Source organism: Asparagus officinalis, chromosome 7, assembly GCF_001876935.1.
Source record: "Asparagus officinalis chromosome 7, Aspof.V1, whole genome shotgun sequence".
Taxonomy (NCBI): Eukaryota; Viridiplantae; Streptophyta; class Magnoliopsida; order Asparagales; family Asparagaceae; genus Asparagus; species Asparagus officinalis.
This window is the reverse complement of record NC_033800.1, coordinates 149,744,843-149,800,388: the sequence shown is the minus strand read 5'-3', so window position 1 is coordinate 149,800,388 and position 55,546 is coordinate 149,744,843. Positions and strand designations below refer to the sequence as shown.

At 37.8% G+C, this 55,546-nt stretch overlaps 3 protein-coding genes, 1 long non-coding RNA gene and 1 pseudogene across 4 annotated transcripts; 3 read left to right on the top strand and 2 right to left on the bottom strand.

Annotated features, from left to right (window-relative positions):
- LOC109848241 (G-type lectin S-receptor-like serine/threonine-protein kinase SD1-1) lies at positions 16,579-22,036 on the top strand. The gene is made up of 6 exons (XM_020417657.1): positions 16,579-17,589; positions 19,090-19,247; positions 19,725-19,935; positions 21,175-21,412; positions 21,494-21,644; positions 21,715-22,036. Exons 1-6 carry the CDS (start codon positions 16,689-16,691, stop codon positions 22,021-22,023), a joined length of 1,968 nt encoding a protein of 655 aa, XP_020273246.1. The 5' UTR covers positions 16,579-16,688; the 3' UTR covers positions 22,024-22,036.
- On the top strand, positions 27,657-28,643 carry LOC109848245 (annotated as a pseudogene).
- On the top strand, positions 29,203-29,961 carry LOC109847985. The gene has a single exon (XM_020417220.1). It carries the CDS (start codon positions 29,203-29,205, stop codon positions 29,959-29,961), a length of 759 nt encoding a protein of 252 aa, XP_020272809.1.
- LOC109848247 lies at positions 30,063-32,680 on the bottom strand. Its single transcript, XR_002248748.1, has 4 exons — positions 32,516-32,680; positions 32,349-32,385; positions 31,680-31,740; positions 30,063-30,262 (listed from the first exon to the last, which is right to left on the bottom strand). It is a non-coding gene; the product is annotated as an uncharacterized LOC109848247 (long non-coding RNA).
- LOC109847984 (probable disease resistance protein At1g61310) lies at positions 34,281-52,234 on the bottom strand. The gene is made up of 5 exons (XM_020417219.1): positions 52,166-52,234; positions 50,913-51,108; positions 36,173-37,869; positions 34,657-36,140; positions 34,281-34,540 (listed from the first exon to the last, which is right to left on the bottom strand). Exons 1-5 carry the CDS (start codon positions 52,232-52,234, stop codon positions 34,525-34,527), a joined length of 3,462 nt encoding a protein of 1,153 aa, XP_020272808.1. The 3' UTR covers positions 34,281-34,524.

Genomic DNA, 55,546 nt, shown 5'->3' with positions numbered 1-55,546 from the left:
CTTCAATGTCAGCTTTCTTCTAAAATCATGTCTTTTTTTTTATGAAATCACTTTACAAGCCACATCAGCATATGAAATCACTTTACACAATTTTCACAACTACAAACAAACAATTGAAAGTGATGAAAGCTGACATTGGGACCCACTTTTTTACACTTTACATCCTTTTACATGGTAAAAACATACAACCAAACAGCCCCTTAAAGTAGGTTTTCTGATTAATCAAATGTTTGCTTTGTCTCCTTCTGATAGTGGACTTATTAAGTACATCGTTCTTTGCGGAGCGCTTTACACAACCTTTATATATTGCTTTGGACACTAATGGATTTAAGTAGCTTAAACTGGTTCACTTAAAAGTTTCTTATTACATAATGAACTTGAGTCCTTTGGGGCCAACATCTAATGAGTTTTAAAGGCTTGGGTTTGTGTAGTGAAGAATTAGTGATTTGTGGGTTGAGAAAATGATGATGAAATCGCTCATTTTATCTTGATTAGGGGTATTTACCTTAAAAGTATTTTCAAGTGAGTGCTCAAATCAAAATGCTCAAATCACTTTGATGAATTCGTACTAATATATGCAATACAACCCTAAAATGTAAAAGCAACATAAATGATGCGAAAAGGAAAATATTTTTTTTAATTAGGGTCAACAACTAAACAAATAAATGTGAGAGAGAACTCTTATTTGAATTTCTTGTTTAGAGTTGTTTAAGTGAAGGGTGGATTAGTAGGGTCGACAAAAGATTTTCTTAATTTTTTATTAGCACCTAATTGTATCTAATGTAAAAAGCCTAACTAGAGAGTGGAATTAAAAATACTAGAAAGAAAACTTACCTTTTCAAGCAAATATCTCTCTAATCTTCAACCTTCTCTTTTAAAGTTGTTCCTTCACACTAAAACACATAAACTAAAGAACCAAATAGAAAAATTCTAATTACAAGCACCTTCCATGGCAACAACGCCGAAAACTTGATGTTCTATGATAATAGTGTCGAGATTGTAAGTGCATAATCAAGTTATAATATTGATCCCATGAGGAACATGTTTGTTTGCTTCGGGAACAATTTTCTTTGTTGCTTCCATTAAATCGTTTAAAAGAAACACAAGAATAAGTTTTACACGTGTAACTCTCTTCTTTACAAAGAAAACAAAATTGTGCTCCCTAGTAACAAAATTGTGCATAATCAAGTTATAGAAACTCTACGTAGTAGTCTCTGCTTGCGTGGGATTCTTTGCCTGTGTCGGAGATGTGTTATCCATGGACCATCGAGTAATGTTTCCAAGTCGGATACGAAGAAGGCTTGAAGTTAATGTTTCGACGGGAAAACAAGAACAGAAGTAAGTGTCTTAGCAAGGTAAGACAAGTACTCTTCTCAAGATCATATCTAAGTTTGAACTCAAGGAAACACCAAAAGACTCTTGAGAATGCACGAGAGTGGATGAAAAACTCTCTCTTGCTCTCAAAGTTCGCCAAATGTCTGTCTCTCTCCTCCTCTTCCTATGCACAATTGTGCCAAGGGGTATTTATAGCCATTGGGAGCCATAACCATCAAGTAGGAGTCAAAGCACTTGGTGGTCACTGTCTCATGTGAGCGAGATAGTGTCCTTAGTCTTGGCCAAAGGAGACAGCTTTAGGCCCTTTGTAATCGCCTCCCACTACCTTAAAGAGCGTTAAATGCAGTATTTTTCGTGGGTAGTGGGTGTATTTCTAGGATATAACTGTCCGTTAATGTTAATGAGCGTTCCCAAGCAGTTATAGAGCCAATTGGACCCCTCAAAACCTCACAAAACCGTCGGAATCCTTGGGAGGCTGCCTCGTAGTTGGCGAGATAGCCACCACTGTCTCACGTATGCGAGACACTAAACTATCTCACATATGCGAGACAGTGGATACTGTCTCACCAACTGTGAGACAGCTACTCCAAGTATGTTTTGTATTCTCATTTGCTTCCTTTTGCATTGGATAATCTTCTCTGACTTAGATGGTGACGTTCTTCGTCTTCTCTCTATCTTGAGCTGATCGAATTTAGGACCTATAAGCAATTTTTGATGCCTACAGTGTTGTATAAAATAATTTAAATTGGTTCATAGAGTTGTGTGTGGACAAATAAGAGTGAAAGTCAAGAGACATATAAAGGGTGAGTGATTATATATAAATAAAAGAAAACTAGATAGAGAGGGAAGAAAGAGAAATGAAGAAATTAGATAGAAATAAAATTAAGAAAATAAATAAATAAAGAAAGAATAAAATAAAAAATAAAATCAATAAAGAGAAATTTGACCAAAAAGAGAAAAATCTCAACAAATAAAAGATGGAGGAAATCAATTAGAGAAATGAGAAATCTAGAATTGAATCTACTAGTTGGATTCATTTTGAATTTATGAACTACTTTCTTTTTATCATATTTAATTTTGATTTATTTATTAAGCATAGACTATCAAACCACTCAAAAAAACATAACCTACCAAGTTAATTATCATCTAAGTAAAATCAACATTCATGAAAATAACAATAACAAGATATTAATTCTGAAATTTATAAACATCACCTATCAATTTACTTAAGATAAACATAAATTATCAAATTCTTCTTCTACCACTTAGATTTTTAGTTGATTATCCTAAACATAATCATTTTAAGCACAAGAGAACAATCCACATATCATAAAAAAAATAAACTAGTTCATACAATCTTAGAATTCCTATAATATTTTAGTTCCACATTTTAGAAATTAAAAATAAAAAAATAAAATTTAAACTAGAGAGCATGAAAGAAAGAGAATAAAAATACATGGAAAAATCTAACTACAAAAGTAAGAATAATAACAAGAAAATAAAGGTATAAACTATGAGCATAGAAGTAAATCTAGACTTAAAAAAAACATGAAAGTAAACCACTACTTCCAAATGAAAATGTAAGAAAATAGCAAAAATAAAAACATGGAAGTAAAACTACTCTACATGGCATCAAAATAAATCTTATTTACCAAAAAAATAATATCCTAAAATATGAATATCTAAAGCAAAAAAAAAAAAGTTACATTGCAATAGGGTTCTGGCTACTTATATAGTAATTCCCTGTACAAGATATGGGGACAAAGTGAATTAGATGTTGTTAGTCCACAAGCAGTGGCGTAGCCGGGAATTTTTTTTACCCGGGGCGAAAAAATAATCCTGGCTGTCGATGAATCCCAAGGCGCAAACATCGGCAAAGGAGATGCCTCGTCCTCCTGCTCCTCCGTCATCAGAGTTGGTACAAAACCTAGCTTTGAACGGAATGCGTTTTGGTGTAGTGCTCATAGCTTTTTTCCATTGTCCTCGAATAGAATGACCAAAGATAATGCAAGTATAGGTATTGCAAAAAGTAAATCTTAGGTAGCATTATCCATCGGTCCTTGTTTGCATAGAGCATCATGTTGTAAGTGAATGTATCAAGCTCAACATCCCATTGTATTTTCATCTTCTTCTCTCTCTCTCTCTCTCTCTCTATATATATATATATATCCTTATCCTTCTTTCGAAGCTGATAATTCACAAGTGCAGCGGTGACCTCACTATACGAAAGTGATGCCTTCCCATTAATCAGAGTAAGAACGAAGGTCTCATATTCCTCGTCGGGCAAGGAACTCAACAACAGCAACGCCTTGTCCTCATCTTCAATCTTGACATCCACATTCGCCAAATCCGCAAGAAGCTTTGTGTAGTGGTTCATGTGATCTCTAATGGAGGTTCCCTTCTTCAACTGGAAACGATAAAGTCTCCTCTTCAAATGCAAGCGATTTTCCACACTCTTGGTCAAATACTTGCTTTCGAGAATCTCCCAAATCTTCTTCGCAGAAGTCTCATTCATCACATCATATTTTAGATCTTGAGTCAAACAAGACCTAATCACACCACACGCCGTTCGATTCATCTTCTTCCAAACCTTCTCTTCAATCTCATCTGGCTTGCCATCTAACTCCAATGTATCCTCCAAATTCTGCGCGTTCAGCGCATCCAAAACCTCGCATCTCCATAATCCAAAATTGTTTGTGCCATTAAACTTCTCCACATCTATCTTCATAGAGTGTATATTCAAACTCTGAATGGTCTTCGCGCCAGAAGCACCACCCTCGACACTCGAAGCACCTTCTTTCCCCGACATCTTACGCACCAACGAACAAAGAATAGATCCAAAACTAAAAGATAGAGTCTTTACCAAAAGATCCCACCTTTATCACCAACGAAGTCCTAAACGGGCCTCCAAATTGATCTACTCCTCTAACCAAACCCTAGATCTGGAATCTGGGCTCTGATACCACTTGTTGTGCGCAGCGGAAATTTCGGCAGAGTTTCTGGTGCACAATAAGAGAGAAAGATCGATAAGAATTCTTGTTTCTCAAAGGGAACAAGAATCTGAAAGCCTAATATCCCATCAAAGTGGGATATTAGCTCTTCCTCTCGTCAGCTCTAGGACTGCGCGTCGAGGGATCCTAAAACTATTACAATGGCCACACACTCCAACAAACCAATTTTACGTGGTTCGGCAAACTGCCTACGTCCACGGGGCAAGGAGGGGGAGATCTACTATTAAAGAGAAAAAGGGGAGATCTACTAATAGAGGGGGAGAATACAAATAGGGTTTACAATCTCTCAAATCTAAACCCTCACACAATCTCTCAAACCCCTCGCACAAATATCTCTCTCAAAACAGCACAATAGACTGCACAAAACTCTCTTCACGAAGCCCTAAGACCTATTTTTCTTTGCTGCAGCCGCCACACTGTTTTCTTGTACCCTGCCTCTGCTCCTTTGCACAAAGCCGCACAAAAGCCTCCTTGCTACCAAACCCTAGGGAAAAACGTCGGCTTATTTATAAAGCTTAACTTTTCATTTTGGGTGGGCCGTCACGCACGCGAACAACGAAAACGAAACCGTGTTTGGCCACTTTGGTTTCGCACGTGGGTGGTCCCCACTCTTCTCCGCGTGTTCACAATTCTCCACCTCGGTGAAGTTTTCTCAAAACTGAGCCGACACCGACCAAACCAAATATCTCACTTGTTGTGTCCAGTACGAAGTGAAACAATTCACGACAACGGACTCAATCCATAACAAGTCGAGAACCCAAATGAGAATGCAAACACTCTCCAAATGTCGATGTCTACTCACCAAATCAATCTTACCCCCATCAAAATTCAACCCGGCTGCATCATAAAGACTGCCTACGTATCCTCTTGCCCAAGGAATCAAGCCAAACGTAGTTCACCCAAATGGTCGCGAACGACCTCAATCCAATAGAAGAGTTCGCAACCCTTCTCCAATATCATCAACTCTGCGGCTGATAGCATCCCAATGGCCTCAAACACCTCCACCTGAGGCGAACCAATGGCCGTATCTAAACTATGTCTGTCAGCTGCACTCGATTCAAAAACCAACTCATCATCTGCATCCGAATCCAAATAACTTCCGCGCTGTGTCACCTCAGCTGGAATCCCAACAAATGTAGAATAACCTGGAGTATGTGGGAAAATCCCCACCCAATGTGGAGTAGCATCAGTCTCCACCCGCTGCGATACCTCTAAGGTCTGTCCAAAACTCTCCACCTGCTGAGAGTCAATTAGCTTCCACATCGAAGTGTAGGCTGTCTAAAAATCACAATAGATAGCTGATCCCCATCAAAACATCGATGATGGAAGTTACAATCTGACGACTTCCAGATGGCTACAATTTGAAGACTTTCACGTAGATCGCTAAAGGTTACAATCTGACGACCTTCACGACAACTGATGGAAGCTCTAATCAAACAGCCTTCATAATCAACATCGGGAGTTACAATCTGACGACTCTCATATATCAGAGAGCTAAAACAAAGATTACAAAATGACGATCTTTGCAACGCTTCGACAGAAAGAGACTACAAATCGACGGTCTCTTCAAATCAAACTGCGGAAGTCCTCCCCGCACACCAGCATCAAGACGCATCGCGTTCATAGCCACGAATGTAGCTCCAACGCTGCTCAACGCAGCTCCAAGCGCAGCTCAAACGCAACTCTAAAAGCTACAAACGCAGCTCCAAAAGCTGCAAACGCAGCTCAGATTCGGCCGCCAACGCAGCTCATGTTCGGCCGCAAACGCAGCTCCAAAAGCTGCAAACGCAGTTCATGTTCGGCCACAAACGCAGTCTCCGAAAGCTATCAACGCAGCTTTCACCTGCTACCAAACGCAGCTTCCAAGCTGTCAAACGCAGCTTTCAACAAGATGCCAACGCAGTTTCCAGCCGCTGCGTCCGAGCTTTCAGACACTGCGTGAGCTTCCAATCGCTGCGTCCGAGCTTCCAGACACTGCGTTTGAATGCAGAATTCACGCCAGAACGCGGATTTTGCGTTTGACTCGTTCAAACACGAGCTGAACAGTTTCAAAACCGTTTCCCACGATCTGAGGGGATCACAACTCCACTCAGGAGTGATTTAAGGGGTGGTTACATCCCATTAGCCCCACTTAGGAGCGAATTAAGGAGGTGGTTACACCCCTTAATCCCCTATAAATAACAACAAACTCAACAGAGTTAAAGATCGGATTTTTGATAATCAGATCAGGGCTGGATCTTTCGAGGCGGTCGGTTGGAACTTCTTGGCAGCGAAAAGAGGATCCTTCATCCTTCGGTTGGAGCTTTGGAGATCGGCAACAAGATCTTCTTCATCCTTGGCTTATAACCGACTTTCGGTTAAATCAACTCTTTCATAGAGTTTTAAACTCGTTCAGAGTTCTCCACAACGTCAAATCGTGAGGAGAAGACCACATTCCAGTGAAACAAGACATCGGATCGTCAACGAGAAGCAAACTCGACGCGAGCATTCGAGGGAGGCATCTCATCGCCACCGTGAAGAACCCAGAATTAAACAAAGGGGAGAATCCAGATCATTCTCCTCTCTTTTGTAATCAGGAAATCCAATTGTAACTGAGATTAAAGGAATACAAATCAATTTTCCTTCGTTTCTTTTACTACAAATCGCCGCTTAGGCAAGAATCTTCCCGGAGAGGAAAAGCGTCTTCATCCCGACCTCACACAAGCAAAGGGAAGGGAAAAGTGGTTGATGATGCGGCTTCTGACCAAGAAGCCCACAGCCTGGAATCTTCCTCTGATGAAGGAAGAGAGACTGAGAACGAGCAGAATCTTCAGTCTGCCAAAATGGAAGAATTGGAAGCCCGCCTTAAAGCCATTGCTAACAGAAGCGAGCTCCAAGATGAGGGAGTTATCAGACCCTATCCTGCCGAATGGGATGCAGCCCCTTATCCTCCAAAGTTCGAGGTCCCGACGCTACAAACTTTTGACGGCACGGGATCACCGAACCAACATATTTATCATTTCAAGTCACAGACTGGAAATATAATATCGAACGATGCCATACTGGCTCGATTGTTCATTGGCACCCTCAAGGGAATTGCCTTTGAATGGTTCAGGAAACTGCCTGCGGGCTGTATCCAAAAGTGGGCGGATCTAGAGAGACTCTTCCTGTCAAGATTCTTTGAAGAGGATACAGAAGTCTCCATCCATACCCTTCTTGCTACTAAGCAGAAGAAGAGGGAGTCCGTCAAAGCCTATGTCAAAAGGTTCCGATCCATGGCTCTCCGGTGTTCGTCAGGTATGACACAATCTACCTTAGTAGAGACCTGTCGACACAACTTGCAAACCGACCTCCTAGCCCGAATAGGAGTTGCAGAATGCCGTTCTTGGAGACAACTAATCTCTCAAGGCGAGCAGGCTCAAAAAATTATTGCCAGGATCAGAGCTGAAGAACAAAGTAGGCAGGATCAACCTGAGCAATCGGACCAAGCCCAACCTTCTCCAGAGCAATCGGACCAAGTCCAATCTCCTCAGTCAGAAGGGGAAGATACTACGGCCACTGAAGCTAATCCTCTTCAGTAGGATGCCGGGCCTCCAACAACTATCACGTTAACAATTACCTCTGATAGTCAAACTCATCAGATAATGGCCTACCTGGTGATGTGATTCTATTCCGACTTCATGGATAGTGCCCCACTAGGTGATGTGCCTTGTCTACCTCTTTTTTATTCCCCTGCTAAGTCTTCATCAAGACTGGGGGTTGGTTACTTGGAATCCACTGGATTAAGAGTAACGAATCTTTCACATCGTCGAGTTAACATTACACTTCTGACGATCATCATCCCCACAGAGTATGCATTCAGTTTGCATCACTCCAAATTCTTGTCACGTTAACAATACACCTCTGACAAAACCCACTTATCAATCCTCGTCAATAGGATGATAAGTCCCCAAAGTTGCTCCAATCGCAACACAAATTTTTGTCACGTTAACAATACACCTCTGACAAAACCCACTTATCAATCCTCGTCAATAGGATGATAAGTCCCCAAAGTTGCTCCAATCGCAACACAAATTCTTGTCACGTTAACAATACACCTCTGACAAAACCCACTTATCAATCCTCGTCAATAGGATGATAAGTCCCCAAAGTTGCTCCAATTGCAACACAAATCCTGTCACGTTAACACTACACCTCTGACAAAATCCACTTATCGACTCTCTTCAATAGAGCGATAGGTCCACAAACTCGTCAAGTTAACACCACACCTCTGACGACCAAATCAACTTATCGACTCTCTCCAATTGAGCGATAAGTTCTCAAAATTGCTTCCATAGCAATATCTTTCTTGTCACGTTAACACTACACCTCTGACAAAATCCGCTTATCGACTCTCTTCAATGGAGCGATAGGTCCACAAACTCGTCAAGTTAACACCACACCTCTGACGACCAAATCAACTTATCGACTCTCTTCAATAGAGCGATAGGTCCGTAAAATACTGTTATGTTAACATAACACCTCTAACAGTCAACCCCCCCAATGAACTTGTTAATTCTTTCGGTGTTTCAAGCTACACAGGAAGAAATGACACCAAAAATCCATGCCTTCACGCATGGGGGACTTTATCTCGATCCCTAATTAGAGATAAGTCTGCATCTAACACATGCTGCCGGGTAGCCCATTCTCGTAATAATGGCAAAGCCTACGTATTCAATATCGTAGCAGGTCGTTATTAATAACGCCAAAATCCATGCCTTACACGCATGGGGAATTTTATCCTGAATCCTAAATAGAGATAAGTCTACGCCTAACACGCGTTGCCGGTTAGTCTTTTACCGTGAAAAGGACATCAAAATCCATGCCTCACACGCATGGGGGACTTTCTCTCGATCCCTAATAAGAGATAAGTCTACGCCTAACACGCGTTGCCGGTTAGTCTTTTCCCGTCAAAATGACAAAGTCTATGTATTCAAAATCATAGCATCAAGACTAAGAGAGTTCATTCTCTTAGCACAACGTTACATGTGGAACGGACCTAGATAATTCACATGCTAGCCCGACTCAAACGGTAATCGGTAAAGGCTTATCAAATCCGTTGATGGCTGAGGGTTTGCCAAAAATCCTACGCACATTTGCAGGCCCATCAGCTTAATAGATGTGAGTCGAGACTTAAAACAGATGCGCCAAAGACAAGTCTCAAAGACTTAGTCAAAAATGCACGGAAGCCACTTCCATGTCTTAAGTCAAAACGTTGAGATCAGACCCGCGATGCAAAAACCGAACGGCGAGGTCACACCCGTATTCCAAATTCAACATGCAAGGGTGAAACCCGCATCTCAAGTTCAAAATGCAGGGTCCACCCCCACATTCCAGAAGCAGGATTATGGCACATACCTTCACACAGGTCCTGCATGAAAAATCCGTTCAACCAAGCTGCTTTCGAAGCGAGTGCAGAGAACAACTCCTTTGTGACAAGGAATCAACAGCTCCAAGATCAGAGTTGAGATCCAAAGTATTCCGAAAATTCGTCCCAGTCAACCGCGAACTTTCGAAAACTTTGGAGGGGGTTCTGTAGGCTGTCTAAAAATCACAATAGATAGCTAATCCCCATCAAACACCGATGATGGAAGTTACAATCTGACGACTTCCAGAAGGCTACAATTCGAAGATTTTCACATGTCAAAGAGTTAAAGCAAAGATTACAAAACGACAGTCTTTAGCAATACTCTGACAGAAAGGATTACAAATCGACGATCTCTTCAAACCAAGACGTGGAAGTCCTCCCCGCGTACCATCATCAAGACACTACACCGATTCAATCACCTACGCCGCTTCAACAGCTATAAACACGAATGCAGCTTCTTATGTGAGATGATTGATCTTGATGGCTGCGACAACAACATGACTAATATTATATTAGCAACCATTAGAGGTGCTGATGAGCAGTGTAATGATATTCGACACACTCAGTGGAGATCATGACCTGCAGTTGATAGAGCGTTATTGAGATGCCTCAATTGTCACAAATGGCCTGAATAAGACCTTCTTTACTGGTCTTTCCACTTATCAATCCTTTTCAATAGGATGATAAGTCCATAAAGTTGCTCCAATCGCAACACATTCCTGTCACGTTAACAATATACCTCTGACAACAATCCACTTATCAATCCTCGTCAATAGGATGATAAGTCCACAAAGTTGCTCCAATCGCAACACATTCCTGTCACGTTAACAATATACCTCTGACAACAATCCACTTATCAATCCTCGTCAATAGGATGATAAGTCCACAAAGTTGCTCTCATCGCAACAAATTCCTGTCATGTTAACATCATACCTCTGACAAAATCCACTTATCGACTCTCCCCAATAGAGCGATAAGTCCTCAAAGTTGCCCTGATCGCAACATCTTCCTGTCACGTTAATATCACACCTCTGACAAAATTCACTTATCAATCTTCTTCAATAGGATGATAAGTCCTCAAAGTTGCTCCGATCGCAACATTCTCTTGTCACGTTAATATCAAACACCTCTGACAAAATCAACTTATCGACTCTCGTCAATAGAGCGATAGGTCCTCAAAGTTGCTCCGATCGCAACACTTTTCACTTATCGACTCTCTTCAATAGAGCGATAGGTCCATAAAATACTGTTAGGTTAACATCACACCTCTAACAGTCAAACCCCCCAATGAACTTGTTAATCCTTTTTCAACAAGAATAGCAAGTTTTCATTATAAAATCCCCAGTGGATTAAAGATTTTCTGAAGTTATCCCAGTGATAATAAAGAAAATTTCTGAATTTCACTCTAAGTGAAAATTCATGCCAAGTTAATATTACACCTCTGGCGCTTCCAACTTTCTTTCAGTGTTTCAAGTAACACAGGAAGAAATAACGACAAAGTCTACGTATTCAACATCGTAGCACCAAAATCCATGCCTTTTACGCATGGGGGACTTTATCTCGATCCCTAATTAGAGATAAGCCTACGCCTAACACGCGTTGCCGGTTAGTCTTTTTCCGTAAAAATGACAAAGTCTATGTATTCAAAATCATAGCATCAAGTCTAAGAGGGTTCATTCTCTTAGCACAACGTTACATGTGGAACGGACTTAGACAATCCACATGCTAGCCCGACTCAAACGGTAGTCGGTAAAGGCTTATCAAATCCGTTGATGGCTGAGGGTTTGCCAAAAATCCTATGCACGTTTGCAGGTCCATCAGCTTAATGGATGTGAGCCGAGACTTAAAACAGATGAGCCAAAGATAAGTCTCAAAGACTTAGTCAAAAATGCACGGAAGCCACTTCCATGTCTTAAGTCAAAACGTTGAGGTCAGACCCGCGATGCAAAAACCAAACGCCGAGGTCACACCTGTGTTCCAAATTCAACATGCAAGGGTGAGACCCACATCTCAAGTTCAAAATGCAGGGTTCACCCCCACATACATTCCAGAAGCAGGATTATGGCACATACCTTCACACAGGTCCTGCATGGAAAATCCGTTCAACCAAGCTGCTTTCGAAGCGAGTGCAGAGAACAACTCCTTTGTGACAAGGAATCAACAGCTCCAAGATTAGAGTTGAGATCCAAAGTATTGCGAAAATTCGTCCCAGTCAACCGCGAACTTTCGAAAACTTTGGAGGGGGTTCTGTAGGCTGTCTAAAAATCACAATAGATAGCTGATCCCCATCAAAACACCGATGATGGAAGTTACAATCTGACGACTTCCAGAAGGTTACAATTTGAAGACTTTCATGTAGATCGCTAAAGGTTACAATCTGACGACCTTCACGACAACTGATGGAAGCTCTAATCAAACAGCCTTCATAATCAACATCGGGAGTTACAATCTGACGACTCTCACATATCAGAGAGCTAAAGCAAAGATTACAAAATGACGATCTTTGCAACGCTTCAACAGAAAGAGACTACAAATCGACGGTCTCTTCAAATCAAACTGCGGAAGTCCTCCCCGCACACCAGCATCAAGACGCACCGTGTTCATAGCCACGAACGCAGCGCAAACATAGCTCCAAAAGCTGCAGCTCAAACGCAGCTGCCATCTGCTGCCAAACGCAGGTTCCAAGCTGCAAACGCAGCTCAAACGCAGCTGCCATCTGCTGCCAAACGCAGGTTCCAAGCTGCAAACGCAGCTCAAACGCAGCTGCCATCTGCTGCCAAACGCAGCTTCCAAGCTACCAAACGCAGCTCAACGCAGCTCCAAGCGCTGCCAAACGCAGCTGCCATCTGCTGCTCAACGCAGCTGCCATCTGCTGCTCAACACAGCTCCAAGCGCTGCCAAACGCAGCTGCCATCTGCTGCTCAACGCAGCTGCCATCTGCTGCTCAACACAGCTCCAAGCGCTGCCAAACGCAGCTGCCATCTGCTGCCAAACGCAGCTTTCAAGCCGCCAAACGCAGCTTCCAACAAGACGCTGCGTCCGAGCTTCCAATCGCTGCGTCCGAGCTTCCAATCGCTGCGTCCGAGCTTCCAATCGCTGCGTCCGAGCTTCCAATCGCTGCGTCCGAGCTTCCAGACACTGCGTTTGAATGCAGAATTCACGCCAGAACGCGGATTTTGCGTTTGACTCGTTCAAACACGAGCTGAACAGTTTCAAAACCGTTTCCCACGATCTGAGGGGATCACAACTCCACTCAGGAGTGATTTAAGGGGCGGTTACATCCCATTAGCCCCACTTAGGAGCGAATTAAGGAGGTGGTTACACCCCTTAATCCCCTATAAATAACTAAGAAATCAACTTAGTTGAGATCCTTCTTTTTTGGGCAGAAAAGAAGAGATCTCGGGCTGGCTTTTGGATCCTTCTCCTTAACAGAAGAGAAGAGATCTTTGGCTTGTCTAACCAATTACGGTTAAGATCAAACAAACTCATTCAGAGTTCTAAAACTTGCCACGCAAGTTCTCCACAACGTCAAATCGTGAGGAGAAGACCACATTCCAGTGAAACAAGACATCGGATCGTCAACGAGAAGCAAACTCGACGCGAGCATTCGAGGGAGGCATCCCATCGCTACCGTGAAGAACCCAGAATTAAATAAAGAGGAGAATCCAGATCATTCTCTTCTCTTTTGTAACCAGGAATTCAAATTGTAATCGAGAGTTGAGAGAATTGTAATCATTCTTTTTCTAAGCAGTTAGAGAGAATAAAATCAAATACAGTTCTTTCCTTGTTTTCTTATTACAAATTTTCCACAATCACGAAGCCTCAACCAAAGTGACACTACCAGACCTATCTTCTGATGGAGTTTTACCTCCAATCACAGCAGTTGACAACTCTTTAATAGGATGACCCAAATTTGTCGAAGCCTCAGTTGACAACTCTTTAATAGGATGACCCAAATTTGTCGAAGCCTCTGTCCAGAAACTCTTCTGCAAACCATTGCTCGACCACAAACACCGATCCTCCTCCAGAAAGGCACGGTTCTCCAAATTTGTTATCTTATCTAGTTGCCCCAAGATTTCCTTTCCAACGAAGTGTCTCGCAATGCCGTGAGCTCGGTTCCAATGTAGAAATAGGTCCATCTTGTACCTCCCACCAGAATGGAGTACCTTCACCTTTCTGCTAATATCACACTTCTTCAATCTGTTGGATACTACTAGGACTTTCTCTAAAGGGGATTTGGTTGCAACCCAAACACGCCTAGAACAGTCACCAACAAAGGAAACCAAATGCCTATTACCTCCCAATGATGCCCCCTTGGAAGGCCCCCAAACATTCACGTGAACTCCTCCAGAACGACCCTTAGCACGGTCAATAGAGGTGCCACACTTCACCTCGGTCTTCTTGCTCACATCAACATGTTTACTGGACTTCAAACTGCAGATCTTTGCACCCTCTTTCAATCTATGCGAGGAATCAATACTGGAATGGCCAAGCCCCAAATGCCGCAGTCTAGTCGAATCAACAGAAGTCGTCAGCTCTCCACCTGCCACTATACCTCCAGTCAAGTAATACAGGTTATTTCTCCTGACGCCCTTCATCAAAATACGAGAGTCTCCTGCAATCTCGAGAACCATGTCCTCAACACGAACCTTCAGACCCTCTCCAATCAAAGCTCCAATCGAGATCAAGTTCTTCCTCAAAGAAGGAACATATCTCACATCGTTTAACTCTCTAACAGTCCCGTCAAACATTTTAATGCGAATTCTTCCTATCCCAAGGATCTGGCATGCACGGTTATCAGTCATGTACACCACACCACTATCCACAAGCTTCTCAAAACTGGAGAACCATTCCCTTCTAGGGCACATATGATAGGTCGCACCACTATCCAACATCCATTCAGATTCCTCCGAATAGCTATCTGTAGGAGTGATAGAAAGCGAATAAATAGAAGAGTCAGAATTATTACCATCCGATACGATGTTTGTTTCTGATGATGGCTGCTTCCCTTTTCCCTTCTGCTTATTCTTCATCCATTCGTCGAGCTTTGGGCAGTCTTTCTTCCAATGACCAGTCTCCTTGCACCAAGCACACTGATCTTTTCCAATTGTAGGATGCCCTACTCTAGACTGTGACTTCCAATTCTTTCGGTTTGGACTCTTCCCTCTTGCGACCAACGCCTCCGCTACCGGCTTAACTGAAGCCTCATTATCCTTCTTTCGAAGCTGATAATTCACAAGTGCAGCGGTGACCTCACTATACGAAAGTGATGCCTTCCCATTAATCAGAGTAAGAACGAAGGTCTCATATTCCTCGTCGGGCAAGGAACTCAACAACAGCAACGCCTTGTCCTCATCTTCAATCTTGACATCCACATTCGCCAAATCCGCAAGAAGCTTTGTGTAGTGGTTCATGTGATCTCTAATGGAGGTTCCCTTCTTCAACTGGAAACGATAAAGTCTCCTCTTCAAATGCAAGCGATTTTCCACACTCTTGGTCAAATACTTGCTTTCGAGAATCTCCCAAATCTTCTTCGCAGAAGTCTCATTCATCACATCATATTTTAGATCTTGAGTCAAACAAGATCTAATCACACTGGACGCCGTTCGATTCATCTTTTTCCAAACCTTCTCTTCAATCTCATCTGGCTTGCCATCTAACTCCAAGGTGTCCTCCAAATTCTGCGCGTTCAGCGCATCCAAAACCTCGCATCTCCATAATCTAAAATTGTTTGTGCCATTAAATTTCTCCACATCTATCTTCATAGAGTGGATATTCAAACTCTGAATGGTCTTCGTGCCCGAAGCACCACCCTCGACACCCGAAGCACCTTCTTTCCCCGACATCTTACGCACCAACGAACAAAGAATAGATCCAAAACTGAAAGATAGAGTTTTTACCAAAAGATCCCACCTTTATCACCAAACGAAGCCCTAGGCGAGCCTCCAAATTAATCTACTCCTCCAAATAGCCCAAGCGTAGCCCGAGCTCTGATACCACTTGTTGTGCGCAGCGAAAATTTCGACAGAGTTTCTGGTGCACAATAAGAGAGAAAGATCGATAAGAATTCTTGTTTCTCAAAGGGAATAAGAATCTGAAAGCCTAATATCCCATCAAAGTGGGATATTTGCTCTTCCTCTCGTCAGCTCTAGGACTGCGCGTCGAGGGATCCTAAAAACTATTACAATGGCCACAAACTCAAACAACCAATTTTACGTGGTTCGGCAAAAGAGAATACAAATAGTGTTTACAATCTCTCAAATCTAAACCCTCACACAATCTCTCAAACCCCTCGCACAAATATCTCTCTCAAAACAACACAATAGACTGCACAAAACTCTCTTCACGAAGCCATAAGACCTCTTTCTCTTTGCTGCAGCCAACTCTCTTCACGAAGCCATAAGACCTCTTTTTCTTTGCTGCAGCCGCCACACTGTTTTCTTGTACCCTGCCTCTGCTCCTTTGCACAAAGCCGCACAAAAGCCTCCTTGCTACCAAACCCTAGGGGAAAACGTCGGCTTATTTATAAAGCTCAACTTTTCATTTCGGGTGGGCCGTCACGCACGCAAACAACGAAAACGAAACCGTGTTCGGCCACTTTGGTTTCGCACGTGGGTGGTCCCCACTCTTCTCCGTTGTCCAACAGTGACGATCATTATTTTACATATAAATTGAAAATAGAAGGCGGTTTCTTTAAAACCCCTCCATTTTTAAGGTGATATCTAAGAAAAAAGTCCATGCATTTACAATCGAGACAGCTCAAGGCTTGGAACCAACGACTTGACTTGAGATCCGAAAGCACATTTTTACAGGGATATTTTTTCAATCACTTCCCGTTTCAAACTTTACCTCCCCAACAAACACCTCATCATATTTGTTGCTCGTGTCTTTAATATAACTTGCAAATTAAAATTGAGAAGCAAATAAAACGCACAAGAGGAGGAGTTTGCAGGGACATGAAGCCTCTCTTCCTCTTCCTGATCTCCTTTCTCCTCCGACTACTAATCTCATCCCACGCCCAAATCCAGCCTTCTTATGAAGTAAACAATCCACAGTACAACTGCGCCTCAACGATCAATGGCTCCACCACGCAAGGCTACGCCTGCGATGGAGCTCAGCGCGGTTGTGATACCTACCTCACCTTCCGTTCCCAAACTAAATATCAAACACCGTCTCAGATATCCTCCCTCCTCAACGTCAATCCATCCTCAATCCTGAACAACATCCCTGAAAACTCTTCGTTAATCCCTATCGACGAGTTAGTGATCATCCCCACAACTTGCTCTTGTACTGGCAACTACTCCCAACACAACGCTACCTACACTATCCAAACCACCGGTGAGACTTATTTTTCCATCGCGAACGGTACATACCAAGGGCTGTCCACTTGTCAAGCAATCATGGCTCAGAACCCGTACAATCCTCTAGAGTTGGTTCATGGGATGAAGATCAACGTCCCCTTGAGGTGCGCTTGCCCGACTACGGATCAGATAACTGAGTTTGGCGTCAAGTATCTGCTGACTTATTTTGTTACCTGGGGGGATGGTGTCCGCAGCATTGCTCGAAAGTTTAATTCCAGCTACCAGTCTGTTCTGGATGCTAACGGGTTGTCCAGTGGTGATGTTATTTATCCATTTACGACGCTTTTGATACCCATTGACGCTGAGCCTACTAAGGTCCAAGTACAGAGCCTCCAGCCTCCTCCACTTTCACCGGAGCCTCCAGTCTCCAGGGGTTCTCGCAAAAAATGGATATACGTCGGCGTTGCATCTGGAGCTGTTTTCCTAGTCTCTACTAGCATTCTTTCTTTGTACTTCTGTTGTTTTCGCAACGGCGAAAACCCAATATTTAAGCAAGGTAAGGAAGGAGCTTGGCATGCATTTTTCTTTCCTCCGCTAGCTATTTCTTGACTGCATTATACACTTTTTTTTTCCTTTAAATATACGTAAACATGTTCATAGTTAAGAGTATAAAATTCAATGTTCTTAACTTAAACAAGCATAACGCAACCAGTTAATCGGCCGATTAAGCGGAAGCGGATCAAATCCGCGTAGAATTGGCGTTAAGAGCTCAAAAAACCAGTCAACTGCTTAAGTGGGTCATGGTTTGATTAGCCTACCCTGCGTTTTTCTCTTTCTTCTCAATCAATTCATCTCTCCACCAAAACTCCACCTCTTGAATAAATAAATAATAATAATAATAATAATACCTTCCGATCCTCTCCTTGTCGGCCGCAATTGCTGACAGCAGCAATTGTGGACAAACAAAAAGGTGGCGGGCCACAAAAATAAATGAACCAAAAGTGAGCACCAAAAGATTGACACGGTAAAAAAATATTATAAAATTAGGAATAATATTTTTCCAACCGCTACAAATAGACCGAAAACTCTTCAGGAAAAATTCATCCCAGAAACAACTCCACATGTAGAAGAGTGAGAGAGAAAAATAGAGAGAGTTTCTCCTTGTAAAGAGAGATTATAACTCTAAAGTTTTTCCTCATAGTAGATTCTTCTATCATTGCCCGTGGTTTTTACCCTAAATTATCGAATAAATAAATAATAATAATAATACCTTTCGATCCTCTCCTCTGTTGCTCCCTTTGAAAAGGAGTTTGCTGCTAATGTTCATCATGAGGATGATGTGGAAGACTAGATGATTTGTTTTTATTCTATGGACATTTAGTTTTGGTTTAAGTATTTAATTTACCTACTTTCATTTAAGTATCTAGCTATCTTTAAGTGCATTATACACTTTGAAGTTCTGGCTCAGTTGCACAAGATCATTTGACATGGTACGAGAGCAGCCCAGGTTCCATTCCCACCCGCAACACATTTAAAGCAGATTTCAGCGTATAAGAAGAGGCGCCTCAATTTGTGAGGGCGTGTTAGGTTAAAATTATAACTCTAAGTCCTCACCACACGTTTAGGGTTTTGGTGCAGTGGGAACATCAATGTTGAGATCGACACTTTATTAGTATAGGAAGCTACTTTAGTATTTTAAATCCACACGAGTATAAACGAATGGTCAAGGTCAAAAACATGTGCAGCTAGAATAACTTGGAAATTTCAAGTCAAATTTGCTGTCTTTTATACATGATATGAGTACGAAACAACCATTCATGATTGTGGAAACTGGGCAGGAAGCTGCTTGGAGAATCCCTTTTTTTTTTTCTTTTTTCTTGAATCACTAGTTTCAAGAGGATAGAATCCATTGCTAGGTAGTTCCAATATGAAACTATACATGTCCATTCTTTTCCTTACAAAATATTAACCATTGTACATGTCCATTCTTTTCCTTAGTTTTCTATCGTGGTTTTTTATATTCTTTTTTTTTTTACCCCCTCGTCCTCTTGATCAGGTGTCCGGCGCTTCTTCTTCAAAAACCAATCAAACAATGGAGACATGGAAAATGACATAGATCTGCCTTTATTTGATTTTGATACAATAGCAGTCGCAACTGACAATTTTTCGCAAGGAAACAAACTTGGAGAGGGTGGATTCGGTCCTGTTTACAAGGTGGTTTTCTTCCTCAAAGTTATTCGGTAAAATGAAGTAGCAATCGAAAACTTTGATCATCATACAGAGCTAACGTTTTAAAAGGGCTGTAACCTGTGGCGGTAAATAATGTACAATAAAAATTGTCACAAACTTTTAGTTTGCAGGTTAAGAAACACAGAGCAAGGCCAAACTACATAATAAATTCGGGGCAATGACACATCAAGAAGCACAGTGGGTGCATTTTGATGGGCTAAACACACTTGTGGTTATTTTTCAGGAAGGGACACTATATTTCTTGGTCAGTGATGGCATATAATAACTAGATTTGCTGCTTAAATATGTACGACGTTCACTACTTCTGGAAAAAATGGATGATCAAATCTGTCTTTAATAATGACTTCTCTTGTCCAGCTGCACATGAAAGTTGGTCGCAATGAGGGAATGAGGTTTGTAGAAATAGAAACTCGCTCATGATGAATGTTGCATAATTGACAGGGTAAGCTTGGAGAGGATGAAGAGATTGCTGTAAAAAGACTTTCTAGGGCTTCACAACAAGGTGTCGATGAGTTCAAGAATGAGATTGTGCTTATTGCAAAACTTCAGCATAGAAATCTTGTTCGCCTTCTTGGTGGCTGCATTCAAGGAGAGGAGAGGATGTTAATATATGAGTTCATGCCCAACAGTAGCTTGGATACTTTCCTGTTCGGTATATTTGCCTCCTCCTATAATACTCTGATAACATTTTTCTTCATGGAAAACTTGTGATACTATATATCTTAATTCCCTATGTTCATTAATTAATTTACAAGAAAACAACATGCGTGAGTTGACATCATCGAAAAGCATGACAGTGGGGAGCAGAGAGCATTTCTGTGCGAGTTTACTTTTTTTCCTCTCCTGTTTATGGTCTGGATGTTTGTGTTTCGCCTTGCTTAGCTTCGGCTTATTTTGTTCGAGGCTTTGCTATTTTTGGGTTGTTTTGTTAAGCTCTTATTAATGGAACCGTCCGGGGTTATGTCCCGACCATTTTACATCTATTTATATATTATATATATATATTATATTATATATATATATATAATATATAATATATATATATATATAATATATATATATATATATATGAGAAATATGAGTATGTTTGGTACCAAGCACAAATTTTGTGCTTGGTAGTGAGGTGGCACAATCCCCTCCACTCATTCAAATGAGGGACCACATTCAAATGGGTTGAGGAGTGCATTAGGAATATGCAACCATTTGAATGAGTGGATGGGATTATGTAACCTCACTATCAAGCATAACTTTTTGTGCTTGGTACCAAGCATACCCATTTTTCTCTCTTTATATATATACTCACACACACGCTCAAAAACACACGCATATATACATGAGATGTACATCAGATATTGTCACAACTAACTACCTATATTAAACCTCGAGAAAATAGAGTTAATATGTAAAGACAAATGGAATGACCTTAATAACCAAAGTCTGCCAATTTCCTGAAAACATATTGAGAGCAATCATGCTATAGTGATAAAACCTCTCATGGTGAAGAGGTCAAGATAAACTAAGTATTAGCCAAACAGGCCCCAACTATGCCTATAAGCAGTGCCCTTATGTGAGTAAAGGAAGTTCTTGTAACTTTTCATTCATAACTTTGTCTTTATGAGTCTGTGTGTGTGTGTATTAAGGTATGGATTTTCTTTTATCGTCGTTAGTGTGTGCATATGAGCGTGCGCATAGGGGAGGGGATCTGGAAGGGGTGTGCTTGTTTAAAATCAGTATCTTTTTCTCTACTTTTTGATTGATTATTTCCCTACGTAAGAAAAGATCAATTAAAATTAACTTTTTGGCATTAGTTGATCATTCAAAATGGTGAATGTTTTCTTTCTACATGACTATCCGGAAAAATAATACTTCCAAAATTCCATTCTTCTTTCAGGGAAAGTAGAAGGCACTTACTTGGACTGGCAGACTCGATATCAAATTATCATAGGAATTACTCGAGGACTCGTATATCTTCACCATGACTCAAGATTTAGAATTATTCATAGAGATCTCAAAGCTAGCAACATTCTTCTTGATAAGAACATGAATCCCAAAATCTCGGACTTTGGTATGGCCAGAATTTTCATAGGAGATGAGACAGACTTTAATACAAGAAAAGTCGTGGGTACATAGTAAGTATGACTTACAAACAACTAATGAAGTTTAAATTTTTTGTTTATCTGAAGTTTCTAATAACTTTATTGTCAATTTAGTGGTTACATGTCTCCTGAGTATGCACTGGAGGGCATCTTCTCCTTGAAATCTGATGTTTTTAGCTTCGGAGTCCTAATACTAGAGATCATAAGCGGAAAGAGGAACAGAGGAGTTTATGCCTTCTCTTCCCACTTAAACCTTGTCGCCCATGTACGTGCCAACTTGAAAATATTACTTATACCTCAAATCAAAATCATAATAATTTGGGGCTTTTGTGCAGGTGTGGAGTTTATGGAATGAGGACCAAAGCTTGCAACTAGTCGATGAGTTGATCATCCATTCATTTACAATGAACGAAGTCTTAAAATGTATTAAAATAGGTTTATTATGTGTGCAAGAAAATCCAGATGATAGACCACTAATGTGGTCGGTAATCCAAATGCTGGGCAGCGATATAGCATCACTGCCACAACCTAAGCAGCCTGGTTTTGTGTCAAGAATAGGTCCTGTTGAAATCAACCAGTCTGCAAGTAAAAACAAATCATGTACATCGAATAGCATGAGTCTTACTATGTTGGAAGGTCGATGACTTTGAATGATATCATCTAATGACGAAGCATGTACATCATGCAACGGGCTATTCGAAAACTCCATACTACAAGTACAGCTATTCTTTCACTTCAACATAATTTTCGGCATGACAGTAATTGCACTACCACTTTGTGATCAGATAATTTCTGATGGAGTTGTTAATGTTATGCTAGCCATTGTTAAAAATCACTCAGAACAGTACACTTTGTTTCTCGTTTTCCAACTATATTATAGTTATTTTAATATCATTTAATTAGTGAAAGAACGAGAGAGATTGATTTTGGGGACTCCGGTGGAGATCTTCTGTGTTGATGTCTTCAGAGGTGAGGTAATCCTCTCTATTTATAGGCATTCTTTCCCCCTCTCCGTCCCCCTAATAGCTGCCTTATTTTCCTCCGCTATCTGCGTTCTCCTCAGATTTCTCCGTAACGCCTGATCTTCTGCCTTATTTTCCTCCGCTATCTGCGTTCTCCTCAGATTTCTCCGTAACGCCTGATCTTGATTAGAGAATATCCCACAGAATATCCGCTATCTGCGTTCTCCTCAGATTTCTCCGTAACGCCTGATCTTGATTAGAGAATATCCCACAGAATAGGAGATGAATATGAGATATTCCCTAACAACCAGATCACATGATAACGGTTGGGTAACAATTTGGCCCATGAGGCCAAAAACCCACTTACATCTCCCACTTGGCCGAAATGGCCAAATACTTTCTGAGAATACACTCCCACTATCCGTGAGATGTGACTCTAGATGTAATTTCATACTCCCACTATCCATGAGATATATACACTTTTCACTCTACGTGAATAAACCGAGTACAACCATTATCCATGATCGTCTCCTTTCATTTTTCATGAAAGTTTCCTTGACTTAGACATTTCTAAGTCCCATCAAACTAACATGTTTGATGAATGTACCTGCTGGGATACCCTTCGTCAAGGGATCAGCAATCATATCACTAGTAGGAATATAAGTCACACAGACTTCTTCCTTTTCCACAATATCACGAATATAATGATATTGTATCTCAATATGTTTTCCTTTAGAACTGTTTGCACCACTGTTGATCAAGCTGATGGCTGCTTGATTATCACAGTATATCTCAATTGGTCCATCCACCAAATTGAGATCCAAGTCCTTTAGGAACCGTCTTATCCAGACTGCATGAGTAGTGGCCATACTACAGGCTATGGGTACTTCAAAATCCTCTTAACAGCCTCCCAATGTGCTGGACCAGGATTACTTTGATATCTACTAACCATACTTACTTTGATATCTACTAACCAAACTCACCGGATATGCCAAGTCTGGTCTAGTACACAACATAGCATACATCAAGCTTCCAACAGCTTGTGCATACGGGACATCAAGTGGTTTCTGCCCTTCTCCAGGACATTGTTCTTTAGACAACCTTTTTCCCATAACCAAAGGTGTTGGCGCAGGGTTACAATTCTGCATCCCAAACCTTCTAAGTATTGCATGCAAATACTTTTCTTGGTTTAAACTTAACATTCTAGACTTTCTATCCCTAAGGATCTGTATACCAAGAACATAGGATGCATCTCCCATGTCCTTCATCTCAAATTCACTACTAAGTGCTGACTTGATTTTGTTCAGCACTTCTATGTCATTTCCAGCCAGCAAAATATCATCCACATACAAGGATAATATTGTAAAACTACTGCCACTCTTCAAGACATATACACAGTTATCCAATTTATTTACAACAAAACCAAGTTGGATAACAGTATTGTGAAATTTGAGATACCACTGTCTAGATGATTGTTTTAAACCATATAAAGACTTCTTTAATTTATACACTTTGTTTTCTTGTCCTTCAACCTGAAATCCCTCAGGTTGATTCATATATATTACTTCCTTCAACTCTCCGTTGAGGAATGCAGTCTTGACATCCATTTGGAAAAGTTCCAAGTCAAGATGTGCAACAATTGCTAAGATAATTCTTATAGAAGCAAACTTAGCCACCGGAGAGTAAGTCTCCTGATAATCTATACCTGCCTTCTGAGTAAAGCCTTTAGCAACTAAACAGGCTTTAAATGGATCAATAAACCCATCAACCCGATATTTCTTCTTTAACACTCATTTACATCCTATGGACTTCCTATCTTCTGGTAAGTCACATAGCTCCCATACATTGTTTCTCTCTATTGAGTCAAGCTCCCTTTTCATGGCTTCCAGCCATTGTTCCGATTCATGTGTGTTCATAGCATCCACATAATTCAAGGGATCAGCTTGCTCATCTATGTCAATATCTACCGAGAAACATGATGGTTCACATGAATACAGATAATAATCATCCATCCATGCAGGTGTTGTTCTGGGTCTTTTATTACCACTAAGGCTAACAGGTTGGACAGGTTCAGCTGGTTGATTTTCCATAGGCATATTCTCATTTAAGGGCTCATCTTCCATTATTGGATGATTTACTTCATCCACTATGTCCAGGTCATCGTTAGGAACATCATCTAAGTCTAGCAGAGGTGGTACTGCCTCTTGAACTTGTTCCCTTTCCTCTAGATTTTCTAGAAAAGTAGCATCTCTACTTTCAATGACCCCTTTCTCTTCATGGAAGAACCTATATCCATTAGACTTTTCAGAATAGCCTATAAATCTACACTTTAAGGTTTTGAGATCCAGCTTATCTCTAACTTGATATGGAATGAGAACATGTGCAACACAACCCCATTTTCTTAAGTGACTTAATTCAGGTTTGTGTCAATTCCAAATCTCATACGGTGTTGACTCGACTGATTTTGTGGGAATCCTATTCAAAATATAATTCGCAGTCAATACTGCTTCTCCCCAAAAGTCCTTGGAGAGACCAGAATGTGACAGCATACATCTCACTGCATTCATCAATGTTCTATTTTTTCTTTCAGCCACACCATTCTGTTGTGGCGTGTAAGGCATAGTGGTATGTCTCTTAATGCCATAATGAATGCAATAGTTTTCAAATTCTATTGAATTGAATTCTCCACCTCTATCAGTTCTTAACACCTTAATATATCTTCCAAGTTTCCTTTCTACTTCTGTCTTGTATCTTTTAAAACATTCAAATGCTTCTGATTTTCTGTTTAAAAGATACACAAAAGTATACTTGGAATAATCATCTATGAAAGTTATAAAATATTCTTTATTACCACGTGTCTTTACGCTTAACGGACCACAAATGTCAGAATGAACTAACTCTAAAAGTTCACTTGCCCTCTGACCTTCAGAAAATGACTTTCTAGTCATTTTCCCTGTTAAGCAGTGTTCACAGGGTAATGTCCTTACACCTGTCAGATTTGGTAACAAATCCATTTTAATTATCTGATCCATCTTTCTATTACCAGGGTGTCCTAGTCTCATATGCCATAGATCAAAATCAGATAAAAGACACGAGGGATAAAGCAAATCAGAATTCTTATTGCAAATTTCAGGTTTTACAACAGAAAGACAAAATAAATCATGTTCGGGTACAAACTTACCCATAGCAAACACTTTCTTGTCTTTCCCAATAGAGACCCTATTGTTGTAAAACCTAACTTCAAGGCCTTTCTTCAGGAGGGCTGGGACGGAGATCAGATTACGTCTTATGCCAGGTGCATAAAACACTTCCTTGAGAACCATGATGCTGTCCCCAAGATCCAATCTGTACGAACCAATACCTTCAACATCTAGGTAGGTATTATTCCCCATGTAAATCCTTTGATCTCCCTTCTTCAGCTCCTTGAAGTCGCATATCCCTTCCTTCGTCTTTGCAATATGTCGGGTAGCTCCCGAATCAATCCACCAGCCACCAGCGTCAGTAGTTGCAGCATTGCACTCAATGACGCCGATGAACTCCCGCTTACCGGATCCTCCTTATTCCGGGCGTTTGGGACCGCCCTTATTCTTCGCCTGTGGACAGTTGGCTTTGAAATGGCCGAACTTCCTACAGATATAGCATGATCCAGGAGGTCCTTTCTTACCGCGAGCACGTTGCTGGCCAGGTCCTTTGAAGGAAGGTTTGACAGGTCCAAACTGATGAGTTCCTTGTGCCTTGCGATAGTGAGCTGCATTTGCTTCTTCTTGCTGCACAAGGTTCACATCTGAACCTTTTCTCCTAGATAACTACCTAGTTTTATTTTTGGATGAGGGAAGCTCCCACGATCATTCAGACGTATTCGACTATTGCCTAGCTTATGTTGTATGAAATCCATTGCTTTGATTTGATTACTGCTTAGAACTGTATTTATTGTTCAAAATTATTTTTCTTATATATCTGAAAGTGTTACCTAAATTTTTTGGCGCTTTGAAACAGAACTCTGTGTGTGTATAGAGGAAGACTTCTATCAACTTAAGTTGATGTCCACCAAACTTCCTAGCCACTCATTTATTAATATAAAAAACCTTTTCATATCATGCGAGGATCCCTAGGCAATATGAGTGGCTAAAAAGTTTGGTGGATAACTTGTTGCTAAATCACTTAAGTTGACACAAGTTTTGCTCTCTCTCTCTCTCTCTCTCTCACTCTTATATATATATATATATATATATAATATATTATATATATATATATTATATATTATATATATATATTATATATATATATATATTATATATGAGAAAAATGGGTATACTTGGTACCAAGGATCCTTTGGTAGTGGATGTGGACACATCTTGTCCCAATAACAACCCTCTCATCACACTTGAAGATGGAGCCTCACCAACTTCAAGGTGTGATGTATGTGACAAGATGTGTCCACATCACTACAAGGACCTTGGCCCAAGTATACCCATATTCCTCTATATTAATATATATATATAATATATATACTATGAGAGAAAAATGGGTATGCTTTGGTACCACAGCAAAAGTTTTTATGCTTGGTAGTGAGTGGGCATATTCTCCTCCACTCATTGAAATCGGCCGACATTCACATGGGTTGGGGAATTGTTAGGAATTAGAATGAGTGGATGAGATATGATATCTCACTATCAAGCACAAAATTTGTGCTTGGTATCAAGTATACCCATTTCTCTCTCTCTTCTCTCCTCTCCTCCTTCTCTCTCTCTCTCTACTAATATATATATATATATATATATATTAATATATATATATATATATATATGTGTGTGTGTGTGGGGGGGGGCGGGGGGGAATTAGAATCACATATATAATAGGTTTTATGTAAGTTTATGATATCCAGTCTGATCTGAACAATAACTTTTTCGCAGTTAAAAGTACAACTTTGGACGCGTCGAGTTTCCTGAAGATATCTTTTACTTTTACTTTTACAGCATAAAATTTTTACTAAACGTATTTGAAGTTTTGAATAGAATTGCATGAACTGTCCTGAATGTGTAAATTGAGGTATTTAGGCAACACATGAATGGACGTGATACCAATCAAAAAACATAAATCTTTGCTATTTGAAAACTATGGAGAGGTTCTAATGATTGTCCTTTTTGAGGGAGGTTATGTGATTTTAGTAAGAAATTTAAGAGCAATTTTAGATTTCGATTGATTACAGTTTTAAAGATGTTATGTGATTTTTGTTATCTTTATATTATATAATAAGCTTTTGATGCAGATCTTCGTGAAGACTCGATAAGGCTCTTTGAGATTCAAATTAAACCTGTAATTGCCTCATTCACTGAAGTTGTTCTCGCTACTCTGAATTAAGCTTCTCTTGCAAATCTTTGTGTTTTAATTTGCCCAACCATTATGATGATTTACACAGTAGTATTGTCCTCTTTACAAGGGTCTGCTGTAAATTTTTTATTTTTTTTTTACGGATTGAATTCGTTTTTGTATAATTTTGTGATTCTAGATGCAGATCTTCGTGAAGACCCTAACTGGCAAGACCATCACTTTTGAGGCTGAGAGCTCCAACGCCATCGAAAACGGCAAAGCCAAGATTTAGGACAAGGAGGGAATCCCTCCTGACCAACAAAGGCTAATCTTAATTTGCAGGAAAGTAGCTCGAGGATGGTCGCACTCTCGCTAACTACAACATCCAGAAGAAAGGTTCCACCCTCCACCTCGTGCTCAGGCATAGGGGTGATGGTATGACCTTTTCTAATAAGCCATTTGGCCAAAATAAGTCCAACAAAGTTGAGCCATTACGGGGGATCGGGGGCGCTGCGTTTTGTGGGTAAGACAGAGGGGTTTGAAGTACCGTTACTTCTGAAATCGGGGACTGATAATAGTTTTGTTGGTCCTAGGATTGTACAAAGAGCCTCACTACCTATCAACACTGAGAAATGTGCTTCCGCGGAACTACTACCTAATAGTGAAAAGATTCGCGGAGATGAGGTGTGTGAGGCTGTGCCTTTGGAGATACATGGAGTTTCCGCATCAGCGAATTTCGTTACCGATGAGTAAACCTGGAGGTTTTCCTGGGAATGGATTGGATCTATTCGTTCGGAACCATGGTTTTTTTATCCTAAATCCAGAACACTTGAACTCCAGAGGAGTGGCAAGAAAATTAAGTTTGAGGGCAGCATCGGATGAGCAGTTGGTAGAAATTCGGAGGAATTGTGAGGAAGAAACGCTGAAGGCAACATGATGCGGTTCGATAGTTGCTGGTTCTAAACTAATACTGGTTTGATCGTTGTCGTATCCGGTTACAACAATGGCTCCAGTCTATGAACCCTCTTGTGCCATCTTTTTCTCCTGCAATAGGTACTTCAATGGTTTGTCAAAAATCCTCTAATTATCTTTCTTATTTTGAACCGCTACATGTTGTCTAGTTGAGATCCACTTTGGTTTCTTACTTCAGCTCGTGACAGATGATTTCAGCAAATAATCTGACGATGACAATGTGGATTATTTCCCGTTACACTGTAATGTTGTATGCAAACTAGGAAACGATACGTGATATAATTCTCCCCCGAAGGATTTGCTGCAAGAGGACACAAATGATACACCCAACTCTTTCAAGCAACTTAGTAAGGTATATCATCACCGTCACGACCCCAGTTTTCAAGCTAGAATGAATATTAGAGTTGGGCTAAACCTATCAAAATGCCCCTCAAAATCTAGATTCATCGAAAGACCACCAAAACAATCTCACTATTGAATTATAACCAACAAATATTCCTTATAATCCAAAAGTCAATATTAATCCATTTAACTTGAGATAAACATTGGAATTTTGCTGCTGCAACTAAGCTCCTTTGGATGATTCATCTTAAAAAGGATCTACTATGGATAAAGTGGATCCATGGAAATTACCTACAGAGGTTCAATATCTGGTCTGTTCCATCCAAGACAAATGATTCATGGACATGGAGGCAACTCCTTAAAGTAAGGGATATGTTGTTGCACAAGTTTGGTAATGTGGACAATATTGAGGCTGCTATGACTAAATGTTTTGCTGAGGGTAAACTCCACTTATCTGCAGTTTATAAGTCCCTTATCCAGCCTTTGATTACAGTGCCCTGGGCTAAAACTGTATGGGATAGTTTCTTATATCCCAAACACTCTTTCATTTTGTGGCTTGTTTGTCATTCAAGGATTCTCACTAAGGATAGATTGTGCCGAATGGGTATCTTGAGCACCAATCAGTCTCACTGTGTTCTGTGTGATAGGCAGGAGCTGGAGACTAGTAGCCACATTTTCTTTGAATGCCAATTTTCAGCTGAAGTTTGGAATTCAGCGTTGGAATGGCTGAAATATAGATGGAGATCTTGTGTATGGAGCTTGGTTTTGAATTGGTATTCATGTAATTTGAAAGGAAAAGGCCCTATAAAGAAATTGAAGAGGATGTGTTTATCCACTGCAGTCTATATGATCTGGAAGGAGAGAAATCGAAGAATTTTTCAAGGCAAAATGAGTCTCCCTGCTCAGGTTCTAAGAGAGATCAAATTCTCAGTTTTTGCTAAAGTTTACAATGATTCTTCTAATGTACATATGAAAAATATCATTGAGGAACTGTAATTTTTTCTTGATTTCCAGTTTTACTGGCACTTAGTTGTACTCCTCATTCTCAATTGGAAAATGAATAAAATTAAAGTTCATTGACCAAAAAAAACTTGAGATAAACAAATATTCATCAGCTTGAAATAAAAGTCAATCTAAAGGGAAATATTCCATTATTACAAAGCTTCTAATTATCAACTACATATCGAAGACTTTATTCAACATTCACCTAGAAGAAAAAAAGTAGCAATCTGAAAATTTTATTTCTTGCTCCCTTCTAATAATTTAGGAAACATCAACTCCACCTAATCCCAAGTCTCTGAAAAAAATAAATATAACATAATGAGTTCATAACTCAATAGGTGGATAAATTTATACATTAAATACTGGTTTTGCAGAAACTTAAATATTTTGACAAATGATAAGCAAAGTATTAAAATAACAAAAAAAATCATCAATGAACTCTAATACTTGATGCAAATATTTGATAACTTAAAAATTATGCAATGAAAAATAAGTAGTCCACGTCTTAATGTGGTCAACACTTAATACCCCGATCGACACGGTATCCCCACTTTTATTAATGCCATCGTACTAGGATATAAGGACACAAAGATTGGGTTTAGCGCTAAAATAACCTCATAGTGATACGGGTGTATCTTCTTCTCTGCTTCGGGAGCTTAGCGATCCTCATGGAAGCTTGAGGATAGACGATTCTCATGATATCTTGGGAATAGGAGCGTGGATGGAGCCGTAGAAGGCGACGAAAGAAGTCAGAAGGAGCGAAATGCAGAGAACAGGAAAAACTGGCAGAACTCTGGCCGGTCGACCACGGCAACATGCGCGGTCGACCGCCAACCTGCACGGTGCAGGGTTTGAGACTGGACTCTGTCCGGTCGACCGTGCCACATGCCGCGGTCGATTGCGTCGGGTTCCTGGGCATTTTAGGACTCCTGATTGACACAGTTTCCTGATTTGATTGGGCTTGTTTATTTACAAGTTTACCATCCACGTTGTAAACTTTATAAATAAAGATCGTTTAGGGTTTCTAAACAGAGGAGATTGTTAGAGATGTAGATCTAAGGAGATTAGGTCTAAGAGAGATCAGTTTTGATCTAGAGAGAAATTAGAAACCAGATTGTATTGAAAAAGGAGATCAGGGAGATGTTCTTTTGATCTAGAGAGATTGTGAGAGAAAGATTTGTAATCTAATTAATTCTCATAATCTAGAGAAGATATTTTCCTTCGACTAACTTAATTCTTGTGTGTTTTCTTTTGTCTTCTTCACAACTCACTCTTGATAATTCCGCGATCAAGAGTGCTCGTCCGGTGACTCGTATCACATAGGCATATTGAGCCCTGTTTAGATGGCTTACTTATCCCCGACATATACCGGTATACTGACCTGAGATGCATATGCTTTAAGAAAAAATAAAGAAAATTCATATAACCAAATACTTTATAAAGAATTGCTAAAGGCTAACCAGTAGTGAAATTAAGCAATCACAAATGCATCTCAACTTATTACTATATGATAAGACATGGTTGTCAACAAAGAAGTAAGTGTACGCTTATACCAAAATATCTGCATGCATCACAAAATACAATCTAACTAACAATTGATATATCAGTAAATCATACCAAATAATATAATCTATTCGGGACAAATCCACATATACTTGATATAACTTTATATGAAAAATACGTAGCGCAACATGCATAAATTCATCACTTACCTGAAATCCACAAGAAAACCAAATTCCACTTGCCATTCCTCTACGAAAACTCTAGGTACTCCTAAAAAATACATATAATAACCATTAATACAAGAGTCCCACTAGGGGCACAACCTTAACCACACTCCCAACCACACTCTCACACTCTCTAGTGCTAGTGGGTCATGTAAGATATTTTTTTAAAAATATCTTGCATGGCCCACTAGCACTAGAGAGAGTGTGAAGGTGTGGTTGAGAGTGTGGTTGAGAGTGTGCCCCTAGCATTATTTTTAATACAACCGTACCAAATAATAAAACAATAATATAACACATATTAACCTTCATCCTACAAAACCATATTATATACTATGGATTGGGATCCTCTCCTAAGGAATAGTGTTTCCTAAGATCTCCTAATGCATCTCAACCTTTGATTTTGTGTATGAGCACAAAAAACGAGAAGGTCCTATGCAATTAATGGTTGAGATGTATTAGGAGATCTTGGGAAACACTATTCCTTAGGAGATGATCTCAATCCATATACCACATGCCTCAATGATTTCCTCTTACAGAAAAGACAAAAGGTCTGCAATGATACAGAAATACAGGGTTACATGTGAATAGCCATGCATGCTTGCTAATTTATTTTAATAAAAAAAAAGTTATAAAAGAGATAATCAAGGGATGCACCAGGCTGAAGACTTATCCATGGGCATGAGAGCAAAGTCTGACATACAAAGTCAAGGCGTATCATCGATTAGATAACAAAAATAATCTAAATTAACTTAGACATAGGATTTTAGTAAAAAAGCAAGAGATAGAGATATATTAGTAGAAAAGGGGATGTGGGGGTTCACCTTATTCATTGTGTAAGCTTGATTAATCAATCTGTGCTCCTCACCAATAAATATTCAATCTCTTTCCTCTCTCTTTTTTCTCGGTTTCCTACTCTCGCGGATTGTCGTCTTTTCGTTATTTTTCTTTTTTTCTTTTTTGGCTGCCAATTCTCAAAAGGACGTGCAGCTAGGGTTTTCATTCCTTTCTCTTATTCAGTATCCACTTCCAATGAACCCATTAACAAATATCCAATTGCAACAAGCCCTTTAGTAAACATCTTCTATACTACTATAAAAAGATGATTGGGATGTTAAAACATTTGAATTTTTCTTTTTTTGCCCTCTCAAATTTTGCTAAATTCTAACTATGTCATTATCTCTAATTAATCTTTCATTAAATAAATATAACCTCTTATTAATTATGCACTTCCTCACCTTTCTAAATAACTATAATTATCAATAATATTATAACTATTAATTTTTTAAATAAAATAATTTATAAATTAAGTATACACAATTATTAGTGGTAACCAATTAAATTATTATAATTATTATTAATGAATTACAATAAAATAAATAAATAAATATAACTAGAATTATATATTATTAAATATTATTAAGAATTGTACTATAATTCAATAAGCAATAAAATAAATAGAATAAAATTTGAATCGCATAAATAATATAATTATTTTAATTACACTATTTATTTATTATTATATTATTAAATAAAATAAATAAATAATTTAATATTATTTTTAGAGTATTTTCTCAAAGATTATTACCTGATACTGGTGATGATTGAAAACTAAATTTTTTACAAAAAAAAAAGTTAATATTAATAATAATACTATTAATTATTAATGATAGTATAATAAAAATTTATAAAATATTTTAGTACTAAATTTCTTAAGAGCATCATTATAAAAATTAAGTTAGATAAATATTTTATAGTATATAGACAGTATAATTATTTTAATAGTATTATTTGAACTAAAAACTATAATATTAAATATGGTAAATTACAATAAACCCCCATGAACTTTTAGCATTTTGCAGTAAATAGATCCTATAAACTTTCAAAATCACACTAAACCCCTAATAAAGTTTGTAGAAAGGCCTCAATATATTTTAGATAAATTACACCAAACCCCCAATAATTCTCAAAATACCTTTTTATGCCATTTCAGGTTCTAATTTATAAGCGTTATTTGCAAAATTTAGAAAGTTATTGGGGGTACTCTTTGAAATAGAAAAGTCATTAGGGATTTAGTATACTTTTAAAAGTTTATATGGGCTAAAAGTTCATAAGGCTTTAGTGTAATTTACCTTATTAAATAATTATAATGAGAGTAACTATTACAATATGTTGCAGGTATCAAGCATAACTATCTAAGGAGTATCAGGAAAAAGCTAGCAAGATTAATGTAACTTAGTTAATTTAGAGTTAAGTAATTTAGAGTTAAGTTAATAACTTTTAAGTTGGAGAACATATTTAAGAGAACTTATAGAATCGACAGTTTTATTTAAGAACAATTTTAGATTTGGAGGCTTATTTAAAAAAAGGTTAACACTGAGTGATCATTATAAAAAAAACATTCAATTACAATAACAACATGATAATTAATTAATTAATACATTTTTTTAAGTAATCTTATTATAAGATTTTATTTATTAACACATAGCTTTACTATTTAATAAAAAAAATTAAAACTTAAAACGTGTACGAGTTCGTACTAGTAAATAAAAAAATATGTGACTATATGTAGTTATTATTCTTCCTTTGCATAAATTAACATCCTTTACAAACTTATCTTTATAAATTACTATTGTTAACTCAATTTTTTTGATATCTATTTAAACAAATAATAACTTAGACTTATTATCACTAGAAAATTAGGGATATTACAATCACGTCGCATGATATAATTCAAGGCAATGTACATAATATCTCTCAGCAAGCAACATTTCTGCACCTGTTGATGCATTCTCTAGCTTGCGAACCATACTCTTTAGCTTCTTGCAATCAATTAAGGCCCAGTTTTGCTGTTATTCAAGACGAGATTATATCAGCAACCGTGTAAACGTTAAACAACTTAACTTAATTACCAAATAAAATAAAAGTAAAAAAGACTCAAAACATGATATACCACTAAACTTACCAGCTGATTTCAAAGCGCGAAAGAATACTTGCATCCTCCCATTCCATCGCTTTGAACCATTCAACATCATCGTCGTCTCCCATGTGTATCTTCTTCAGCTTAGGTGCACTCTTGCTTCCGATGGGAAACATCTTCATGTTTGGACAAAGCTCCAACCTCACAAACTCAACCAAAGGCCAATCGAAACAGCGACCTGCTATTTCCCCTCGATAAAATCTCCCCAACGTTGGAAGATCTACAAGCACAACCTCCTTCAATCGAGGAAACAAGCTTTTGTTCACCACAACACCATCTTCACCTTCAATTATCACCTCCATCGCATAATTTTTCTTCACCGTAAGTCTCTCTAGGTTTTTTAACTCTATAGCCAAGCTCGACAACAACAGATACTCCAAGCTTGCGCAACTTCCAACCTCAAGCTCTTTCAAGTTTACAAAGGCCCCTGTAATTTGTGGGAGCAAGAATTGAAGTTTGTTACTGCCAGATACTTGCAGACTACTTAGTTTCCGAAGGCTCCCATTTGGTACATTTCCACTGAAGAGTCTTATGAGATTTTGCAAGGAAGTTAATTGCAGTCTTTCAAGCTTTGGCAATATAGGAATCCCTTGTGTGAACCCCTCAGAGTTGAATATCTCGATCACTTCAGTGCACGAGTTCACAGAGACGACTTGTAGAACGTAATGACATCTTTGCAGCAAATTATAAGGCATTATGCACACCACGTTCTTGCATCGAATTATCTCCAAGACTCTCATTTTCTTGAACGATAAAGATCGAATCTCGCTTTGACATATTGTTTTCAAACTCTCTAAGTTTGCGAGGTTTAGGTGCTCCAAGTTCTCGAAGGCATTTGGAGAAAATTCTGGTTTTGAGGTGTCAAGCAGGTTTTCTATGGTACCACAGTTCACAAGCCGAAGTTTCTTCACATTGACAAAATCACCTCGATCGCAGTTGCAGCTGTCTAAGATCAAATCTTCTGCTTCCGTCAACAGTATCTTTGTCCAATTCCCTGCTCGATCCACATTTTTAAGAAACAGATTCTTCTGATGGATAGTTGCAAGTGAATACCAATCATATTCACAATAAATCATGAATTTCTTCAAGTTCTTCCAGCCATCAAGGGCTTCGACATCTTGAGAGAAGTACCTGACATCACTTATGTACATCTGTATGTAGGCCAATCTTTCCAAGTAACCGATATGGAGAAAGAGAGATTCTCTTATATTGTAACCTATCATGAACAATTCTTCTAACCGAGATAGCCCCTTTACTAAGGCAAGAGAAGTTGAATATGAAATATCCAAGAGTTTCAAATCAGCCAAAGTTCCTATTTCTTCTGGCAAATTGTCAACTTGACATTTCTGCAGACCAAGTATCTTGAGCTTCCTTAGTTCCCCAATCAAAGATAAATCAGTCAATCTCCTACAGCGGTCAAGACGAAGTGATCCTAGATTGGTCAAAAGAGCGAGAGAAGAAGGCAACAACTCAATATTCGTGTCACTTAATCCAGGACAGCAAGAGATGCCATACCCTGAAAAAAACTACTCGAAATGCTTTTCAAAGAAGGATTAGAATTCAATAGAAGGGTGAGTAATTTAGGGCAATTTGGTTGATCTGGAAGTTCCAAAAGATCATTGTTCATCAAAGAAATCCTCTTGCACATCTCCAAAGTTTTGCTCTCAGGCCAGTATCTCATACCTAAGCCAGCCTTAACAAAGAAACAATCATCCCCTTTAGATGCAATGTAAACAGCAACATCTCGAACCACATCATGCATTTTCACTGATCTCTCTCTTTCGGTTTTCAGCAACAAGCAACTCGCTATCAGATCATGCACAAGCAAATGTATTTTTCCTCTTGCTTCGTCCAAGCTATATACATCCTTCAAGAAACCTTCACCAGCAACGTATCTTGTTAGCTCATCTTCGGTTATTTCATAATCTTCGCGAAATAGGCAACAAAACAAGAACAAGAGTTTCATCTCTTCGTTCTTAATGTAGTTGTAACTCAATTCAAGAGACTTGAACAACTGTTCTTCCACATTCAACAACTCATCAGGAATCGATCTTTTTAACTGCATCAAGCCACTCTCCCACACACTTTTCTCACTACATCCTCTCAATGCTCGTCCAACGACAACAATTGCTAGTGGCAAGCCTCCACACTCATCGGCGACTTTTCTTGCAACATTTTCAATATCAGGCGATCTACAGATATCACCTACTTTGCTTTTGAAAAGAGTCCAAGAATCTTCTCTTGTCAAAACATCCACTAAAATCGAAGCATGACTTTCCATTAGTTGGCAAGCTTGAAGTGTTCTTGTAGTAAACAAAATTTTGCATCCTCTGTGCTCATCTCCGATTGGGATTCCTATAACTCTCAATTCTAGCCTTGACCAAATATCATCCATCATGATGACAATCTTGGTTTCCTTCTTCAACCTATCAGCAAGTTTTCTAGCAGCAGATTCACCCTCTCCAAAGAGTCTCATCCCGAGCTCTTCAGCAATCTCACGGCGGATTTGATCTATGTTAGGGTTTTGCGACACCACGACTTTAATAACCGTGCCAAATTCTTTGCTTATTGAGAATTGCCTCCCAAGTTCTTCCATTAACGTTGTTTTACCAACGCCACCCATACCGTAAATTCCAATTAACTGTTGATTTTCATCCCTCATTGCCTTTAGGACGTTGTTCATAGCTTCGATGGTCGAGCTGAAAGCCATGAAATCACCTGCAGGCATTGATTCAATGCTAGGTGGAGGAGGAAGTTGAGACACTGTTGCGAAATTCCCTTTCTCTTGGAGCTTTTCAGCATCAAGTTTTCTCTTTGTAGCTTCTTTCCCAAGCTTGTAACGTGAAATTAAATTAGGATAGAATCTTCTGAAGCTTCTTTTGTTCTCTCTAATCTCTGCTAACATTGTATTTACTGCTTGTTCGAGTTCGCTAACTTTTCTTAGCCATGAAGTCACTACGTCATCTACCACTTCTCCATTTTTCTCAGCTGCTTTGGTTCTTCGTTGTATGTCATTTTTTACGCTTCTCAAATCTTCGAAAGTTTGTTGGAGATTATTAACCTTCTCTTTGTAGTGAACTAGATAGCCAAAACTGGACTTCAAATGAATAAAAAGGTAATTAACTATATCTTTACCAAGTTCAGATGTTACATTGGTTCCACATTGAGACAAGCATGATAATGCCATGATGCCTGAAACTAATGAGATCAGATAGATTTAGTTACATAACAGTAAATAAATAGATATTAATGTACTACAAGTTCCACATTAGTCTTGTACTACCACTAACAAATGTGTGGGGTCTTTTTTTAAAATTTGTCAAAACTATGAGCCATTTTGAACTCTACTTTTTTTGTTTGTAGGAGTACAAAAGTAATATAAGTTTCGTACTACCATTATCACCACTCATACATCTAATAATTAAACAAAAGAATGGCTTTATTGTTCTCAGGGCATAAACTAGCTTTGTTATACCCTATGTAAAGACCTAATTCACCCCTCTGCTAACAAAAAGTAAGGACAACAATCGTCATTTAAGAAGCAAGACATGATTAAATTAATATTATGCAAATCTTGTGAGATCTTGCTCTCGTTCTCATGAGATATTAAGAAGGGTCTGTTGGGGAATTTTAGTCTCCCCGTGTACCACGATTTGTGCAACTTGGAAGCCAACCCACAATCAATAAGATATAAAACAACCATAATCAAGAAGAAAAAACGCCGAGATTTATGTGGTTCGGTCGACCAACTTCGACCTACGTCCACGGGCAACAATACGAGAAATCCACTATGTATCAGGGAGAAATACAAGAGGAACCATTCAACTCTCGTCTCTCAATCTCTCAACCTCACATACATAATCAAGTCTCATACTCTCCAAAACCCACTCCTTACTATCTTTTGAACGGACAAAGACTGCGAAACCCTCTCCCAATGATGTAATCTTTTGCACGGATAAAGACTATGAAACCCTCGCCTCTCACACAATATTCTTGAATCAGGTTACACGCTCTGTTAACCCTAGATTACAAGAATATTGGCTCTCTCTCTTCACCTTGATTTTTCCTCCAACAATAGAAGAATATATATAGGAAAACCAAAACTCTATCTCTAGCCTAACTTCCTAATTAGAATAGGATTCAAACTCCTAATCATGATGAGACTCAATCTCCTAATCATGATAGATCTCTAACTCTATCTAATTCTCATGAAATTATACAAAGAATCAAAGACACAATCCTAACAGGGTCTCTCTCTTATCCCTTAGGAGTCATTTGGTATGAGGTCAAAGCAACTAGGATTAAAATTTAGCATAGTAATTAGGACCCTAGAATAATTAGTGGGGGAAATATTCATGTGTTCGGTATAAACATGTCATAAGGAAGGAACACCACCACTCTCAAGTCAAGGTATATAAAGTACAAAAAGCCCCCTCAAATTATTAAGCTTATAAACAATCTCCTCAAAAATCTAGCAATTATCTAAAGCCTCATGTACAACTCAAAATTTGAAAAAAATGCCCCTGAAATTTTAAATTTGTAGAAAATTCTAAAATTACAAAAAAACACTAAAAATTTTCAAACCTATAAAAAAGCACATTGAAAATATAGGATTACAAACATTCCCCTAAAAGCTTTAGAATTAGCAGAAAACACCCTAGAAGTTACACAATTATAAACTTTTCGGGTGTTTTTTTGCGATTTTCTAAACTTTGAAGGTGTTTTTTACAAATTTTAAATTTATAAAATTTTTAGTTAACTATTTGTATCTATGAAATTTTAAGGCTATCTTTTATATATATTTTATTTTGAGGGCATTTATTGTAATTTTTTAAACTTCTAGGGCATTTTTTGCAATGTTAAAATTTTCAGGGTGTTATTTGTATAAATATATTTGTTAGGATATTTTTTATGGATTTGAATTTTCAAAGGTGTTTATTATAAATTTTGAAGCTTGAGGGCATTTTTTGTAATTTTCAAAACTTCCAGGATGTTTTTTGCAAGTTCTAAAAATTTTAGGGGTCTGTCAATATTTTCTATTAACTGTTCATAGGATTGGAATTCTTAGGGTATTTTTATAAAATTTGAGGGTTTTTTACAATTTAAAAGAATTTTAGGGTGTTTTCTGCAAATTTAAAATTTTTAAGAGGCTGCTTGGAGCTCCTAGATTTCTATATACTATTTGTGTGTTCTAAATTTTTTTTTTGTAAATTTCAAAAATTTAGGGTGTTTTTCACTATTTTTAGAAAATTTAGGGTGTCTTCTACAAATTTTAAGTTTGGCTAGGGGCTATTTACATATTTTGAAATTCTTATTTTTTTAAGGTTTGAAAATTTTAGAATTTTTTGTAATTTTTACTGTTTTATGTTATTGAGGATGTTTTTATAATTTTCTTTTGGGGGAGGGGTGTTTATAATTTTTCGATTTACTAGGAATCCTATCGATCTTTAGATTTCAGGAGGCTTGTTATATGTTGTAGAACTCTTTAGAATGTTTCTGTAATTCCACATGTTTAAATGACCAAATAGGGTGGGCGTAGGCCGGTTTAAATTGCGGGTCAAACCGACTCAGCCCGCCGTGAGTTAAGACCCAACCCAGCCAACTGTGAGCTAGACCCAACCCGCCTCGTGATACGCCAGGGCCGTGGATCGGGCTAAGATCTGCTCTAAACCTGTGAACAAAGAAGTAGGTTCGACCCACGCCTGACCTAGCCTATGTTCGACCAGGCAAGGTCCGGCCTGGTCCGGCTCATTTAAGGTGATAGCTATACTTTGATTTATTTGAATAGCAACTCAATTAAAAAAACTCTGCCAGTGCTGTTTGTCAGCACTACCTGTCCTAAGCTAGGATAAAGGAGGGTTATATTAGGTAGCCGACAGTCAGCGAAAAATATAGTCAGATCCACATGCAAAATGAATTATATTTTATATTGATTGGGGCATCCCCACCGCGACGCGTTGCATCGATCCCACCCTGATGCAATGATAAGCAAGCAAGGGCGGTTTGCTAGGGTGTTCCCCGGAAGCGACGCATTACATCGATGTCACCCGGGTGTAATGACAAGTAAGGGTGTTCTAAGAATCTACAATTATCTAGTAGGGTATCTAATAGTATTAGACATAGACTAGAACAGTCTAAGAGGGAAAATGGTAGGAGATTTTTACAAGAAAATAGAATTAGATTAGCTACTTGGAATATAGGTACACTTACCGGAAAGGCATTGGAATCAGTTGATGTCATCATTAGAAGAAAGATAAATATAATTTGTTTACAAGAAACTAAATGGATAGGTGAAAATCTAGAGAAATTAAAAAGATCAGATATAAACTTTGATACACGGGAAAAGTGAAGAATAGGAATGGAGTGAAAGTTCTTGTAGGTAATATAATAAAAGAAAGCGTTGTAGATGTAAGAAGAGTTGGAGATAGAATAATACTAATAAAAGTTGTCTTAGGTGTAGAGGTTATTAATTGTAGATGTAAGAAGAGTTGGAGATAGAATAATACTAATAAAAGTTGTCTTAGGTGTAGAGGTTATTAATATTATTAGTACTTAATAAAAGTTGTCTTAGGTGTAGAGGTTATTAATATTATTAGTACTTACGCACCACAAATAGGCTTGCTCGAGAGTACTAAGAGAAAATTTTGGGACAAATTAGATGATTTAGTACAAAAAATCTCATTTGGAGAGAAATTACTTATAGGAGGGGATCTTAATGGGCATGTTGGTAAGGATAATAACAGATATGAGAAGATACATGGAGGTTTTGGGTATGGAGATAAGAACGATATGGGTAAATCAATTCTAGATTTTGCAATATCGAATGATTGGATAATAGCAAATACACTTTTTAGAAAAAAGGATGAACATTTAATAATCTTTAAAAATAGTTTTAATAATAGTCCAATAGACTTTTTCGTACTAGGATGGCGGATAGGTTAATATGCAAAGATTGTAAAGTTATACCAGGAGAGAGTTTAAGTACACAATATAGCTTGATAGTCTAAGACATATCTATTACAAAGTGGAGCAGAAAAATAAACGTGAACAAAAGACTAAGAACTAAATGATCGAACTTAAAAGGAGAGAATTTAATACATTTTAAGGATAAGATAATGAAAGAAGATATATGAAACATAGATAATAAGACTAATATTATATGGAATAGCATGTCTTCTTGTATTAAGAAAGTCGCTAAAGATATACTAGGAGAATCTAATGGTTATAAATTAGACGGTAAGAAGAGTTGGTGGTGGAATAAGAGTGTGCAAAAGGTTATTAGAGAGAAGAAAACTTTATATAAAGAGTGGCAAAAGTGTAGGAGTAGGAAAAACTTAGAAAAATATAAACTAGTAAGGAAGGAAGCAAAAATAGCAGTTAGCGAAAATAAATACAAAGCTTATGAAAATTTTTATAAGAAGTTAGAATCTAAGGAGGGAGAGAAAGATATATATAAACTTGCTAAGATTAGAGAAAGGAAGAGTAGATATTTCGGTAATATTAGGTGTATTAAAAGTGAGGATCAAAGAGTTCTAGTGACCGACGGGAAAATAAAAGTGAGGTGGAGGGGTTACTTTTATCAATTATTTAATGATAATAAAAAAATTGAGCAAAGTAGAGATTTTTGACCATATAGTGAATGATAGGAACTATAGATATTGTTGTAAAATTAGGATTTACGAGATTAAAGATGCTCTAAAGAAGAAAGAGGGAGACAAGCTCTTGAGTCTAAAGGTTTTAGAATTAGTAGAATAAGAACAGAATATATGGAATGTATTTTTAGTAAAAGTAGGAAAAAAAGAGCCTATGGTACATATTAATGGCCAAGAAATACCTAAAACTAAATATTTTCGCTATTTAGGATCTATCATTAGGCATGATGGTGAGATAGAGGATGATGTTGTGTATTGAATCAAATCGGGATGGTTGAAATGGAGGAGTGCTTCGGAAGTCTTATGTGATCGTAGAATACCAATGAAACTAAAGGAAAAATTCTATAGGACAGTTATAAGACCAACTATAATTAATGGGTCAGAATGTTGGGCAATTAAAAAACAATATGTTCAAAAAATGAGTGTTCCAGAAGTGAGAATGTTGTGATGGTCTTGTGGGTATACATTAAAATTTAGGATAAGAAATGAATGCATGTAGTAAATTAGAGGTTGCGCCTATTGAGGATAAAATTAGAGATAAATATAATAGATGAAGATGGTTTGATCATGTACAAATGAGACCTCTTGGTGCACCGATTAGAAAAAATAATAATATTAACGTTAATAGGGCTATGAGATCTAGAGGTCGACCTAGAAAGACTTGGTCAGAAACAATTAAGAAGGATATTATTAAGACTAACGTAACAGAGTAAATGACCCGCAACAGAATAGAATAGAAAAATAGAATTCATGTAGTTAACCCCAAACATTTGGGATAAATGTTTGGTTGTTGTTGTTGGAGCAACTCAATTAAAAAATTATAACCTCCATATGTTTGAATTGTAATTTTAGTAGTAATGTATTTTCTAAGTTTTATTCAGTATTTTAATGAATATGTGTAATCATTTTGATATACTGAAAATGTTCAAATTTTAGTGAATCTTTGGTCCTTAAGATAATTCCATCACCTATTATAAATTTATATGGTTTAGACTTTTTAAAAAGATAAGATATAGGGTTTTTTTTCTCTTTAAACTATACATACTAATCTAGCAAAAAACATGAAAAAAAATCGAAAAGAAAAAAAATATGCGGGCTGACCCGCGACCCCAACCGTCATAGGTCGGGTTGGGTCTAACCCCAAACCCAGGGACAGAGTCCTTGGCATGACCCGTTGACACCCATCCGAGCCCCGGTCTGAAGCGAACCACACCAAAAGTGTGAGGGTCGGTTCAAGGGTCAAGCCCGGCTCGACTCACGCCCACCTCTATGACAAAGTCTCACCTTTTCACTCATTTTCTCCTACCCATAACTTCATTAAGGGTCTATCTTCATAAAGTATTGAACTTTGTTCTTGGTAAAGTTTAAGAAGGATAACAAATATGGATAAAAATAGGAAAATCTTTAAAGGGTAAACTTTAAATGTACTAGACAAGCCTTTAGCACAATAAGAGAGAGCCCTAAAATCAAAACCCCAAAGTCCTCTCTTGAGAGTCCATGGGAGTTTATTGCAAAATGCTGGAAGTTCTTTTTTCTCTGTCAACAATTTTGGTAAACAGATCACCAGCGTTATAAAATTTTGATGAAAAGAAAGCCTATAATAGACGCACATGAAATGCAATCTTTGCCACGTTCTATTTTAGAGCACGATAAAGATAGAACATATACAATGCGAAATTTTAGCCAAAACTATGAAAAGGAATGATGTAGTACCTATAATCTGGAATTTGCCTTCAACTTGCAATGTCTAATTTCAAATATTAGGTAACTTCAACTTCATAAACAACTACTAATTATAATGAATTTTTTTGGCCTACACCCTTTCTCATCAATCCTTTATAAATCTCTTATTTCAAGCATAGCTGCTGTAGAGAAATCCCATCGTCCTAAATTGACTATTCTTATCCCATTAAGCAAATTATTTAAAGCTTCAGAGTAGAATACTCATCTGCAAACTTGATGATGCTATGCGAAAAGAAAAGGATTGTGTTTTATGAATAGTATATACGTGCAATTAATCCTAAAATAAAACAAAGTGGATATGGCTTGTGAATGTGCTATTTACTGATTAGGGAATCAGGGATCCAATCAACCTCATAAACTTACATAAAAGCATTTAAAATAGAACAAGAAGAAAACTAAACAATATCGATCCTCAAAAGACCAACCAATTACAGCAAGTTGGGTTGTTAAATATAAGCTTACAGATTTCTTCCAATTCATCTAATTCAGGATTAAAAACAAGATATATCACTTCAGAGGAAAGATTTCAGCATACCTCAGAGATGGAGATGACTTCTTTTGTGGAGGAATTAATTTCCTAAATATAAAGACCTAGACAAGACTTGAACACAGAGAGAAGTAGGGATGCGACTTGAACACCAAGAAAAGTAGGGAGACTTGAATGAAGCAACATGGAATCAACAGTTGAATGTTTACAATAATTAGTTAACATTCGTGTGTTAGTAACAGAAGCAACAAGCAACAAGCAAAATTGACCCGGTGTGAAATGCTGCAGTGCACGTGTGAAAAAATGTCACGAAGTAACATCTTAAGTAGTTGGTTTAACAATACGTTATACACGAAATCACTTTGACCAAAATAGTAGTAGACTAAAGCAAAATATAACAACTTACGTGAATACCAAATTGCTAACATACAAAGTAGGATTAAAGATTAATTCTTTCGTGCGCGTTGGATCTAAGGAGATATACAAAGTGGGTGGATCAACAAGTGAATGGTGGTAAAACTTTCAGTTTATAGGTACAAACCCTTTTTGAAAAGGGAGAGGACTTAAAAAATAAATTGGGGGTTTGGTTGTTTTGTTAGGAAACATTCATCTACAGTTCGCAATGTCACAACTTCAGTATGAAAAAACACAAAGATAATGCCTAAAATATTTGGTTAAACCATACACCACACCAAGACATTTGTATGAAAAAAATTATCTACAATTCACGACACAAAGACATTTGTATGGAAAAAAATGAATAGTTTAAGTACTTGGTTTAAAGTTACATTATATATCTAACCGCTTAGAGCAATCTTTGGTGAGTTACAGCGAAATTTAGTAACCTACACTATATAGGAAATTGCTAGAATACAAACTAGGATTAAGAATAATTTGGTGGGATATTTTGAGTACGAGTGATGTTTTGGATGTAGGTGAGGTTAAAGATTAGATGAGGGTATAAACCTAAAACTTTGGCTAATAGGCAAAAAGCCTTTTTCAGAAATGGGGGAACTTAAAAAACAAGTGAGAGTAAAACTTTGGATGGAGTATTTTGCATCTTAAAGTGATTTTGGAGGAAAGTAAGTTCCAAAATAAATGAAGCTAGAACTTTGGGTTTATGGCCAGAAAAATCCATCTACAATTCTTGTCACGGTCCTAATTTTCGGACCTCAAAAGAAGATTGGAGCTGGACTAAACTTGTTAAAATCTTCTCCAAAAATATACATTTGTCAAATAATCATCAAATGATTTCATCATATGAGTTAATCCAACAACAATTATTCTCCATAATCTCAAAATTCAACATTACTCCGACTAAGATTTTATATATTTAATTCCTCAAATTGAAATAAATTTAACCTAAAGAAAAATATCTCATTATTACAAAAACTTTTTGTTGGTATGATTCAAATATTGATACACAAATTCAAACCGAATTGAACTCAGCACCGATAATCTTTGCCTTGGTCTTGTTTTGATGGAGAGCTACGTGCAGTAGGATTTAATCTCCTAACTGTTGGATAAGAACATAGTTCTTATTAGTTGGGTCATTTGGTGATAAGGTAGCTAAGCATATTTCAAATAGGAGTTAGTTGCTCTCATTAGTTTGAAGATAAGGTCAAGGAGATAGGAATTGTTAAGCATATTTCAAATAGGAGTTAGTTGCTCTCATTAGTTTGAAGATAAGGTCAAGGAGATAGGAATTGTTATTTGATGAAAGTCCCAAATACCGAAGATAAGGTCAAGGAGATAGGAATTGTTATTTGATGAAAGTCCCAAATACCAACCGAGACTAGGCAGAATAAGAATAGACCAAAGTTCTTTCCCGAGAGAGGATGCAGCACCAAGAAAAAGAACAGGGAGTTCTTTGTTATGTCTGTAGTTAAATAAATCTTTCTATTTGTTGCTCTAATTAATTAGAGATTGTGAAAGAGATTGATTGACGCTACTGGGGTGTTATTTGGGATTGAGTGATTGAGAGATCCACTGTGTTCCTCACAATTTAGTAAAGTTATACTCCTTTGCTTGTGGACGTAGGCTACAAGCTAAACCACGTATGTCTTTATGTTCATGTGTTCTTGATATTTTTCATGCTATCATGTGATTCATATTAGCTTATCCTGGGGATTTCTCATAACAAATTGGTATCAGAGCCCTCAGCTATCGATCGGACGAGAAGATGATGACAACCGCTATGACGTAGGATATCAAGAAGTTTAACAACAATATCTCAGTTTTTGGCGAGTTAGGATGATCACCGTGTTAATACAGAGTGGAGTGAATAAGGCTTTGTTCGGGAAGTTGAAGAAACCGGCTACTACGACGAAGGAAGATTGGAACAAGTTGGATGATAGATCTCTCAAAGTGATCTAGTTATGTTTGACAAACAAAATTTTGTAAGAAGTTCTCACGGAGAAGACTGCCACTGATTTGTAGTCTAAGTTGGAGGATTTTTATTTGACGAAGTCGCTCACTGATCGCCTCCTCTTGAAGTAGTGTTTGTACACACTTCGGATGCACCCATCAAATCTCATATTGGTGAATTTAATTCTAGGATTACAGATTTGAGTAAGATTGATGTTAAAATCAATGATGAAGATCAAGCCTTATTATTATTGTGCTCTTTGTCGCCTTCCTACAAGTACTTTAAGGATAATATGATTTACGGTCGAGATTCTATTAGCATCAAGGACATCAAGGAGAACTTGTTGAATAAAGAGAAGATTGACAAAGAGTTAACCATAATAGAAAGTGATGATAAAGCTGATGGCTTGTTTGTTCCAGATATAAGTTGAAATACAGGAATCTAATCTGCAGATATTGCAAGAAAAAAGGACACATCAAGACCGATTATTACAGATTGAAGAACAAGAATAAATAAGAAGAGTATGAAGAAAAATCAAAGGAGGACTCCGCTGAAGTTGATATTATTGAAGATGTGATTTTATTGGCTACAGATGATATAAAAAGAATCATGGATGATTAGATTTTAAATTCGGTTTGTTTCTATCATATGTGTTCTAATCAGGACTGGTTCACCACTTATAAAGTCATTGATGGTGGAGTTGTTCTTATGGGGAACAATACCTCATGCAGGACTGTTCGAAAAGGTAAAATTCAGGTTAAGATGCATAATGTATTAGGACTTTGACTGATGTTAGGCATTTTCCAGGTTTAAGGAAGAATCACGTCTCTTCAAGCACTCTTGATAGACTTGGGTGTAATTTTTTAGGTGAAGGTGGAGTTCTTAGTGTTACAAAAGGCTCTCTTGTAGTTATGAAAGAAAAGAAGATCGGCGGCTTGTATGTTTTGCAGGGTTCTATCGTTACTAGTTCGCCTGCAGGTGCATCGTTGATATTAGGACCTGATACTACCAGATTATAGCATATGAGACTTAGTCATATAAGTGGGCGCGGACTGACCGAGTTGAGCAAGAAGAGTCTTTTACGATGACAGAGTTTAGAAAAATTAGGATTCTACAAGCATTGTAACTTTGGGAAGCAGAAAAGAGTTAGCTTCGGTACGACAGTGCATCAAACTAAAAGTAATAAGATTATATCCATTCAAATCTTTGGGAACCTTCTCAAGTTACATCGAAGGATGGTAGTTCGAGATATTTGTTGACCTTCATTGATGACTACTCGAGGAAGGTTTGGACCTATTTTTTGAGACATAAATATGAGGTGTATTTGACTTTTAAGCAGTGGAAGTCTTTGATTGAGAAGCAGACTGGAAGGCTGATTAAAAGGCTTAGAACTGATAATAGCCTTGAGTTTTGTGAATGAGAATTTAATAAGTTCTGCAAAAAGAAGGGAATCGTTAGACATAGTACAGTCCCTCACACGTCGTAACAGAATGGAGTAGGAGAACATATGACCAAAACCCTATTGGAGAAAGCTCATTGTATGTTGTTCAATGCAGGTTTAGGTAAGGAATAGGCAGAAGTGGTGAATACGACTTGTTACTTAGTGAATCGGTCATCGTCTACTGCTATTGCTTGTAAACTCTAGAGGAGGTTTGGTCCGGTAAACCTGCGGATTATTCTAATCTCAAAATATTTGGTTGCCCTACATATGTGCATATTAGTCAAGGGAAACTTGAGCCGCGAGAGAAGAAGTGCATATTCCTATGTTATGCATTGGGTGTTAAAGGTTTTAGGTTGTGATCCTGATCCGAATTCTCCTAAGATTATTATTAGTCGTAATGTTACTTTTGATGAGTTTGCTATATTCCACCAAAAAAAAGTCAATCGGTTTCAATTGATGATAAGGCGCGCACTACAAGATATAATGTGGAGTTAAAAATTCGTGATTCAGCTCTTCAACAGGATAAAACTACAAGAGTTTAGCAGCCAGATCCCGTTCAAGTAGATGAATCACCTCAGTAGCTGCAGGAAGAGTGGGAATACACCATTGCTAGAGACCGATCTAGACATGATATTCACCCACCGCGAAGATATGAAGATACGATAGCTTACGCATTGTCGGTTGATAATTTTATGCCCTTTAACTATTCACGAACAACTTCAGGTGATGACTTTGATAAGAGTTATGGTCGTGCAGACAATTCAGATGATTTGTTGAGGAGGTATCTTTCAGTTGGCAAGTTCAAGCGGCGCTTGGACTTGATCCATATGTGCCGCACTTAGATGCCCTGCGGGGCTATTGGAGGTGGGATAAGTTAACTTATTTTGGAGTGAGGAATTTCCTACGTATTTGAGTCAAGGTGGAGATTTAGGTTGTGATCCTGATCCGAATTCTCCTAAGATTATTATTAGTCGTAATGTTACTTTTGATGAGTTTGCTATATTCCACCAAAAAAAAGTCAATCGGTTTCAATTGATGATAAGGCGCGCACTACAAGATATAATGTGGAGTTAAAAATTCGTGATTCAGCTCTTCAACAGGATAAAACTACAAGAGTTTAGCAGCCAGATCCCGTTCAAGTAGATGAATCACCTCAGTAGCTGCAGGAAGAGTGGGAATACACCATTGCTAGAGACCGATCTAGACGTGATATTCACCCACCGCGAAGATATGAAGATACGATAGCTTACGCATTGTCGGTTGATAATTTTATGCCCTTTAACTATTCACGAACAACTTCAGGTGATGACTTTGATAAGAGTTATGGTCGTGCAGACAATTCAGATGATTTGTTGAGGAGGTATCTTTCAGTTGGCAAGTTCAAGCGGCGCTTGGACTTGATCCATATGTGCCGCACTTAGATGCCCTGCGGGGCTATTGGAGGTGGGATAAGTTAACTTATTTTGGAGTGAGGAATTTCCTACGTATTTGAGTCAAGGTGGAGATTTGTTAGTATCACTCAAATACTGATACACAAATTCAAACCGAATCGAACTCAATACCAATAATCTTTGGCTTGGTATTGTTTTGACGGAGAGCTACGTGCAGTAGGATTTAATCTCCTAACTGTTGTATAAGAACATAGTTCTTATAAGTTGGGTCATTTGGTGATAAGGTAGCTTAGCATATTTCAAATAGGAGTTAGTTGCTCTCATTAGTTTGAAGATAAGGTCAAGGAGATAGGAATTGTTATTTGATGAAAGTCCCAAATACGAACCGAGACTAGGCAGTATAAGAATAGACAAAAGTTCTTTCCCGAGAGAGGATGCAGCACCAAGAAAAAGAACAGGGAGTTCTTTGTTACGGCTGTAGTTAAATAAAGCTTTCTATTTGTTGCTCTAATTAATTAGAGATTGTGAGAGAGATTGATTGACATTATTAGGGTGTTATTTGGGATTAGTGATTGAGAGATCCACTTTGTATTCCTCACAATTTAGTAAAGCTATTCTCCTCCTTCGCCCGTAGACGTAGGCTACAAGCCGAATCACGTATGTCTTTATGTTTGTGTATTCTTGATATTTTCCGTGCTTTCATGTGATTGATATTAGTTTATCCTGGGGATTTCTCATAACACTTTCATGTGATTGTTCTTTAGCATTATATTTACATAGGCTAGTGTTTTCATTTCTTTAGGATTATATTTACTATAAACACCCTCAACTAATTCTCAATACAGATAAAACAATGGCACTCAACTGAATCACAGGAACAAGTCTGCATGACCAAATAATTGCTGCCATTTTCTGCCTCTCAACTCAAAAAGAGTGCTCAAATGAACTTTAAAAAAGACCAAAATGCTATTCAAGAGAGAGAGAGAGAGAGAGAGAGAGAGAGAGAGAGAGAGAAACCCAATTTGAGACACAAGCACCAAATCAAGATGGAATTTTGAACACAACCCACTCGAGAGAATGCCATAGCGAAGAAATCGGAGAGAACCCATATGATTTTTGAACGAATTACAACAAAAAACCAGCGGTTTAGAGCCCTAACCTTTGAGATCGGCGACTGTGTCGTCGGGAGAAAAGGCAACGGCGAGATGGGTATCGAAGTTGGTGTCGACGAAGATGGAGCGAAAGGAGTCCCCTTCCGCCATTGGATGTGGGGTTAGAGTTCGATACTGGTTTTTTTTAACTTCGATTTCTGCTGCTGATTCAATTTTGGATTTAGGGGCTGTTTGGTTAATTTGCTAGATATAGGGGAATACATTTTCATGTGTAAAAATACAAGTTTTGAGTTTTCCAAACTTTTCTAAGAAATAAATTGTTTCGCTTTGGTTCGGAAAAAAATGATGGGAAACCAATGTATTTATTTTTCTTGTGTTTGGTTCGCTGGAAAAAAAGGGAAAACTTTTGTTTATATGGCAAAAAGCCGATGTGGCTGCAGTTTTCGTCGATTTCACGAGGTTGAGAAAGGAATTGGGGGAGAAAAAAAATCTGATGTGGCGACGATTTTCACCGAGTTTCCCTTCTTCAACCTTAGCGAACCAAAGATGGAAAAAAACCGACGGAAAGCTTATATCCTACGTGGCCACGAAAAATCTGATGTGGAGGCGGTGTAAAACTTTTCCACCGAGTTAAAAAACGAACCAAACAGCCCCTTATAACAAAACCCACGGGACCCGTAGTCCCGTGGGTTTTGTAGTTTAGGTTTAGTGATTAATTAGTAGAGCCCTAAACATACAGGACTAGTAGTCCGGTATGTGTTCGAACACCCAATTTAGCAAAATCGACATCTTTTTGGCCTGTTGGCCAAAAAGAGGTCGGTTTTGCTAAATAATTAGTAAAACGGTCGATTTTACTAATTATTTAGCAAAATAGGTTTTTTTCAAAAAAATCCCATAAAAATATGAATGAGAAAAAATATTATAAAACTAAAAGTATTATGTAATTGATAGAATACTATGTAAAGATTATTACTCTGTGGAAGTGGAAGTCCATAAGGTCTACTCATCGCATCCTTCAAGACTCTTGCATCATTAGCAGAGCCCTCTCACCCAACTAAGATATAAATAAATTTGAGATCAAATGTGCAATATGCCAAGACGTTCTGAGAGAGAAAACCATGTCTATTTTGATAGGGCATCTGATCTATGTTATACACCACACACAGAATATGAGTCACATCTATTGCACCGATACAATCCTGAATAATAAATGTGTCAGACCATCTCATTTGATGTGTGTGTGGGTGCGCATGCGTGTGTGCGTATGCGTGTGTGTAAAATCTTGAGGAATAAGAATTACCTTGAAATAAGGCCAAAAGCGAGATTCTGATTTAACCTTATCAGGTGAATCAGTAGGAGGTGATGCCATCAAGCATGATGCTAAAGATACTAGGGTATATAATACTTAATTGAAACATACACTGATAGTCCATTTTGAACGATCAAATCTATCAGTTGCATCAGAGTATCGTTGATTCTGACTAACCGTGAGAAGAAAAAAAGCAATCATCTCATCAACACTAATGTGGTATGTGTCTTGTGTATATGGCACTGCTCTCTCAAGATATTGTATAACTTCATGAAGCAATCTGGGTACATGCGGTAAATCCTACGAAAATCTTTTTGATGATTATCCATCTTGGACTGTAAGTATGTGAGACCAAGATTTGTAATACCACGTCGAGGACATCGGAAACTAAACGTATTTGCTATGAACTTCTGTGATAGAAGTCCTGATATCTTTGTGATCAAATATGCAGCCTCAACAGCTAATCCGATTATGCAAATCAAAAGATTATCATCGAAGTCCTCATGATGAAAATATAAAATGGGCAAATTTTGATCTTCCTCCATCCTATTAATTAATATAACCAATGAGATAAAATCAATTTACATGAAACTTATGTGCATAGGAAATAAATAAAGCACTCTATTATTTGCACACAAGGGGACTGATAATATTATAAATGTGTATAATTCATTTTATCAAAAAAGATCACTGTAAATGAACATGTATTAGGGAACTTATAATTTACTAATATATGACAATCACAGAGCATGTACAAAAAGTAAGTATCAGCCAAAAAGTAAAAAACTTAATCCATAAGTTAGTAGTAACCATTTTGGCATTCCTACAGTAGAGTGCATCATATAGCATGGGCATAGTATTCCAAATAAACAGCTTGCTATATATTAGATAAGTATAAAAAAATATTTGAAGTCTATAATTAAAATAATTATCACAATCGAAAATTCATCATATAACGTCATGCATGAATATATAATGTATAAATAGTAAGAGACACTTAATTAGGTTAGGTTAAACATATATTAACAAACTAATTACATGCATCAAATGCTCATATAAACCCTAATTTCATATAAACCCTAATCATAGAAGGTCGTGTATGATGTCCTAATTAAAAAAGGAATCACTTTTTTGATCACAGTATCGGCTTTTTAAGTTTTAATAAAGAGAGAGAGAGAGAGATCGGAAATACCTATGAACCGAGGAGAAGCGATGTTCTACAAAAGATTGCAGTTCCACTTTTTTCCCAATTGATTCTTTATCAATCTGTAGGATAATTTGAGAGAGGTGAACTGATGGCTACATATATATATATGTAGCATAATTAGTGGGATAATTATGATAAATTATCTCAATTCTAGTTCTAGTAGAATTCTACTTGACTAACACACCAAAAAAAATATCACAGTTCTAGTTTTAGAAAAGTTCTACTTGACTAACACTAAAAAATATATTCTGCTTTCTAATTCTATGTGACTAACACCTTAAAAATTTATCCTACAGATTATCCCAGTTCCATTTTTAACTTCTAGGTGACTAACCCCCTAGAAAAATACATAAACGTTCTAGTTTTTGAGTTAGTAGGCCTCTAAATTAGCTATTCGTTGTTCTAAGCCAAACAGTGGATCCATAAAATAATAAGAAAATGAAGAAAATTTCAAAATAGCCTCAAACCAATTTTTTTTTAAAAAAATCGATCCTCTTTTGTTTTTATTACAGAAATAGACTCACTTTCTGGTTACGTCAGCACAATGGTCAGAAAGTGGGTCTATCTTTTTATACGTCTTCCTAATTAGTCGGGATTGCTAACCCCGACTAATTTAGACCCTAGTTGCAATTTGCCAGCAAAATTAGTCGGAGTTTGAAATCCTGACTAATTTAGCCCACGTTTAAAATGTTAAAATGGTCGGGGTTGGGAACACCAACCATTTCGACTTTCGAAATGGTCGGCGTTCCCAACCCCGACCATTTAGCAGAGAATTTTGCTAAGTTTCAAAAGGGTCGGGAATAGGCAAATACAAAATAGTCGGGTTGGAAACCCCGACCATTTCGTGCACGCTATGCACAAAATAGTCAAGGCTCCCAACTCTGACTATTTTGCAGAGATCTTCCAGCCCACATTCAGCTGAAAAATCATACTCCTGTTAATACATATCAATCCATCAACTCTTGGTACACATTTATCAATCCACAATGTAATCACAAACACAAATAACACACATGCTAAATCATAATCGCAAACATTCATTTCACTTACTAAAAATCCATAATCAATCGAATACATAACGTGCAATTCACTTACTAATAATCCATACTCAATTGGATACGTATCATTCAGTTTCAAACGCAAACATTCTATCAAGTATATCAAAACTTAACAAATATCAAAACTTAACAAATATTTATAACTCCCTTCCCTCTCCCTCTCCTTCTCCCTCTCCCTCTTCTTCCTCTCCCCCTTCCTTGTTCACCTTCGACGTGAGCTCGGATGAGATCCTCGTCCGGTTGTGTGTGAAGTTAGGAGCGCATGACATCCTCATCGGCTCGAACCTGCTGTGAACATCCAGCTTGAGCTTGCAATGAGCCACATGCTATGTGACTTTAAAGCCCGATGTGGGGCCCACGACATCAAGTTCCCGACGCGACGATAGTTTCTACTGGATTCCCGCCGTTGAAAGGACGACTACGTGTCCGTCCTCCAGATCCTCAAGAATGCCCAATGGAGCAATCCCAGCCATTGATGTCACCGTCACGTATCAATTGCTGAAGTAGAGCTTTGAAAGATATTAAGCGGGAACGAATGCGGAATCTGATAACCCGGTAACCCAACTCGTTAACGTGATTTAACAGTTTCCTAACAAGATTTTTACTTTCTGGAAATTCATGTATATAATCCTAGATCGTAAAGATTCGGAGGGATAATAAATCTAGACAGAAATTTAAGATAAATATATAGTATCTCAAACTCTTATTATGTTTAGTTGCTTTCTAGTTATGTTTAAAATCTACTTAGCTCTTAGATGTAATTAACCTCTGCTCAGTTAAATTTAATAACACTAGTATTTAGACCCGTGCAAAGCACGGTTTTTAATATATATTTTACAAATATTGAACATGTTACTAAAATTAAGTATTCTGCTATAAATAATTTTAATATTCTGTTATAAATTAAGTATAGTTGGTTATAAATATTTGGTTATTATTTGTTTATATATTAGATCAAGTTCAAATCGATAGTTCATTTAGTTTAAACAAATAATTTTTAGTATCTGGTTTATAAATGAATAGAATTTAACTGAAGGTATGTTTGATTCGGTAGTTCATTAATTATTTAATTTGATAAAGTTTTTAATAGAATTTAACCAAATGTAT

Coding starts and splice junctions, on each gene's coding strand:
- LOC109848241 (XM_020417657.1), top strand. CDS start 16,689: ATGAAGCCTCTCTTCCTCTTCCTGATCTCCTTTCTCCTCCGACTACTA. Junction 17,590..19,089: donor AAACCCAATATTTAAGCAAG/GTAAGGAAGGAG, acceptor CCTCTTGATCAG/GTGTCCGGCGCTTCTTCTTC. Junction 21,413..21,493: donor AGAAAAGTCGTGGGTACATA/GTAAGTATGACT, acceptor TTGTCAATTTAG/TGGTTACATGTCTCCTGAGT.
- LOC109847985 (XM_020417220.1), top strand. CDS start 29,203: ATGATTCATCTTAAAAAGGATCTACTATGGATAAAGTGGATCCATGGA.
- LOC109847984 (XM_020417219.1), bottom strand. CDS start 52,234: ATGGCATCACCTCCTACTGATTCACCTGATAAGGTTAAATCAGAATCT. Junction 51,109..52,165: donor GCTTTTGGCCTTATTTCAAG/GTAATTCTTATT, acceptor CCCTATATCTAG/CAAATTAACCAAACAGCCCC. Junction 37,870..50,912: donor CACAGTCGCCGATCTCAAAG/GTTAGGGCTCTA, acceptor TGATCTCATTAG/TTTCAGGCATCATGGCATTA.